This window comes from Melospiza melodia, chromosome 3 (assembly GCF_035770615.1).
Source record: "Melospiza melodia melodia isolate bMelMel2 chromosome 3, bMelMel2.pri, whole genome shotgun sequence".
Taxonomy (NCBI): domain Eukaryota; kingdom Metazoa; phylum Chordata; class Aves; order Passeriformes; family Passerellidae; genus Melospiza; species Melospiza melodia.
The window spans coordinates 24,936,463-24,997,410 of NC_086196.1; the positions used below are offsets into that span (position 1 = coordinate 24,936,463).

The window sequence follows — 60,948 nt, forward strand, 5'->3', positions numbered from 1 at the left end:
GTAATTTTTGCAAATGCTCATCTCAGTTTCCCATCTTGCAGAAATACGTGCAGCAGTTTAATGCATGTGGCCTCAACAGAGTTCCCTGCTCAGCCTCAAAAATGGGGCTACTCACGTCTCAGCAATCAGCTGTATTCCTGCAGAACACACTGCCAGGTGTTCAGGGTCACTGTGCCAGACTCTCCTGAGGGAAGGAGACAAAACATAAGGGGACAGAGCTAGAACGACCATGGTGCCAAACTTTTCATCTTTTAAAATATGTTTGGTTTCAGGACATTCACCAATCATAGGTGCCTGAATTAACAGATCTGCTACCCTACATATTCAGGGGTTAAATCCTCAGAACAGATTGCTAAAACATGTTTTTCATTTGGCCTAACTATGCAGGAAGGTCAATGTAATCACAGTTATTATTTACACATCTCCTGGCATCTGCTCAAATCTATCTTTTTTGCTACTTCCTGGAAGAAGTTGAAGTATTTTAATTTTTTGGTAGGGTGATGTTGTGTTAGTACATTCAGTAAGAATGGATGTTCAGGTTGCTGCCAGTGCTGTTTTGGATACGTGTATTGCTGAAGCATCCCTTACTGTAAGTACCATTTACCCTCCCATCCCAAAAATGAGTAGGCTACTTCCAGAAGTACCACTCTACTATTGCACTCCTATGAAAAGCATGATAATGAATCAAATACTTCTTTTGCAGTTACTGTTTTCCAGACCCTAAGAGGAGGATGAGATTTACACTTGACCTCTTCCCTTTCTTTGGCTAGAAAAACAGCATGATCTATTTCAGCATTATAAACCCCAAAGTCCCATTGCACTGACAAATATTAAATCCATCCCATAAATTATCATTAGGATAAATGAACGCAGTTTAAGCAGATCTTGGAAGACTATTCAGGATTCTCCCAGAGAGCTGATTTCAAAGGAGTTCTGCCCTTCCACTGATAGTCCTGTCTATTTCTACAAGGTGGTTAATTTCAAGTGTAACTGTAAAAGTATCTACCTATCCATAAAAACATTCCTTTCCCTCTACAAGGAAAGACCCTATGCTGGCACAGATTTTCAGCTCTCAAATCATGAGATTACATAACATCTAGAAATCATGTCATATTTATGAACATGCCTCCCTTCCGCTCCAGAGGCAGGCCGGGTCGACAGCATCTGGAGGGCTGGTGGATTTGTGTGCAGTTAAAAAAGACAGCAAGACAGCAACCTGGAAATGAGGTGCAGCTGCACAGATATCCCCATATAGCCACTACCCCGATACCCACATCTTGCATATAATACTGCATTATATTTGCCCTTGTGCAGATCCTCATGTGACAAATGTGTCCAATTCTTAACTGAGAGAACAGAAAAAGGAATGATCCCAGAACTGAGATAAGTGTACAGTCTTCAGCACCAGAACTAGGATGGTTCACAGGTTTTCTTGGGTTTTGTTTTTTGATCTTTTTAAAACATCCAAAGCATATTTTTCCTTGACAATAGAAATTATAAAAGCAGTACTCAACACTAATTCAAGTTTACTTCTACATTCAACGTTTACTTAAAGGTAGTTATGTTGTTGGAAAGAATTTTTAAAAAGAAAAGATTTTTCAAATTATATATTTGATTATTCTGCATAGTTTTAGCTTTTGGAAGTGCTCAAAATGGTTTCAGTTGATACTAAGTGACATATTTTGGGAATAAGATCTGAAAAACTTAATCTTATTCTAACTCTGAATGACCTAGTTTACAGCTGGAACCAGGATTTAAAAAAAAGTTAAAAATCTGGAAACAGTTGACAAGTTTAAGAGCTTAAGTGAGGACTATGAGAGTGGATAAGTCGAGCATGTCATGGTACCAACAATGAGAAATGTGGAGCAGTTTTGCTGTGTGCAGAGGACTGAAATCTGTAACTTGTTGCATGTCTAAACAGTCCACTTGAAAAAGAAAATGAAAGGTTTGCTGAGATAGCAGAAAGCCTGAAAAGAATTGGCTCCAAAGCAGGAAGAAACTGCAAAATGTTTTTGATTTTATGAAGAAAAATGAAAGAAAACCGAAAGCGTTTTGAAACACAGAATTCTGGGCTCTGTTCTTTAACTGAGAATTATCAACAGAGATACTGGAAAGCTGCATTTGCAACATGTGGTGTGTTCTGCAAATTATTATCAGGCAGAAATCATCACATAAAGAACACATGCATTCATAAGTGAAGCACTTTCACAGCAATGGAAAGTGTTTCACGTATGAACGTGTTTCACGTATCCTTTTCCTCTCAAGAACAAACACTATAACAACAAAAAGAAACAAAATTGTGAAGATCATCAGTTGGCCTAAAAATTAAAGCTCCCATTTTATGGCTACCATTTTATTTCATGAAAGCAAACTTCCTCCTGCCAACACGGATGAAGTGGTGGAGAATTGTACAACTTCTCCACTAAGTCTCTTATTCCAAGCTCAGTGAGTGAACTTGATCAAGGATGTGCTGCTTCAGTAGTGCCACAGCATGGCTATCAGAACAGATGTATTTGTGTGTGTACATACAGACACACACAAACAGAGCTATATGAAGCTACAGAAAACTTGGTGTCTTCCAAAAATGTACAAATCCTCTTTTCCCATGCAAGGCTGTAGAAGGTAATAAGCACCATGTGCTAAGTTACCAGGCTATAAAAAAGGATATTGTGGGCTTTTGGCACAGACCAACAGAGAGCCTCAGGTAGACTGGTAAAGCACTGAATGCCAAGGGTTTAGAAAATCAAAACCTCCAGCCAACAGAGAAAAAAAAATAGAAGAAAGAAAGGGGTATTTTTTAGGATTGTGCCAGGACCTTAGGATTTGCTAACATAAATTGATTTTGAAGAGGGAAAAACATGTTTTCTGAATAGAGGGAAAAGTTATATGTAGGACTTCGGTATTTTGAAAGCCTTCAGTTATTTGCCAAGCCTGGAATGAGAAGAGAACCCACCAGTAATGCAAAGAATTATGTTGTCCATAGATATCCATGTGAAGTGCTAGCATAAAATCACATATGGATCATTCTTTCTTAAAACAGAGGGTATAGCTTTCTCTAGGCTGAGGAGCATTTCTTCATTACCTACCTAGATCAAGTTTGTGTGTAAAATAGACCAAAGATGAGCTTGAGGTGTTCTTCACAACCAACACACATTTGCACCCTTACAGCCTTGTTTCAGTACAACAAGAAAATATTACCTGTACATGCAAGCTCTTGCAGGCACTGAGTGTTTTCTGGGAAAAAACAGTCCCATGAGAGCATCTCATAAGATATTTGCATCCAAATACAGTCTTGTGTTAAGAAAGATCTTATTTTGCTAGAAAAAAGAGCAGGTTATTGCACATTCCGCTAAACAAGACCATTGATGATGGATTGGTAAGATAATTAAAGCTTTTATCCAGGCCTTTAAAACCCTGATTTACTGTAGCCTACAGAGAAACAGTGAGCACAAAGATTCTCACTGAATCCTAGATCAAGCGGTCTCAGACACCCACAGGATTTTCACATGGAAGAAAAAGTCTTCATGGAATAATCCTGAGCTAATACACAGAGGCCAGAAGTGACACCTAGAACGAAATGCACCTGATGGAGCTGAGTTAGTGCCCAATGCATGGGGGCAGGGAACCAAAGGCACTCAGCCCATGTGTGTAGCAGAGTATTCTTTGCCCCCTGAGAGTTCTGAACGATGCAGCTTCACTGTCTTCTGTGGAAAACAGCACACCCACACTCTGCTACCAAAGTGAAGACCTGTGTATTTGAGGGTAATAAATAGCTATTTAGTGAGCAGATGTATCAATATATTTTTTTGTCTTCTGAACAGTCTGTAGCAACAGAATGGTTTCAACAGGCCTGATGTCAGTATGGCTGGGTTTATAAGCATCAGCTGAGAATTTTCCATAATGACTGTCATTCAATGCACTTAACCACAACTTCCCAAATGAGGTATTTCCTCATCATGTCTGTTTGACCTTTTAAAAGATGTTTCTGTATTACACAGACACTTAATTTTGAATTATTTGTCCCTTTTTCATGGATAGTTACTTTGAAATATTGTGATCAGTTAATGCAGAACATCCTGTATGTTAAAGTAATACATGGCCTTAGGGTGAATTCAACCTGAGCATCAGATTGGTAAGATAATTGGCAGATGCTTTAATTGAATTGTTCCTCTGTCTTAATACTACATGAGGTTTATAATTTTCTGTTCTTTTTTTTTTTTTTTTTTTCAAAAAAGTGTTTTCTTCACCATAGCCATTCCTAGGATGAAAAATGAAAAGCAGACTATTGAGTTTATCAACAGAGCTTCTACAACAATTTTCAGAAACTGATTTTTGAAAGTGTCTGTTTAAGCTTGTTAAGACTTATCATTCTGATTTCAAACATGAACTGAAGGATCCTACCAGCTGTGCAATGGAGAGCCAATAGAGATGTGCAGCTACAGCACTGCATGGGGACAGTGTTTTTTCAGCTAAATACAGATCAGCCTGATGCAGAACATGGTTCTGCATCAAACAAGTCCTGTCCTTCAGCAGAACTTAATTCAGGGGAACATGATCCAATATGATTATGCTGCATCTAGCTCCAAATATAGCTCAGGAATTCCTCATCCTCACTCTAGAATGAGATGCTTATGTGCCCTAAATTTTTTTTTCTTTAACTCGAGACTCTTTAATAACTACAGGTTTCCAGTCCTATCCCTTCTCAACATCTAGTTTTTTACTTTTTTAAAATTCAAAACGTGAGTACCTACTTTTGGAAGGTCCAAAGTAAAGAAATTGAAGGGAAAAGAAGCATCTCTTTGTATCTCCCCAGGAGAGCTTGAGAAATATTTCAAAAACAAACATCAGCTTTTATTAAGGCCTCCTTTAAGAAACTCTGTGTTTAGTGGGCATCCAGTGGAATTGCCTCACTTGTATCACAGAAAAGTTGGGAACAACACTTCAGAATTTTCATTCCTCTGAGCAATCAAAATTGAGGTACAGTCAGGCTAAAATTCACAACGCTTAGATCCAGTTTACCCATGTAACCCTCAGCTACCCCATGCAGAGCACAGTTTCTTGTCTGCTGAACAGAAAGGAGTAGTTTACCTGAAATAAATATACATAGTTAAAAAAAGAAAGTCTTAATTCTTTTTTGGTAGATTTTCATAGGGAATTATTTCACTAGAGCATTCCAAAGGATGGATCCAAAGCACACAAATAGATTGCCATACCACTTTAGCTCTTTTGGTCTGCTAGTTTAATATGAGTTTTCCAGAAGACTTTGGGTCATGGAGAGAAGAGTTCAGTTTGCCTGTACCAGACTTTTTAAAATCTGCAAAATGCATTCCTACTCCTGTGTATAGTGTGTTTCCATTTCAAGAAAATGACAGTGGGACAGTGGGCTGGAAGTGCTGTTTTTTTTTTTTTTATTTTATTTTTTTTTATAATGAGGGTGAAGTTAACAAGAACTGATTATTTCTCAGTATGCTTTCTCAGTTTTTGAGCATCTTGGTATTAAAGGAAAAGGTCAGCATGAATGTATGTGTTGCTAATATTTTTTACCCTGTGCAATGCATGCTCTTTCAATGTCTGTCATGTCATGTGTGCAGCTATTTTCCCTGGATCTTTATCTATGTTCTGCTTCAGATCACAAAAAGGACACGCAGTGGTGGTATGAAAACTTAAGGGCTGGGATGGAAGGGAAAATAAAACAGTAAAAGAATGTCTTCAATTTGCACTGGCTTAGTGCTTACTAACTGTTGCCTCTGATTTTATCAGTAAGAAGAAGCAATAGAGGTCAGTTCAGAAGGGCTCATTCAGAAGTACACAAAGTGCCAGTTTATCCAAAGTTCTACAAAGAAACAATTTAAAGAAGGGACTTTACATTGATAAGTAAATAGTTCTGCATAGTCTCCACAACTATTAGATTTGGATTTTATGATGAATCAGGAAAAACTGAGCAGTAAAAGTAGGGATAGGGAAAAAAACACCATAAAAGCTGCAAGAAGCCTAGGACAATAAACATTTGAAGAACATATCCAAGTATCTTTGGCACTCACACACTGAACACCCCACCCCTTGCAGAATTCACCAATCTGAGAAACTCCAAAAGAATTTACAAACAAACCCTCCATCCACAACAAAACTTCAGGCAGAAGTGAAACAGTAAACAGGATTACATGTAGGAGCAGGACCACAAGTTTGTGTTTGTAACAGCTCTTCAGCTCCTCACAGGTGATGTGCAGCATCATTTCCCTGATTTACCACCTGGAGAACTGACAAAATGAAAAAGAGCTGAAATAGTGAAAAGATCAAACAAGACAAATTATTTTGCAGTAGACCTCTTTTTTTTTTTTTTTTTTTTTTTTTTTTTTTTTTTTTTTTTTTTTTTTTTTTTTTTTTTTTTTTCTTTATGAAGTAGGTAAGGTTTTACCCTGATAAAGTAGTCATGTTTTTATCGCAGATTTGACAAGATGCCCTTGCTAGAGCAGCGGCCTAGGAACTCAGTGGGAGTTAAACAACAAATGTTCAAGTCTGCTTTAAAATGGAAATAATAAATTGGAAAGGAGAAAATCCTTTTAAAAATCAGGTAGTATATTCCAGTAGTATTATTAAGAAGGACTCATTTTCTCCCTATTTGAACATTAATACTGAAAAGACTGATCACCTTCAGTATGGAATAGCTCCATAACACTTTTAAACTGATGTAATTTGTACCCTGGGAAGTGAGCCCTATGTGTAACAAGGAGAAGGAACACCAAAGAGAAACTATTAAGGTTTTCTTTCAGTACTGGTACCACATTAGGTAACCTTTGCCTCTTCCCATTTACCATCCACGCTACAGTGGTGGCAGCCTTTAAGAGAATGAGTGCACAGAACCTTTTTGCTGGGTCCTTCCAAGTCCCAGAACAATTCTCCAAAGCAGCTTATTATGTCACCTTTGACTGCGTTACTGGCACAGGCTGAGGAAGTGTAAGGGCAAGAAAAAGAGCAGAAATAAAGAACACAGTGCTGGAGCTGACACTATGGAGATGAATGCACTCATCCAGTGCTCTCAGTCTCGGGGACTGGGGTCTTATTCCAGCAGGGTGAGATGGGGATACTCTGAACATATCTTAGCCTTGAGAAACACACTTCAAATTCCTTAAACAGGGCAACAGTGATTTTAATGACCGTTCAGGAGTTCAGGAAAAAGACTGCAGGATTTTACCACATATTTTCTGAGCTTCTTTGCAAAGAAATCAGAAGTATGTCAGTTAAGTGCTTGGTAATGAGGCTTTTGGCTCTGTTCTTTTGCTGAACGGTTTCTCTAGGGCCTTGCACATCTTTTATATGAGCTGTGTTTAGATTAACAAAGAACTATCACATGCAGGCAGCCCTTGTTTACGGCATTTCATTGCAAAGGAGCAGAGCTGACTGAGGTCATACCTCCTCTGTTTGTCCTGGAGGGCAATGTCCCCACCAGGGCGAGAGCCTCCCATATAACTTCCTGCCCAGGGAGGAGGGAAGAGGTGGAGCCCCTGATTCCTCTTTTGCAGGCTCCCACCCCCTCAGAGGCAGCAGTTCATGCTTCCCAGAAATGACTCCAGGTTCTGGTTGGGCACAAAAAGCTGCTCATGTCCACAGGCTCAAACAGCACAAGGACTACACACAGAACTAAGCTGCTCTCTGCTCTATAAAGAGAAGTGATCCACCAAAAGAAAGGGAACAAAGGAGTGCGCCCTCCCCAGCCTGCAACATCTGAAACTCTGTAAACATCTTTACCCAAAGGCCCTTCTTGCAGGGTTCTGTGCTCCTGGTAGCCAGGAAATCCCATGGTTGGGCTTGCACAGGCAGGACTCACTTGTATTTAAGCAAGCAGAGATGAGATTGCTGCGGGGGAGAAGAAGGCAACACTGGTGGAGTGAGATCTCCAGGACTAAAAGCGAAAGTCCCATTGTTGCACCCTCTGATAAGACCAGCAGCAGCAAGATTTCCTTTCTATTTCCTTTCTATCCTGTATAACTCAGCCTTAACTGAATTAACTGTTTCAGTGTTAACATTGGAGTTCAATGCCTGCTGCTGGAACTCATTCGGGCAGCACTGTTACACTTATACACAAGCTCAGCCTACCTGAGACCTAATTTTAAATTAAACCCAAGCTGAACTCTGTCCTGGCAAGACTGCTGCTGAGAGCTGAGCGAGGTCGTTTCAAGGCAGTTTCAAGGCAGCGTGTTGGAAGAGACGCGCCTTTGTTTGCGGTCTGTCTCAGTGCTTGTCCCTGCAGGAGCTGCCCCAGCCATCCATCAAGGTTTGTGTCACTCTGGGCTTCAAAGAGCCCGAGCAGCCGTGCTATCGTGCCCTCTGCTCCTCTGTGGCGTGCCCAGGCCTGCTCAGCACACGCTGCCAATGGGCCCGGTGGGGACAAGCCAAGGCCTGCGCTGCAGCTCTCCTCGCCCGCCTTCCGGAGACAGCTTGGCAATCTGAGCAAGGAAAACAAACAGCAAACTCCTACCACAGGGGATTCGTAACAGTACTGGAAATACTTTTGGTGTTTAAAATAGAAATTCGTAAAGGAATTTTTCATGTCATCGTGTAGACAAGATTTACCTTGATAGACAAATATGTAATAGATAATCATTGTTGCTGTCACATAAAGGCTTAACTCATGCTCCAAAATTTCAGTTCATCAATTTAGCAACTACAAGATGTCAGGCTCTCCATAGTAACGTTCATTTGGGGATATTAATTTGCAGAAATGCTGTTCATCTGCCTCTCAACGCCAAATCCCAAGCAGCTCTTTCCCTTTAGGAACTCAAAATAACTCATAGTTTGAATTTACCTCATGTTTTAAGCCTTAAAGCACCATTCATCTGAGAACAGGAAATACTAGTAAGGTAAACAGAACAGAAAACACTTTTGTCAGACTTTACAGATATCAGGGGTTGGATTTTTCCTTTCTGCAAGCCTATTTCTCTCTAATACAACAAACATAGCTTTAGGCAGAGGCATGTAGAATGGTTTCCAAACTAAATAATTTCAGAGGTTATGTGAGCCTTAGAAATGTCTCTCAAATGCAGTCCAGGCTAAGCAACACCTGCCTGCGAAAAGCAAACAAGAGAAAGTCTAAATTAGGCTGAACAGAGACCTGGATTACCCCCCTTGGACTGCTTCTGAAAGCTGAGCAAGTGCAAGTGCAAGTGCACTTCCCTCAGGGCTGCAGAGAAGCACAGCCTTGCTGGGGTGCCACTTCATCCCATAAGTCAAGCACAATTCCTTACTTCTGCAAAATACCAAGCTCTGACTGTTTTGTTTTTGCTCTGTGTGTGCATGGTGTCATGGACTCCTGCTGGTTGTGGATAGAGAGATTGAGCATCTGCGTATTATTCCCACGTTGCTAATGGTTTAGACCAACACTTGGTTTGAGGAAAATCTACCATCTTTAGTGGTTTTTATGTTTCTCTCAGGTGGAAGAAGCATGTAAAATTCTGCAAGGCAATTCTAGAAACATTCTGCTTTTTTCTTTAGGAAAAAAAATTTAAAAAAGGAGACAAAAGGCTTTTTTAATGTTCAGGTGCATAGCACAATTTTTTGGACTGGTAACATATGTATCTGCAGTTACAGAAGCACTGGCTATTCATGGATTCCTTTCGTGTTATCACTCACTGAACAGAGAATGAAAAAACACTGCCAAAAATAGCAGGGGAAGGGGACGAAGGAGGGAAGGGAAACAACACAAAAGCCCTGCACAGTAAGTAGGGAGACATGGCCCTTTCACTCACATAATGAAAAGGTTAACATGAAGACTATTAGCCCAGAAAGGTTCAATTTAAAAATCCATGGTGTTTAAGTATTGTTCTTCCAATCTCAGCTGTCAGAAATCTCCCTCATAATTACATTCTCCACAGAAAGGTACTAAGCAGAAACTTTAGAAGTATGTTGCTATTGTGTTTGAAAACCTTCCTGACCAAATGAGGTCTCAGTCTGCCACACAACAGCATGGCTTTCTGACTCATAACCCTTCTCTGATCATAACTAACTCTGATCTTCCCTCCACTCCAAGCCCAAATGTCGATTTGTCTATCTTCAATTGCTCACTAGCCTGAAAAAGACTGCTTTTAAAATACTGAGTCAATTTTGTTCTAGGCTTAATACAGCAGCACGATACAATCCGCAATGATACAGATTTTTTCTCTCCACTAGCCAAGTCTCTGGGGCATTTTATGGAATCAAATATTGCTAAAAGAGCATCACATAAAGAAAGTTTTAAAAATAGATTTAAAAACCAAAAGAACAATTCAGCATATGCATTACCCATGTGGAGATGGTTTGGCAAATGTGGCATGGAATTGCTTAAAGTTTGCCCACACCTTTTTTCTTTTCTTTCTTTTTTGGGGGGCTTTTTTTTTGGTTTTTTTTTTTTTTTGGTTGGTTGATTGGTTAGGTTTTTGGTTATTTCTACTTATGGCAACATGACCATAGAAAACATTAGGCCTAGACTGTTATTAATACAAGTTTGTAATCTAGGAAGTTATTCTTTATTTCTGCCTGCTGGTATCCAGCTGAAATAGGTTGTTTTTTGCCAGGTCATCTGTCTAAAATGAATGCCATTTCAAAGAGGTGGTATTTTCTAAGGTAAGATGGAAAGAATGAACACTTCACTAAATTTACTGCTGAGCGTGGTATATAACATATTTTAAAAATAAGCTCATATAATTCCCTGTTGTGTGTACTCTTCCAGAGATGATATGACTAAACAAAATGACACAAGTGAGGCAGAAAAAGAGATAAAGATTTTGAAGGGTTTTTTTTTCCTAGCAAAAAGTAGCAAACCTGTCACTTAGAAGACAGCATTTTCAAATGGCTGCATCCATTCATATTTTTAGTTAGCTAAAGAAACATTTTCAAAAGTGAAAAGTTATCTCATTAAAAAATTATTAACAGAGAGCTGGCTAAATCAAGACACAGCCATAGAGGGGGAAGAGAGTGCAGCTATCCTCTTGCCATGGGATGGGGAATTTGGTGGGGCTGAGGAAACAAGGGTGATGGCTGTATTTCACCAAATCCCCCCCTCTGCAAATACATCATTCATGTTAGTGCTTCAACCATATCCAAGCACAGATGTTTACATTGCATTTACAATTCTATTTGTTGAAGTCAACTTTTATACATTTGGAGTGAATTATAATATGACCAAATATGGTCACACATTAATCTCCATGTTCTATGTCTTCCCCTCACAAGTAGATAATTATTACAAATTACCCTTTAAAAAAATCCCATGGTTGAGAACTATATTGATAATAGGGACTTTTTCTGCTGATATTTTCTAGATATTATCTTACAGGCTGTATGCTTGCAACATCTATTAACCATAAATAACAACCCTTTCTAATATGGTTCATTTACAGATTTCTAAATCGCATTGAAAACCTGGCTAAGAACAGCCACATCAGCCATCTTCAACCACTAGCATAGATATATGTACACAAGTAAGCAATTCTATGCTCTGAGCAAAAGAAATTCCAAATTCACTTTCAGTTTTTCTTTTCTCCCCACACATTCATGTTCCCAAAATGCAACTCATCAAAAGAATGTGAAGCTGCAAGCACATGAATTGTATTTTCTGTGGGGCTTGCAAACACATAAAAGCAAACCATGTTATAAATTCAACTTTTTTTGGCCACAATTACAAGTTAATTTTGAAGAAGATTTGCTAAAAAGGAACGACTTGTGTCTGAATCCATGGTTCAGCCATGAAAAGGAAAATGCAGCAATTCTTCCTCAAGACTGTTAAGATCAAAAGCATCTCTGAAATTCTAGGTGCTCTAAGAGGGCATATATGATTCACTGAAAGATTAAATAAGTTAATTTTCACAGCAACCATTCAATCCTCTGCCCAAACATTCTTCCCAAATACTCATAGAGGTCAGGCATAGACCATGACCCTTTTACAGCACACAAAGGTTGCAGAGGGAATGTTCAAAATATTAGATAAAGCACCTTTCCTCTTGGAGTGGGTTGTATTTTTTTGGTGGTTTTATTTGGGGTTTTTTTGAGGGGGAGCAATGTGTTTGGTTTTGTTTGTTTTGTGTGTGTGTTTTTGGGTTTCTTGGTCTGCTTCTTTGGGTTCTTTTTCAGAAAAAGTGAGCTGAGAAGTAGCATAAGACAAGAGGAAGGCAAACAGACCATTTGGCCAGAGCATGGTCCTACAGCATTTGCACCTTATGTGCTTCCATTCAAATGAAACAAAGAAGCAACACTTCATCACATGGGTATGTCTGAAGAGGTTCTCAGTCTAACAGAAACATGTCATAGAGTCCACTGCCAGCAAGTCTAATCCATACAAAACCCCCCACTGTTTTGTCCCCTTAAATACCATACAAATTCTACTCTCAGTCTTCATTTCCAACAGAACCAGCAATTAATCCACAAATTATTTAAAACTGACAGCATCTTAAATGACAAAGAATTGCCATCCTTTTCTAAACTTCAGACAAAAGGGGAACAAACACCTGAAGCAGGAAATGAAATACTAATTTTTGTAGAACTGAATTGTAAGTATTCTCTGTAGTCATATTTAGGAACAAGTTAGCATAATACTTAAATCACTGGGAAAATGTACTTTTTAAAAGATCATGCAAATAGCAGGGAATCACCTGTCAGCTACACCAGACTACAGTAAAATTTTAAATGTGATTTTCCTATAGAGTACGACAAACCCTAATGGGAGTCTTATGGGTACTTTCCTGGAAGAAAGAACATAGCAACATGGGTGTTGAAAAAACTTTTTATATCTCTCCCTACATGTTTAAGAATATAACCCTTATTAAGTTTACCTAAGCACCCAAATTAAATGTTGAGAAAGATCCAAGACTAAAAAACACCAGAAACCAAAGCATATTCTAAAAAGGCATTAAGAAAATAAAACTTTCTTCCTCACACAATATTGAAAAAACATCTGAAAGACAACTCAGTCAGTGGTCACAGCCAGCATGGCTTCATGGCAGGAAAGTGCTGCTTATCAAACCTGATTCCTTTTCACAAGGTAACCCATCTGGCTGATCAAGGGAATCCAGCTGATGTAATATTTTTTAATTTCAGTAAAGTTTTCAATACTTCCTTTCACAGTATCCTTCTGAACAAAATGTCAGGCACACAGCTGGATAAACACATCATGCCATGGGTGAGCAACTGGCTCACCAGTCAGGCACAAAGGGTTACAGGGAATGGGGTGACATTGGACTGGTGACCTGTCACTGATGGGTTTCCCACAGGGCTCCATCCCCAGCCCTGTGCTCTTCAACATCTCCATAAATGACTCGGATGCAGGACTGGAAGGGACACTAAGTGAGGTCACAGATGATAAAAAACTGGGAAGAGCTATTGATTCCTTCAAGGGCAGGGAGGCCCAGCAGAGAGACCTTGACAAATCAGAGGATCGGGCAATCACCAACCATATGAAGTTCAATGAGGGAAAGTGCTGGATACTGCACCTGGTTTGGGGCAGCCCTGGATGCATGGACAGCCTGGGTAACAAGAGGCTGGGAAGCAGCGCTGTGGAAAGGGACCTGGGGGTCCTGGTCAATGGCAAGTGGAATATGAGTCAGCAGTGCCCTGGCAGCCAGCAAGGCAAGTTTTGTCCTGGGGTGCGTCAGGCACCATATCAACATATACCACAACCACAGAGAGAAAATAGGTTAAAAAAGCAGCAAGAAAAATTTATATTTGAAAAAAAAGGAAAAAGACTGAGTGGCAGTGCAGTTTTGCTAACTTCTGCATTCACTGCTCTGAAATCTTGATTTCGAAACTTATATATTTCATTAAATATCAACCTGTAAGACAATTGTAGATTGAGAAAAAAAAAAAGGGGAATGGAGACACTGAGGTCTTTATTCAATTCAGGCACCAGAACTAACTCATGAATCAATGAACGGGGTAGGCAGTAAAATCCTTTCTCTGTAAGGGTGAGAAAGTTTTATGTTGCTCATATTTGTAGAAAAACTACAATGAATTTTAAGTTAAATCCAAATGTTCTCTTGCTATATTGCAAGCTTTGCAAGATGACCATATATTGATTTCATAAACAGCAAAAGAATAATTTTTTTAGGCGGATTCTGATGGTGGGAAAGGTTCTTAGACAGTACAAGGCATGTGACTGCAGAGCTTTAAACATTCACATTAAAATGCGAGTTCATACAATGAGGTTATTCCAGCATCCCTTCACGAGTTTATTCAGCCTGTTCAAATCTCACTTGTATACCCATACATGTGTTTGCACCTCATGTAGGAACTGCTGGAATGTGTGGAGTCAAGGAAAGCAGCACAGCTCAACTTGCCTGTTTGCCAGCTGTCCCACAGATAAGTCTGCCTAATTTATACAGTTTTTCCTCTTTGGAGGTCAATGATGGACAAAAGACAACCACGTGCAATTTTTTTTTTTTTTTTAATAAAGATAAAATTACAAAAAAGGTAAAATCAGCTCAGGAAAGGCAAATTACTTTAATAGATCAGTTTAGACATTTAACATAATAACTCACATCCATTTTTAAATACTATTACATAAAGCATGGTGAAGAAAGGAATTTTTGCCTCATAATTAGAAAACTCACAATACAACTTGCCAAAAAACAGAACAAAGCCTTTTGAAAATAAATACAGTCCATGCCAAATAGTACAAAATGAAATCAGCAGTCTCTCTCCATACGAAAACTTTTCTCCTTTTGGGTATTCTCAGACTCTATTATTATGTTCTGCAACTGATGAGAGGCTATCTTTTGTTCAAGGGTTGCTGAGCTGTTCTGATTTTGCTCTGTACAAAGGCAAAAAAAAGTATTGTTTTATTTTTTTAATTAACTGATTTAGAAATGCAATTTTAAATTACTAGTCATAATTCTAAAATATTTAGTATTATGAGGAACTGAAAGTGATCTCCACAGAACTGAAAAATATGACACAGTACTGACTTAACAAACTCTGCACAAAATGTCATTATTAATTAATTAGTGCTTACCCTTTGGCATCTGTCTTTTCACCACTGCTGTCCTTGGCTTTATCCTCCTCCTTAACATCTGAAAAATCACAAGATTTTAAATATACCAAAAGATGCAAGAAAGCCTTAAAATACTTAAGAGGTAAAGACCATGACCACGTTTATTATTTTGTTTGTATTTCTAGCCAGAGGAAACTGGCTTTTAAAAGAAGTCACTAGTTACATATTAAAGTGTAGTGTTAAATGCACCCATCCAAAGGAGAGGTCTGGGCACAATGCCAAGTGATTCAGAATGCCTCAAGGCAAGGTCTCTCTCACTGGCCATAATGATGGCATGCAGTAATGAGATCTGGAGTTCCCCTGAGCTCAAGATGTATCCAGTTCTTAGAAAAATCAAGAGTCCTTGGAATTACACTGTCCCCAGAAGCCTATCTGGTTTCTGTTCCAGAGAAAACGAGCTGGCTCACCCCACAAAAGCAAACAGGAACAAATGTTTTGTCCAATGTATATTTTTTCATCTCTATTTTCATTAAGTCATACAAATCCTTAACTCTAAGACTTCAACTTGTGGGGAAGAAACAATAACCCTTGCCTGAAAATATTGTACTAGTCTGAATAACTGTATCTTGAAACTGATTAATTTAAAATAGATGATTTGAAAATGATGGAAAAGAATATGTCATCTCAACAGCAAATTAACTGTTACCAGATAAAACATCTCTCTTCTTGTTACCAGATAAAACATCTCTCTTCTGGCAGGACTGACATTTGCAGTTCTAAAATACAGGATGAAACCTCACTGCAGTCCTACCTGCTTTTTTGTCCTCAGTCTCCTTTTTGTCTTCTTCTATTCTGGCTTTCTTCGCTCCTTTCTTATGATCTGCAACATTTCGTCGTCCACCTTCCCCTTCATCTTCAGAATCTGAAAACTCTTCATCACAGGCTATGCGCTTATCAGAGGCTCGAACTAGGATTCAGATTTATGACATTAATTAATCAAAAAGTCCAACTACAACAGGCCTAATAAAAAACTATCAAATTAAGAATGAGTAGTAATATACTGTAATCATTTAATGCTGATAAACTAAATTACAGTGAAATCCACTTATTTTTCAAGATACCCTGGGACTCACACAATAACTTCCAAAAAACAGGTTTGCAGAAACACAGGGGGAGGGTGGGAATATTTTAACCATTTATCAAATAAAACTTCAAATACTGAAAACTAAATCACAGGAGAAAAAATTATTTCAACAGTTCAGCAAATGGATGGTGCACTAATAAGAGGCTATAGAATTATTCTAATCTCCATCAAAAAAGACTAAAGGTAGCAGCAAACTCTTGGCCATAGCTCAAGAAGAACTCAAAGTTCATGGAAGGGGTATGACTTATAAAGTCAAGGATAGTGTCGCAAATATGGAAAATCTGTCTCACAACAAAGAAAATAAAAGGCTTTTTTTCCCTTTAAACATTGTATCTCATATTACCTCAAAGGGAAACATAGTTTCTGTCTTTTGTTAGTCACAAAAAAAGCAATTACTGTTTCTTTAGTTAATACTCACGAAGCCTTCTGAAATATCTATTATAGATTTGAAATAGCCATGCTGTTCCACAAAATGCAAAAACACAGGGCTCTTCCAGCACTTCATTAGACCCTTTAAGAGGTTCAAATGTGCATGTGGATGCCACCTTAAAAACACCAAAAGTGGCAGACCAGAGGCAAAATTTTTTATTCAGGAAACAAAAGGTCCAGTCTTCCAATACTGCACACTACTACAACTTAGGTTCTGAGCAATTAAATCCATAACAACTATAGACACCTTCTATCATGAAGAGCATAATTTCTTACTAGAAATGCGTTTGTCTGGATCTTCTCCATCCTCATCTCCACTGTCTTCATGAACAGCATCTTCAGGAATGGCCTGCATCTGCACGCCAGGTGCGTGAGGTAACATGCGCAAGTTCTCAAATAAGCGTTGCCTGCGAGTAACAGACAAGAAAAGTTATTACTACACAGAAGTAGCACTTCCTTGGATTTCTATGAAGGTCTGAACTCTGCATTCAAAGTTAACCTGGCCTTGCTTTAGAGTCAGCTTCATTTTTCATTTAAAAAAATTAGATTGTCAAGTTCAGGAAGTTTTCCATCCCTATGAGATCATTAGTATCCACAGTGTACTTGAACATCATTTTCTTTGTACTTTACAGATACTTATTTCAATCAACTTCCATTGTTAATTCCCTACAGGGTCAAGTACAAGTACTGCCCACGTGGGCTAAACTGGTGTCAGCACTACTCTGTAATAAGCTAGAGTATTTAGTTAGATAAATGCACTATTCTCTAGTTTCTTAGAAAACAGTCAGACACTTAAAAGCATGAAGACTTCCCAACTGTGAGCAGCAATGACAAAATTAATTCATCTGGATATGTTTCCTTATTGGCTTTTTCAGGAAGAACAGAGTCAAGTTCTGTCCTGTCTAAGCAGCCTGATAGAGTATATACTCCAAAGCACCATGTGCCAGAAAAGAGGATACTGGGCTTCTTTTGGGACTCAAAACTATCATTCCAAAGTACAAGTAGAAAGGCAGGCTTGGGAAGCATCAAATATCAGCATTTGCAACAATTATCTTAGCATTCTTCTGCACAATTTGAAGGGCTAAAGGGTAACTGGTGCTTTTTTTGAATCTTTAGAGTCTCTGCCTCTGTTTAAATCACATGACCTGGCAAAGTAGTTTTGCCATGCATGGGAGCTCCCTAAAGCCAGGTGTCTGTGGTCTGTGAAAGCACACAATGAACTGAAGGAGGAGTCTCCAAAATGAGTCTTTGATCTTGTGGGTGCTAGTACAAGACAGTGAGACTCTGTTTTTTCTATTGACAGAGGGCAATCTCTGCCTGGGATTGTAGCAGCAAGTTTTGCAGCCTACTTGTACCACAAAAGTTCAACAATATATACCATACAGCAAACAGCCTGGCAGATCACCAGCTGGAAAACTACATTACTGCTGAGAAATTTTGAACAATTATATTAACAAAAAATAAATGGGCTTTTTCTCCCATCACACATTTTAAACTCCTTTCATTTGATTGTGATTGATATAGTTGTGCTACGAACACCCATCATAGTCTGTATACCAATCACTTAAAAATTAGTATTTTAACAGCTTTGGTGAAATTTGCAATTTGACAGTTTTAAAGGTTATAGCAGGTGTTGGCAAACTTATACATGCAATTTCACATCTTTATTCAGCTATTTTTAATTATCAAAAGAATTTGTACTATTAACAGCCTGTTAAAACTTGGGGCAGGGGTGGAAGTTCATTCTTTTAAACCCAGAGCAAGGACTAAGCACAGTAAGCCAAGAGTACTTCAGGCTAACCAATTGCATCCTACCAGTTTAGCACAAAGTTGGTTTTATGTATGCATTACTTCACCCCTGAAGTAAAATATTTGTTTCCAGTGAAAATGTCAAGATGAGAGGAGGAAAAAACTAAGCATCAAAAGTGGCACAGCCTAAAAATACACAACCACCATAGCTTATCAATGAGCACTGATCAAACCCTGTGGATTTGTCAAATCACAGCCACTCGATTGCCTGCACACACATCACTGTCTTTCCAGAGTTTTGGATTTTCGAGCTCACATATGACTTTTTATTTTTGCAACTGACAGCTACAAAGAATAACATTCTCAGTCCATGTTTAGACATGGAGCTGAGAATTAGAAATCCTAGTCATCATGGCACACCAGCTTCTTTCCTGGCAGGATAAAGTTTCTGCAAAATTAGAATAGGAATCTAAGTAAAATAGTCATCTTTTTATATGCTGGAAAAAGAAAAAATCCAAGCTGGGTCATAAATTTTCATTTTTATAGTCATAAGACTTCATAAGCATGCATTCTGTTGGAAGAAGAGACTTCCAAAAAACCCCTGACAGAAATGAAAAACACGTCAGCTCTATTCTGGTACTTATTTTTAGTGAACAGGGAAAGGCATTCAGTTTTCAAAACTGCCTAATAATTAAACCTGTGGAGAAACATGATCCACATGACCTACTTGATAGATAAGATAATCATTACTTACTTGATCTTCTCCATATATTCTGGTGTATTCTGATTAGTCATATTTGAAGGACTAATATGAAGCTTGAAGTCTGGTCCAAAATACTCAAAGTAGTCATTGTATGGCAACTCTATAAACCAAGCACCAGGACAACTTTGTTACCCAACAAGAGATTTTAAACATTTTAAATACAACAGTAGATTTAACAGGATTTTACTTAGAGAACCATCAAACCCTAAGCATTCAAACAAGCAATACTTATCATCAGGACTCCTCAGCACTATTCCTCTAAATTATTCAATAAATGAACTTAAATTTGCTGGCAAAATGCAAAGAGAAAGATCTACTGCAATTACACACTGAAAAACTCAATAAAATTTTGAAAAAATAATTAAAAATTATACTTCTGCAGGAAAAAGAAGATTAATTGATGATTTCTTGTAGATGTTTTCACAGTTAGTCCAGTTTGAAAGGTTTAAGTGAGCCATTCAAAATATTCCTTCAGGACAAGCTTTAATACTTGTTATTAAGCAGTTCAATATCCTTGCTAAGTGCTGGACATTGGTTCAGTCCGTCTGTTTCCCTCCTTACTCCACTTTTTGCATTTTCACAGAAAAAGGTCCCCTGACTAGAACGCCGAACCACCAAAATGAAGTTGATGAAGACTAGATAGCCAAGACAACAGCTATTTTACACTGTTATATTTTGCAGTATTTTGTATTGAATATATCTGTATCTCTCCAGATAAAGTAAGAGAAATATAAAAAAAAATCCAGAGAACCTTTAAGCAATAAGACACTGAAATCCATCTTTAATTATGCCTTTTGTCTTTCTTCCTTTATGATTGTTACAGAATAAATCATATTGGTTAGTGGATAGAAAGCAGACATTGCAGCTATTGCAACATTTAGAAATGCATGGTTATGTCTCAGAACAGATTAAAGATGACAGGGACACAAAAAGTAGAGAGGAATGTTAAAAAAAAATAAATCCAAAAACCGTCATATATATATGTAATCCACTGAAAGGGAGATGCTAATGGAAAAAAGAAGTCCCAAGATAAGGAACTGCTACTGAGCCTTCAAAAGCTTTGGCTGACAAAGAATATATTTTGACATTAAAAATATGTATCTTGAAAGGCACATTCCAAATAGTCTTTTCTCACAGACAGAAGCATTCTGCTGAAGTCAGATAGAAACACTGAATCCACCAAGAGATACATGAATAGCAACAAGTTATCAACAAAAGTTGCGGTTCAACATGCAAACCGGCAGTGACTCATTTGCAACAAATCACTCCAAACAGCAATTTTATGTAAATGACATTCCAAAAGCATGTCCAGGAGCATATTTGCTCAGAAGTAAAAGGAGTTCAGGATCTTTAGGGATCTTCCTCAGAGAAATTACTTCAGTATTTAAGTATTCTAAAGCAGTCTATTTGTTTTATGTGGTTTTAAATTTTAAGACAGCTTGTATAGCCAAAATTGAGTAAAATGGAAGAGTGGAAGTCAATACACATTCAGAGCTACTTTTGTCAGATAAAATGAAGAAACAGTACTTTTGCTATGTAAAATGGACACTTGCGCAGTCAATAATTTCTTAGGTACACCATATCTGTGTTATACAACTTACAGGTTGACACCAGTACAATCAAAATGCAGTATATATTCTTTCATAATGATGATATTCATACTAGAAATACTTACAAGAAAGGTTCCATAAGTTTTGTATTTTGAATTTTCGAAAAGTGATTCAGTCATTTAAAGCTATTGCTAAGGCATAAAAAAAAGCCCTAAATACTTAATGTTTATTTAATGCATAAGATACTGAAAATTTATTGGCTAAATCCTAGCAATAATTTTCTACCTAGTTTATTCTAAACTGATGCTTTACAACCAGATACACAAATATCTGCTGTTTACTTAAAATCTCTCATGATTGTTTATATATAAAATATTAATATTTACCATTAGGAATTTCACAATCTAAGGCAACAGCAGTTTCATATGTCCAGCATCGAGCAACATTACGAATTGTGTAGCCTCCTCCTCCCAACATCAGCAATGGCAAGTTAAAAGTCTTTACAACTTCCACACATTTAGCATGACCTGTAAAACAAAAAGAGGGTTGACAATACATGCAAGATATCTATTAAACAGAAAAATATATAACAAACTATTTAATTAGACATATGCAGTCACACTTAACAAATAAGAACTGAATTGATTCAAACAGAGATGTCTCCCCCTAGAGCTAAGCACAACCTCACAAGAAGTCAAGACCTACAGATTAGAAATGCACAAAACACAGTGAACATCACCCATCCCAGGCTTCAGAGACTTTGCATGATGGTTTATTGCTGTTGTTCTGAAATGCTCCTAGAGTAAGTGTTTCGTCTTTTCATAACTGATGTCATACACAGTGACAAATTTAGGGACAACTTCTCACTCAAATGCCATGGGGGAAGAAGGGAAAACAAAATCAGTACTTGGTCCTTCCTACTTCTAAACTTGAACCTGTATTAGAGGTTGCTAAGTCTTGCTTACAGAGTGAACTGGTGCCAAGACAGTACACACTCCAGGGAGATACAGCATACTGAAAGGCATCTGTAGGAGGCAGCAGCTCTCTTGCTTTCCAAGATATGTAAGATGGGAAAAAATCTGAGCTGTATGGGCAACTGAAGTAGCTTTGCCACCTGGTGCAAATCAAGAAAAGAACCCTGAAACACTGCAGACCCAACAGATACTATACTGCATTTTGTTGCCTACAAAACTCTAATTGTCACATTAAAAAAAAAAACACAAAACCAAGAAAACTCATGATTTAAACAGGCTGGATTGAAGGCATACCAACAGTTTGCCATACATTTAATATTTTGTCATTTAAAATTATAATAACAATAATAATAACAATAACAATAATAACAACAACAGTAACAGTTTTGCTACTTGCTAAATAACATCCCAATTTAGAGAATTAAAATTGCAGACAGCAACTTAGGTAATACTAAAATAAATTAATTCCATGAGAATTAATTAAAATTATGGTTAACATATAGCTCAGTATAACAAACACCATTACAAATTTAACAATGCAGTGAAGTATTGTCATTTCAGTAATACCTATTTACACCCAACAAGGTGTTTGATGTTTAGCATCTGTAGTTCTACTAAGTTGACTACTAACTAGTTTTATTTGCCCATCATTGTAAGTGCTGATGCCTTGTAAGTTGTAAAATGACTGTTGTCCTGTCATTCTAGGACACTGTTTAAAAGCTACAGAAAGCCTGTACATAGAAGAAAGGGAATCACTTGAGTGGCCAGGAAGCATATGGAAAACCATGCTCCTTAACTTTTTTAGATGGACAAAAAGAAAGAGGCAACTTCTGTGTTTCTTTTGGCCATCCCTGTATAGCAAAGAAAGAATTGATAAATCATAGTAATGAACAAAATCTTTGTGACTCCAGTCCTCATCATGCAAGTATCTTGAAAAACAGTATGAAGGGCAGAGGTTTCTAATAAGTAAAAAGTTACAGACAACAAACAGACACTTCTCTGCTTACCTTTAACAGTAAGATTAAAGCATCCCAGTCTGTCCCCAGACAGTGAATCTGCTCCACACTGCAATACCACAGCACTAGGCTGGTACATCTCCATTACTTTAGATATAATCTATAATCAATATAAAACAGTGAGTCACTAACTGACATCATGAAAACACAAAACCAGTAGTTTTCAGAGAGTCTAAAAACAAAAAACAAAGCACTCACTGGTTTGAATATCTGTCCATACGATTCATCATCTATACCATCCCTCATTGGAAAGTTGACAGCATAGTATTTGCCTTTTCCAGCACCAATGTCCTACAAGCAAAGATGATAAATGCTTTAATACAAACACAAAAATACATGGTATGGTATCATGAAAAAAAGCCTACACAAGTCTGCTGAGCTATTCTGTACCATTACACATGTCTGCGAGGGATAAGAGGCAGAGTTTACTCAATTCCTGTTCTCCCATAAAATCATTTTAGAGTGTAGTAGTTGGACACCAAGATTAAAATAGCAATAAGTACACTCAATTTTTTAATTCAAAGATTTAAGACAAAAAGACAAATCATAACCAATCAGTTTAATCTGGTAATAATAGCTAAGCAAACAAAAGTATGAAAACCAAGAAGAGCAAGGTCCATGTTTTCAGTGTTGCATAGAAGATTTGGTCTTGGATAGGTTTTTAAAACCATGTTATTGCCCTAAACATAGGATGAGGAAGTAGCTGCATCTAAAGGGAGAGAAGAAAAATCCAATAGGGGCCACTAACAGAAGGGCTCTTGAAGAAACTGAGATGACTTAAATGAACAACAAACCCCAAAAAAACAAACATGCAAATTATTTTCAGTTCCATCAGGGGTCAAGCCAGGAACTGTAGTAGTTTATCTTATAAGCTTTCCTAGACAACCTATGTATTAAGAGAAAGGGTTTACTGCAAAAAAAAATCAAGTGAATACACCCTGAATCCCACCACCTCTATTTTGATGATTGCCTTAAAAGCTAAAGATCTCAGCTTGACACACATTCCCATTTCTTCCATATATTTCATCACCAACACAGATAGACAGACAGCAATGCAGAGCAGATAGTGAGAATTAACCTGTTCAGTCTGATTGTAAACTATTTCTGCAAACAACAGTTCTGCAGAAATATCTTAGAAAAACTACAGGTCATGTGTAGCATAACCCAACAACACAAATACTAAACTTCTCAACACTACCTATTGAAAGTTATTGACTTTTCCCTATTCCTGAACAAAGCCTCCTTAGCAGAAAATGTATCAAGAATGTGCCACTTCCAGTAACCAACTTTTACTGAGGGTGTGAGGGGGAAAGGACAAAGATGAGGAGGGGGACAAGTGACCCAGTGAAACACAGACACAATGTTAACAGCTGACTTTTTTTAGCCATAACACATTACTAACATTTCATAGTATTGCAAGATGAGTGACACTAAAGACCCCTGCTGAACTCAACTCTGGCTGATTTGAAGTACAAGTTACCCAGAATTTCCCAGAGTGAATCATCTAGACTTTCACATGCTGAATTTTCTGAGGTGATCACAGAATGGCCAGAATTGTAGAAAGGGACCTCTGGAGATCATCTAGTCCAACACCCTGATAAAGCAGATTGCACAGGATCACATTCAGGTGGGCATTCAGTATATGCAGAGGAGATGTGACAACCTTGCTGGACTACTTGAGTGCTTTTGTCACCCTTAAAGTAGTTTTTCCTCATATTCAGATGGAACTTCTTGTGTTTCAGTTTGTGTCCATTGCCCCTTACTCACCAGATCCCATTCTTTTGACACTCAACCTTGAGCTATTTGTAAGTATTGATGAGGTCCACTCTGTGTCTTTCCTTCAGGATAAACAGGGTCAACTTCTTTAACCTTTCCTCCTAAGAGAGGTGCTCCAGTTGCCTCATCATATTTGTTGTCCTCCACTGGACTCACTCCAGGAGCTCCACGTCTCTCTTATACTGGGGAACCCAGAACTGGACACAGCACCCCAGATTTAGCTATACCAGGGCTGAGCAGAGGGGCAGGATCCCTTCCCAAAACCTGCTGGCTATGCTTTTCCTAATGCACCCCAGGATACCATTGGCCTTCTTGGCCACAAGGACACAACTGGCTCATGGTTAACTTGTGCACCAGGAGCCCTCTTTCTCACAGAGCTGCTTTCCAGCAAGTCAATACCAATGGTTCATGAGGTCATTTCTCTCCTCGTCTTGTTTTACAGATTAAAAAGCCAAAAATCATTAAATTGATCTTATCCTAAAACACAGCAAAGTCAAATGTTCACACAACTTCCATCTAAACAGAGTAATTGTTTGAGCTACTTAATGGACCTTTGTTGTAGCTGATGCTTGCATTAGTTTTAAAACCTGAAGAAACAATTTAGCATTCTGGCAGCCTCCCATTCACCAACAGATCAAACTGCTGCCTCACAGAACCTGGGCCACTATGAAGAACTATGGTCTCAACTGATCTGTGTGTACAAATGGCAAAATTTGTGCTATCATCCAAGATATGCAAAAGGCCAAATAACTTAATGAGGACATTGGAAGTTTAGACTGAACAACATATTCAGTAGAAAATGGATGAAAGCTGCTGAACTAGAAAACTTCAGATTCATCTACACTGACAGAGCTGCAATCACAGTACCATCCTTTGACACATGATATGTTCCTGCATCAAATAAATGTAACCAGATCAGCAAACTAGATCAGCTAACTAAAGAATTACAGAAACAAGCTGTAAAACAGCCCATTGGAAAAAACCAAAGAGATTTGGCTGGAAAAGTTGATAAAAATAACCATCAATGGCAGATCAAGTTAGGCAGAAGGAAGCAACACAATACTGGCCTCCAGAAGGAACACTGACTTTTCAGAGAATTAGCTCTCCTTCAGTTCAGTTAGCTTTGCAATCTCTGGAGACAGGAAAAATCCCTATGGCGATGCAATAATTGCACTAAAGCCAGCTAGAGCCTGCATGCAGACAATGCTCATTTCAAAATCCTAACTAGCAGCTCAGGAAAAAAGTTTCCATGCCTGAGATACTGTTTTTCACTGACACTGCTGAAAAAATAAATCCCAAAACCCATAAAATAGTCTTCCATTTATTTCAACTATGCTATATTTTAATTCTTTGTTCTGGGTGTGGTGAGGTGAAGAGTCCACAAACTTCACGGGAAGTCAACGGGAAGTGCTGCTTCTAAAAAGCCAAGATATCTAACCCTTCCAAAAAAAAAAAGAAAATCTAGCCAAATTCAGTAACAACAGCTTGACATCATAAACATCCTGGTCTGAGCTGCTTTTAGTTTGAAGCACCACTACCCCACCTTGTGGCCAGTCGAGTTAAACCACCCAAATAAAAATCTGATTTCTTCCTAAATCAATTTAGAACACAGTTTAATAGAATCTAACAACCATAATAACATTCAGCAACAACAGCTACACTGAACTGAATGCTTTGCACCCCACTGCTCAACTTCCACTCACTCCTGTGCCTTCTGGGAATCATCAATAGGCTGGGAAATACACTTTTCAGGAGTATTAGCTGAAACACAAATATTTGTTATCCTATGAATCAGTTAAAATATATTAGGAAAACAGTGAATTCTCTCCCAGAACAGCATTTTTGCAGGCCAACTTGTTAGAAGTGTTCACAATTTTTAAAAAAGGTTTCTAACTGTATGCACAAACTAATGTGCAAAGTTGCTAACAGCAGAGGAATGCCATATCCCAGGAGTGCCTCTGATAAAAGAGATTTAAATTTATGAGTTTGAAGCTAGGAATATATTAATCCTAATACTTCTAATACTCTTTCTTCTAATACTTCTAATACTCTGTGAAGTGGAACACTTCCTGTTCTAACAGACAAGTGTCTAACATGGGCAATGACTAACTTAAAATTAATATGAAGGGCCAGGAAAATTGGTTTCCTGTCTCAGCTTTGCCAGAGATTCTACAACAGCTATAATGATAATTCTTCATGGGCAAATGCTCCCTCCTCACTCAATCTAGGTATAATGATCAGTACGCAATTCCACATGGGGCACGCTAAAGTTCTTAGGTGGTGAGCATCATGAGAACTCAAAACACACTTCATGACATAAGAAATATTCCCAAAATGAGTTAACTGTATTACTAGTCAAATAGAGCACAGTAAATTCAAACTGTAGCTTAAGCCTTGTGACTGTTAAAGGGTAATCTGTAAACAGATACTTTTTACTGTAGCTGCAGAATTGATATGCACAGATAATCATAAATATACCACACTGTCTTCTTAGAGACATCTCCAAAATCTGTGTGAATTTAATAATAATTGAAAAAATATTTCAGCATATTTATCCAGAAGTGAAGGTGTTAATTTCATGTAGAAATAAATATTTTATTTTTCTACTATTCCATATTATTTTTCCTAAGATTCCCCAACTCTACATCACTCTAGGCTAACATTTCTTCTGAAAACTTACTGTTGCATACCATTATTGGACATACTTATTTTAGTGAAGTGCAAAAAAAAGTATCTACAAGGAAGGCAGTAAGAGGGAATTTATCACCTAATGAAATTTTATATTCAACCTTACCCTAAGGTCCCCTGTGCCTGGAAAATATTCACCATACTTATGGAATGATACTGTCATGACACGATCTGTGGTATAAAATGCTTCTTCAACACCATCACCATGATGGATATCAATATCAATATACAACACTCTTTGGTGATATCTAGAAAAAACATATAAGAAATCATCATTATCTGTTATACTGAGAGCAAACAAGAAAAACACTAACAAAAAACCCCCCAATCAGACACAAAAACCCAAGATTATGATCACAGTGATGATTTTGGTTGATGTGACCATACGCTCTCAGAATTCTTGGCACATTTGAAAAACATTAATAAGTTTATCTTCATCAAAATAAGGAATTTAGTATTCACCCCAAACTATCTTATTCTGTAGAAACTATACCTCATGCTTCTGCTGACACTGCTTTGTTGTTCACATCTGCTGAACTCACCCCCTTCATTAACCCCAAGGCCTTTCTTTCTGCCTTCTCAGTAATTACCAAAAGAGTCTGTGTTCCATAAGCTCGCAAAAAATAAATACTTATTTTCCACTGACTTTTCTTCTTCACCTCTCCAGCTTGTAGAGAAAGGCACATTCTTATTTTCAAATGTATTGCACTTTAATTTGCATAAATTTATTACACTACTGTTTATTGTTCTCTTAAATATTGCAAATTTCAGGACAGTTGGAGACGGATAAAGAAATCAGTGTTTTATTTTAAGCATTGGAGCACTAGAAACAACAAGTATCCCTTAAATTTTATGTTTTCCAGTAAAGAAGAAAGTCTGTCATCAGAAGATGCATTTTCATCATGCTTTGCACAGTACTGAGAGTTTGAGCATCCATAATTTCAGGGACAGTTTCCCATGGTTACACAACCCATAACTATTCACAAGATTCTTTCCTTCCTTCACAAGCACATTAAGCTAAAATTTCAAGATTGGACCACAGAAAATTATATTTCATAGACTGTAGACAGCTCCTGAATATATGTTGTCCATTAAAATGAATGTCTTAATGTGCTAATATTAACTAATCTTAGTGTCTTTAGAAACATTTTCCATCTCTAGATTTCCAGATTATAGCTACTTCCCTCGTTCCTCACCAGCAAAATCAGCTGTCCTACTCAGAAGAGTGAAATACCTTAAACATTTTTTCTAATAAATGGGATTTATGTGTTATTAGTAAGGATACAGTCCTCTGAAGCAGTAAAAGCAACACTCAGGACTTGAAATTTTAGTGAAGCATTACTGTTTCAAGTCAGCTATATGATCACTCTTCATTATTCCTCATTTCTTATTTTGCAGTCACAGCACCACAGCTGCTACTTCATTATTTATTAAAACTAGCCATATTAATTTATGTAATAATCCTAGGAAGCTCAGTGCAAGATCTTCCCTGAATATTCCTGTTTGATTCAGTAACAAATCAAGTGACAGGAAACAAGAAGACATATTGTGAAACCAAATGGGTGTAGGATTATGAGTACAAATGACTGCTTTAAGGGTTCAGGGTAGTGATCCATCTAGCCCACTATTCTATCCCCATATGTAGCAATGGGAGACTTTACAGAAATATTTACAGAAAGCAAGTAAGCCTGTCCACTTTCTAAAGTCCACTACTCCAGTCCTTCCCCACCATCTAGAATTACAGCATATGGTGTTTTACAGGGTGCATTGTTGCTTGGATTTATCTCCTATTAGTTATCTTTTCAGTTTGTCTGTATTTTATTTTGAATATCTTGCTGAAGTCAAACCAGGAAGAGCTTGGAGCTTTCTTAATTGAAACTGTAAAAGTTCAACATGGGCTATGAAAACTCACTCAAATAATAACTATAAGCCATACCTTCAAACATTTAAATAGCTGAATTTAACACTTTCTTTAATTTTAACTCATGCCTATCACAAACTTACTTCAGTAACTCAAGGATGGCAAGCACAATATCATTGACATAACAGAAACCAGATGCCTCCGATTTCTTGGCATGGTGAAGTCCCCCAGCCCAATTGACAGCCATGTCTGTTTGTTGTCTGTTCAATTTTACTGCCCCAGCTGTAAGAAGACACACAGAAGAATAAAAGCAAATGGAGTCAGAAATTTCTGATTGCCTTTAAATTTGCTACATAAAACCATATTTTATTTTTTAAATAAGTTGATTTAGAATAAATCTCTTACTGATATTGAGTGAGATACTTGACATGTCTCATATTTTACAGTCTGTAACTGAGAGGATTATTTTTAAAATATATAGAAAACCCCTTATATTTACTTCATTTTTAAATGCACAATCAAAATGTTAAGTTGCTGATATCAACCCAGTAAAGCTATAAAATAGTTGGCAAACAACCTATACTCACCAACAGAGCCTCCAGTTGACAGCTGACAAAACTCAAACAGGCCATCAAACACAGGACAATCTTCTCCAACATTAACTGTATAAGAAATGTAGTATTTTTTTAAAAATACCATTGCAACAGCATTGGTATACACATGGATAACACAGCTGTCTAATTCATTCAGCATTTTAATTACTTTTCCCCCATCTCACTTATCAGGCTATTTTAAACACTGAAAACAATGCAGAGTCCCAACAGTTTGCATAACTCCAAACTAGATTTTTTAAATTTTATTTTAAGATTATTTTTAGTTTCTATTGGAAGATTTGTCTCCTCATTAAAAGAAGAAGTTTGATAATTTTTAGATTTTTGAAGAAATGCTGATTAACATAGGTCATGTTAAAAACAGTACAACTACTTAAAAAAATAATTTGCTGGCAATAAGGCATCATAAAGAGGTTACAATACTGCCTTTAAAATTGATATAATAGCTGTCAAACTGCATTCCTAACACTACTTGAAGCTCATTCCTATAATTAAAGGAATAAATTAATAGAAAGGGAGAACATGAATGATGTACAATTTTTACTATCTCCCTGCAAGAGGAATGAGTCCTTTTCTTGACATAAACACATTTTCACACATTGCTTTTACTCCTCTAGTATTCTAAAAGCCATTTTTTTAAGCAAGATTTCAAGGCACTTTGACAAACAGTTCACAATCTGCACGTCAAGCCTTAGCATTAGCAGCAGTATTTCACATCTAGAATACACCCTGTGAAAGGAGAGGCAAAAATCCTTACATATGCTTAAAGAACATTTTTGTCAAGATGACTGCTTTTCATGGAAAAGTGCAGCTAAAGGCAGGCACATGCTACTTACTCTTGTTACAATATTTCTCTGTACTGGTGGATACTGAGCTTCAAACAATGCTAACCATAAAAGCATGTACACATAGACTTAGCCTGATGCTGGCACTTACATCTCTGCATTTGCTTGCTGTACTCAGACATATTGTCAGGCCTTATTGATCGGAGAAATTTGATGTATTCATCACTATGGTACTTGGTCATTTCCTCAGCAGTTGCTTTGTGGGGTCGCTGATAACAAGAACAAGTTAAAGAAACAAATCAGAATGCTCTGCAAAATCAGCTGTGTTAAAAGAGACAACCTGAAAGAAGTCCCACCTACTTTGAAGGGAAAATGGTGAAAGGAAAATTATACTAGTAGTGTTTTACATAAAGCAAGGACTACTCTGTTGTGATATACAACTGCATTAAATACTGCTTCACTTCTAAACAAAAGAGCTGTGAATACACTATTTACATATTCTCTATTTTCACTTCCACCTCTCTCCACTTACTTGCGTGACAATACTTGAAGCTCTTGAAAAATAACTTAAAATGCTTCAGTGGACATCATGTTGCCCATACTTACATAAATTTCCATTTTTCTGTATAAGCCATAGTTTAGCAGCAAGTTGTGAGTCATTCGGATTCTGTGAGGTTTCATTGGATGTCCTTGTCCATAGTAATAGTTTCCAATATCACCTGCCAATAATACACAAAAGAATAGCTATTCATTTTACAAAAGAAGTTTCATTGCCCCTTAATCATTCTCAGAAGATAAGTAAACAGGTATGATTCCAGAAAACAAACAAATCCCACAAAGGGAATACTTCAAAATGAACACAAGGGAAAAAAACTGCTGTATGTCAGAAACAGAGGGAAAAAAAGAAGCCAAATCTAACACTTTGACTACAAGCAGACAGGAGTGGGAGAGCAAAAATATATGTAAGACAAGGTTTCAAAACAAGAGTGAGGTTCTGGCCCGACACTGGGCTAGAACTGAACAATAAAATGGGAAACAGAACTGAAATCAAGAGGAGACACTGATGACATTGCCACATAGCATCGCAGAAGCCCACAGTATAACAGAAGCCCTAATAAAATCTACCATTTTGCATGAGCTGAATTTATGATACAATCCTCAGCCTGTTCTTAACTACTAACCCTTTACATCCAGAAGTAAACTCCAGATCTATTGTGGCAACCACATGCACACTTTCACCAGATACCTGCTGCTGGAGATCCACAATAATTTAACAAGAACCTTATAATCCAGATTAGCCTGATACATTGGGGACCAACTAAGCACACAATTAAGATAAAAAATTTCACACTCTTTTCCAAGAAAGGAGTAGCTGCTATCATGGGCTAGTAGTAAGTTTTCTTCTGAGCTCAGCTATTGTTAGAACACACAAAACCCCACTTCGAGCACTGACATTCTCAACACATGAACCATTTTAAACAGAACTGTCCCTGGAAATACAAACAAGCTTATAAATTAAGTCCAGTTGTCAATGGCTTTCAGCTGGAGATTTCTAAAACACCTCTTCACTTTTTGACCCAATTTCCCGATAGGATTACTGAACTTTACCTTCTTGAACTTTTTATTTTTCTTTCACATCCTTCAACATGCTCTGCCTTGTCCACTGGGAACAAAAGAAACACTATTTTCACAATGTCATACTACTTTGTAAATTTTTTCAGTCAGAGGTAAGAAGCAGCACTACTACAAAACAACTTTAGTTTCACCTCTTCAGCATGGGCTTCATGGAGGAAGGGTAAATGTCAGCTTGCAGTAGCATCACCAGCTACCAAGAAAAACAAGTATTACAGTAAGATTAAAAGTTTCAAAGCATTCTAAAATCCTTCAAGCTTTCAGTTTTCAAAGAGACAAGGAGAGTAAGGACACTTAAGAAAACAGATGTAACCCAATGTACCATAAGAAGAAGATGTAGAAAAACTACCCTTCAATACCTAGCTCCCATAACAATAGAAATACCAAGTTTTAAGAACTTTGAAGAGTTTGGACCTTCTAACTTGGGTACTAAGTGGAAGAAAAGCACTTTTTGTCAGTTACATATTGCAAGCCTATAGGTTTGGTCACACACAGCTCAAGAGAAAAAGTATTAAGAGTATAAATAAACTCCTTCCTTCCAACAAAAACATTTTCAAGCACTTTACAAAAGAATACCTTATATATTTGATGTTTAGGAAAAAATCTATCACAGCTCTTTGAAACTAATGCCTAGAAGATGAAAACCAACCATTTGCTAGCTCCACTTTTTGTTTTGAAGGTACTGTTAAGTCCCAGATTTAAAAAAATCTTCAGCCTAGTAAGAGCTTTAAATTTTGAGATTTTTAGGACAATAATGATTATAAATAAAGTGATATTATTGAGGGAACTTCATTACAAATGCATCTGTGGCTTAAAATTGAGGTTTTTAAGAGATCATTTCAATTTTAACTACTTCAGCTTCTATAGTCATCACTGACATTTTATTCAGAATGCTGATGGATGAGGAAGCATACAATTAAGAACTATTTTATATCTTACGTATGATGTAATTGTATTATTTTTTTCATATGAAATAGAGAAAAAATAAAATTAACAAATTTTCCTAAATACACTTGCAACACATCCTTCAATATACTGCAATTAATCAACTAAACAAATTTTAGCTTATCCATAGTCTATATGCCATACACTGCAGCATACAGTTATTTATACAAATCAAGCACACATTTTAGCTTTCTTTTTTTTTTTTTTTTTTACCAGAAAAGAGAATTTTAAAAGAATTGGCACATTGGTAGATTTAATGGGAGTTTATTTGTCAAACAGAAGATCTGTAGGTGAGTATTGGGCAGAAGAATACTGATCCTTCTGTATTAGAGGCCAGCAATAGTGACTAACAATAGATATCAATATAATACACTTTAGCAACAGGCAATACAATACCATTTTAATTTTTCAGGTCTTAGTATCACTAACAAATAAAGGTTTTGGCGTTAGCCTCATAAAAAAAAAAAATCTTAAAGCATATGGACAAAAAGCCCATCAAGTATCAAGGGATTAGTGATGCCTATGTAGGCAGGGGTGAGGAAGGAAAAGATGAAAGATCCTCTTTCTTCATTAGTACCTTGATTTTCAACCAACATCATGAAGGGGACCCATCATAAGTGATATCATACTGTGATGAAGATAAAGTTGTCAAAAGTGTCTCATCCTTTACCTAGTGAAGAATGTGGTGCACTTCCTGGTACAAACAGTCCATCCACTGATCCTGAAATTTATATATCTCCTCTTCATATGTCACAGCCTTACTAGAGCACTTTGGGAAGAAAAGCAAGGTGTAGCAAGAACTAGTATGTGTGAGGATGGCACACCTCACTCACTGATGGAGCTAATTGGCTCTGCACAAACCTCTGCCAGAGTAACTCTAACTAAAACTGTACATAAAACTGTATATATGAGGAACGGGTACAGAGAGGCCAAGCTCACAAGATCATTACTGCAGATAGCATGAGTACTTGACTTTATACTTACTAATATAAAGGTAAACTCTTACTAACATAGAAGTAAAAATCATGCAGAAGAGTTATGAGCACAGTGTATCACTTACCAGTGTGGGAACACATGGAAAATACAAAAAAAAAAGTAAGTGAATGAGGAAGAGAAGGGAAAAAATGCAAAGTAAATGTGTAAAATGTGTAAAAAGTCTGCAAATCTAATAATCTTTCACAGTAAGGCTTCAAAAACTGAAATTTAGTGTTTTATATCAGTAAAAATGCCAGCTAAATGGCTCCCATTGAGAAGTAGCAACATATAATCTCTGGCAAGTTGAGTCCTTAATTAAGGAGAGACAAACCAAGTGCCCATTTAATACTATAGAGTTTACTGCTCCACACTGTTCACTATGTGATACAGAAGACCTACCTGAAAACGGTCACACTCGTTGTCATGCTTTGGGTTCAATATATGTATTTATTTTTTAATTTTTTTTTCTTCTCAATTCATGCAACTTACATGCCAAATGATGAGAACTATCAAATAAAAATAAACCCATGATTGCTTTGATGAGTTTTAGACACCTGCTTGTCTATCCAGGACTTGAGCAAGGCCTACAGAAAATATTCTAACATAAAAAAATACAAGAGGCTACATGTCCTAAAGGAATTTTAATTCTGCCCAAAACCACACAACTAACAAAAGCTATGTCCCCAAAAAAAGCATTAGTTTCCCCAGTTACTATGACATACAGAAAAATAACACCATTAAATTTATGCATTACAAAGCAGTCTGAAGTGACTGACTTGAGACAAGAGATGACATCTACACTCTTTTTTTATACTTTGTAACTTGTATGTTACATTACTTTATAACATTTAACTGATAAACTGTTATGTACATGGATCCTGCTTATTTTAGGTATAGTTACCATGAAATGGCGAGGTATTTCAGAACTGTGCTATACAAAGAAACCTAATTGCCACAATGGAAACCACATGGAAAAAACATATCTTAAGAGCAGCAGTTACACTGAATTGACTTCAGCGATACAAAGGGGTGAACTCATGTAAAGCTGAATGTAAAATAAAAGATCACCAATGCCTGATGAGTCAAACAAACAGCTATTCAAACAGGCCTAAAATTATGGCACTAGCTTCTGAAGGATTGGGCATTTTGTTCAGGTTTTAAAGTTAAGCAGACAGCAGAAGAGTAGCAAAAATCTGACTTTTGAGCCCTGAGCAGAGACTGGACACCACCACCACGTTTGGAAGGCACGGCAGAAAGTACTGATGAATTTCCAGAAAACACCCAAGTTCATTTTATCTGCAGATGTAAGCTTTAACTAGAAGTACTACTCAAACAGTGCCCCACTATAGTAAGACACTGCTCTACTAAAACAGGTTTAGTCTTGTCTTTATGGGTGGAACCAACAAACTGATGCAGATCTCTCAAATTTTTCATGAATGTAGAGTCTTTTGAACACCCACACTAAATTATGCACAAGAACCAATCTAAACAACACTGCTAGTGCACTGGCATGGAATAAATACACGAACTCACAGTAACCACACCAGTTGCTGCACGATTCTCTAGAGCTGTGCTGGTCTGTGCAGGAGCACAGAGCTGGAAAGACCATCTGGGGCCTGTTCTCACTGCTGTGGGCAGCTGTACAACACCTTGGAAGAGCTAAACTACCTGAGCCACAACGCTGCAAAACCATGACAAAAACCTGAACACACATGGTAAGAGACTAAACTAAAAGCTATGACAGCCTTCCGCATCTAGCACAGTTCTAAGCAGTGTGAGGAGCACACTTTGCTAAGCTGTATCAAGACCAGAAGCATTTATGAAAAATACTTTAAGATCACAACAGTATTTTAATTTGTATTTTAGTTTTTCCCATAGTATTCTGGTTTAAATTTAAGCCAAATTCCTGACCTGAGCATGATCACAAGCAATGAAGATTCTGCAAACTGGATGTGGTTGACTTCCTATTACAAGCAAACTCAAGGTAATGAAATCAGGCTTTGTTTACTCAAAGTTTATTGGTTCCAAGTACAGTATGAATGCTATTAAAAACATAGATTTAGGGAAAAAAAAAACCACCTTAACAGCAATACACTGCAAAAGTGACAGGCTAATTTAAAAATTCAACCTTAAATGACAATCTCACCAAGTTTCACAAAAAGCAGGACAAAGTTTATTGTATCTTAGAAGATAAGCATATGTGCTTTTGGAACTTTTCAAGACTTTTTACTCTGTGACTTTTAAGAAACAGTAAAAGTATGCGTGGAGAGCCAATTATGACCCAAAAAGGGGAAATTTACTTCAGACATTACATTCCTTTAGAGATCTACCACTACCTCAGTATTTTTTTGTTTTGGGTTATTTATGGCTTCAAACACTCCCTTCACTCTGATTCAATGGCTTTGCTGGTACAATAGTTAGAAATATTCAGAATTGCCAGATGAACCACATAGTAGCATCAGGGTATTTATTTTAGCTATAAACTCTAAAATTTCTTCTAATAACCCTTTTTCCAAAAGACATGTAAAATAATTGTTGGATTTGGCAACACAAATAAATGAGACATCAAAAATATTCCAAAACTGTTTCTGTCACATATAAAATATTTATTTTAAGGCACAACAGATACTATGTTCTCTACATTATTAACTACATTTATCCCAGTCTACAGATGAACTGTAACTGCTTTGAGTCACCATTATCCTGCCACCCCCAAACTTGTTCCTCTTCCAGTTTCTCCCCACTCTTCACAAGCACAGGTTTTTTGGCTGTTAAGGGAATCTAATGCTAGCATCGAGTACCGAAATCCAGTAATCACAGAAAAAAAATATATCAACATCTAGTAAGCTACCTGACTTTATCAAAGAAAAAAAAACAATAAAAACAAACAAACAAACAAAAAGGAAACTGCTTTTAAAACAGGCAAATATTTTCAGAGAGAAAGCTTCTAAACTACCACTGTTGTTTTTCTTTCAACAAGGCGAAAAGTTATTCTTCTTCCTTAGGAAAAGTAAGATCCCAGCCTCAACAGAAGTATCCCTAACAGGGGCCTCCTTTCCCCTTTAGGCTGAACAAAGAACCAGTGCTAGCAACAAAGAGAAGGGGGCGGCAACCACCACTCTGCCTCCTTTAGTGTGGTTTAAAAAAAAAGCCAAGACAGGCCCCACAAGATCTGCCATTTCCAAAGAATAGCAGGTTTGCTACAGCAACACAACCTTTGTTATCTCGAGTGGGTTTAGCCACTTATCTTCACTTCCAAAATGGTGAAAACACCAAAGGTCTACGGCTGAACATCCTCAACCTCTGTTTCCTGGCTACTACCAAGACCAGCCTCAGATGCAATCGTACAAAATTGTTACAATAGGAGGCAATTTAATCAAATCTCTCAACTAATCTGCCCATCCAGCTCACCTCCCCGTACAAAAAGGGCTAAATAAATTCAAGCTCACGAAGAAAACTAAAAGTTGTTGCTGTTGCGGGCCAGAGAAAACCGCTAACAAGTTGCTGAAAATATCTCAAACCAAGCACTTTTTCGCCACGACTGACAATGCAGCTCGCAAGCCCCCGTATCCTCACCATACAAGTGTGCAAACTCAGAGGGCCTGCATGCAACTCAAATTCCACTATTATTAAACACCCACGCACACAACTTTCCGCGTTTTGCGGGAAGGGAGGCCCGAGGGAGCCAGAGCTCCGCTCTGATCCGTGCTGGCTTTGGGGATGGGGGCGGAGCGCCCCTGTCCCTCCGTACCCAGACCGCGGTACGAAAGCCCGAGGCACGGAAAGGCCTCAGCTCAACAATCACCAGGTGCCAGAACTACACATGGCCTGGACTTTCTTTGCAGGGGAGGAGCCAGACACAGCAGCGGCTTCAACGCCTCCCTGCTCAGCGGATGGAGGGGAGTGTCTCAACTTTTCTTCTTCTTCTTTTTTTTTTTTTTTTTTTTTTTTTTTGGGGGGGGGGGGGAGGCGCTCGGGCGGGTGGTGGGTATTTTCGGGGTGAGCAACAATGGCCACAGCACCCAGCCCCGGGCCCGGCAGACCGGGCAGCTCCCCGACCCGCACCCCGCCCGACTCCACCACCCCCGGCCCCGCCGCCCCACGCCCGCCGGCCCACGGGGCTCAGCAGAGCCGACGGCGGGAGCGGGGCGCGGCGGCGCAGGTGGAGGCGGCGAGGACCCCCGCCCGCCACGGGGCCGAACCGAGCCGGCCCGGGCCGGGAGAAAGAGGATCTCGTCCCGCGGGGCAGGGGCGGCCGTGCCGGCGGGGGCCGGGGACACAGCCCGCCCCGGGCGGCCATTAGAGGGGCGCCCCCCCGCTCCTGCACGCGCGCTCCCGCGCCGGCCCTGCTCACCGTCGTAATAATAGCAGACTTTCTTCTTGCCGCCGCCCTGACTGTACGCCATGGGGCTGCCGCGCCGGGGCCGTGGGCAGGGAGCGGGAAGGCGAGGAGAGCGCGGAGCCGGCTCGGAGGGTGGGAAGGAGGGGGCGGGAGAGCGGGAACTCGCGACGCCGGGACCGCCAGCAGCGGGAGCGGGCCGGACCCTCGGCAGCGGGAGGGGCAGCTAGCGGGACGCGCCCAACTAGCCGCCGACGGAGGGAGGGGAGGGAAAGAAGGAAGAGAAGAAGAGAAAGCATGCGAGCAGACGTGAACTCCTGCCTGCTTTTTCGTGATAGTTTTCCTTAGTTATACACAAAAGTCAGGGAAGAAGCCGAGGAGGATTCTTCATAAGCGAGATTTTGGAGAAAACTCTTTTCTGGTCCACCCCTATGGTGCGTAGTGGTACGATCCGCCGCGGGTGTCGGGGCTGTATCCCCGCCCCCAAGAGGAGTAGTTTGGCGCATGCGCGGAGTCTCCCTCAGCGTCTGCGGCGGGAGTGGGCATGGGGAGCCCCGCGCTCGGGCCGCAGCGGGCCCGGGCCCTGCGGAGCACCGGGACCACGGCGAAGCCCCTCAGGCACCCCCAGCACCGGCCGGGGCCGCGGGCGCCTCGTACCCTGCCGCGCTGGGGCCCGAACCTCAGCCTCACGGGGCGGCTGCAGATGCTCGGCCGACTGCGGCGTCGCGTCCTGTCCCCTCCCCAAGTGAAAGAGTCTACTCCTATTCACAACAAAACTGGTTTCTGTTTTGTTTGCTTTTTTTTGTTTTGTTTTGTTTTTATTTTCAGCACTGCCGTCTGTCAGTACTCAGCCCTAGTAGCAAGTGTTGCCCCTCAGTATCCCTGTTCTAGAGGAAGCTGAAAGCATGCTTCACGTAGCAGTTCTCCCAAAACATCAAGGCATGCCACACAAGAAGCATTTAATATCTGAATAATTTGTCTTCAAGATCTATCAGCCGTTTTCTCTGCTTGCTTCAGCTCAGGCACAAACTTAGGAAGGAGAACCATGACTCCGTTCATGTTTAGCCAGCTTGCTTGTATTTGCATTTACGCAGGAGTCAACACTTGTGAGGCCTGATAAGCCGAGTCTGGGGATACACATCAGTTACACTAAACTTTACTGTTTCTTCAGCTGACACCGAAGGCCTAGATTTAGAGACTTCCACTCATACAAGGCTTGACCAAGCTTTGTTGATATGCTGGAGTTTTTAAAAGTACCTAAAACCCCCCGGTTATTGCCATATGTACTTCTCTATTGGACAACAAGGCATTTGTATAACCTATGTCACACAACAAAACCAGTATGTGCCTGAACACAGGTTTGGTCTTTGTTCCCAGGGTTGAATTGCTTTCACTCCTACAGGTACCTCATAGGAGTCTGGGTCCTTGTAACTGATATAAAAAAAAATAATTATATTGTTAGAGACAGACAACTGTAAAATAAGTTTGTTAAGCACATGTACGCACTTCAGGATAGCATCCTGAATTTTCCCCCCTCCTCTTCACCTTTTAACAAAAGGATACCATATTATGATGTAGTCAGGAAGTATAGCATTTTTAAATAGTTTTTTCATATTCCATTTGGAAATTTCTCTCTTAGAAATAACATACAAAATTGATTTCTACACCTTATAATACAGCTGATGCTTGTTTCTTGGTGCAAAGTGCAGCAAAATATCTGCATAACACTGTTAGAGGCACGACATTATCCACTTACCAATAAATTCCTTTTTATCTTGGCCTTAGTGCTGCCACTATTTGAACAGACTTAGACTGGACTCTAGAAGCTCCACTATTTTGTATTGGCTAATTACTGCATTATATGCTTCTTTGACCACTGAAATTCCATGTGTTTATGAAGTTACTCAACATTTTGTAGCTGCCTGATAATTATTTCTATGAAAACAATACAATAACACATCAGCTGGCTCAATATCAGAATACTTTTATTGCACCATATAGGGAATTCAATAAAAGCAGTGATGTATCATTGAAATTTTTATTAGGGACTCCATGTAAGGGAAAAAAGTTCATAATTTAAATTAGTTTCAAATGGATACGCAACCTCATATAGGAATAACATTTTGGTTTAAATGCGCTAAATCAAGAGAAAGTATGTTGCTTTCAGGGCAAAAATGACTATTCCTGGTCTTCTAACATCGAATTCAGGCAATTGCAGCTCTCATTTAGAGAAACTCCTCAAATACCAGCTCATACCTGAATTGAGCAAGCATCAATAAGCATACAAAATTATCCTTTAGTCAAAGGGGTAAGAATTCCTTCACTGAATTCACAGTAACTTGGTATGACAGTAAGGACACCATTACATGTAAAGGTCAGTAAAGCTTAAATACCAAGTTTCACGGGTTGTGTATATGAGGGTGATTTCCTAGACCAGTCCCCCTTCTAGAAATGCGGGTTTTGCAGATGTCTTCAAAGCTGCGTGTTAAGGGAACAGCACAGCAGCTGTGCTACACTAAAGGTCATGGTACAGGAGAAACTCTGGAGCATCACTTGCTGGGGTAAACAGGAATGAACACCAGCCAGGCAGGCACAGGACCATTATGGAATAGGCTACATAACAAAGTATCCCTGGGAAAGGCTGCTGTTCCTTTCACTATGTTGCAACATGCAGACACTTTATAACGTAATGATGATATTTTTTTATACCTTCCTGTAATTGCTTGTTTCTGTTACTGGGTGAATGCTAGCTTTATTTCACCCTTTCCCTGCCTCATTATATTAACATTAGCTTGCTCTTTCACACTGAATTTATGTTATGCCTTAGATAGTAGGGTTTTTTTTGGGAAGGGACATAAAGCAGCAATAAGGATCTTTTAAACAGAAGAGTGGCTTTCGTCTTCAACATATACATCTAGCACTGCAATAGAAGGTATTGCTGTTTCTTACATATTAATCCTAAATGACATCTACTTTAAAAACTCACGAAATTATTATGCAAATAATGAGCAAGAAGTTCTCTATAGGCAAAAGTTCATCCCTTAACTGTTCTTATCAAAAAGCAATCTATAATTCTCAAATCCCTTCACTCTCCCTAACCCCACTCCCCCAAAGGTATTTTAAAAACAGAGCTTAAATGGAGGATCTAGAGCACCTATTTTTTTTTCTGAACAGCTGCCATAGAAAAGTGGCATTATCTTGCACACCACAGAAATGATGAACAATTCACCTTCTTTCTCTCTCCTTACATAATTTAAAAGCAGAATGATACAGCTAGAAAGCTTGCCATCACCTAGCTTATTGCTTATCCAGACTGCTCAAGACCATGCACACATGCAGGTATAGCCACCTAATTCTCTCTAACAGATCTCAATGACCAATGGAATTAACAGGGAAAAAAAATTAAAATAAAATTGCATCAAAACAGAAAAATGAAATCCATAACAAAGAAAGAAGAAACCCCAAATAACCAACCAAAATTAAAATCAACCACAAAGCCTTTAAGAAGCAACACAGCTTCTCTTTAAAAAGCAAAGAAAATTGTTCACCTAAGAATTGATGAATCTCTGCATTAGCAAAGGCCAGAAAGGGTCTTTAAGATTACTTCATTCTAGACCATACACTCAAAAAAGAAAAAAAGAAAAAAAAAAACAAAACAAATAAAAAAACCCAAAAAAAACCCAAACCAAACAAAAAAATCAAACAACCAGAAAACTAAAACTAACAACTTAGAGAAACTAAATATATTTGCAAATTCTTAATGGTGTAAGAGTTATGTCTTACACCATTAAGCACAACTCAGCATACCCCACCCATCTCCCTTGCTCCTAACCATATTCCATTCTCCTCCCATCCTCTTTTTGTCTGTGAAAGCAGCATTTTCAAGTGATACCTATTAGCAGCATTCACAGCTGCAAGCTTGTAATCACACACACATAAATTTAAGGAGAAAAATCACAGACAATGCTATTGACTTGTTGTGTTCATGCTGTTGATAGACCTTACATAAGCTCTGGAAAGCATAAGAGTAAATAAGGTTTTGGAGTCATTTTCCTGAGAAGAAAACATAGTTTTCATCATGCAGATACCTTGCTAATGAAGACACTTTGTGCAGAATGTCAAAATCATTGAAGAAAACATAGATAAAGAGAACTAAATAGAAAATTAACTGTGAGGTTCATATTTGCTCAGATTCAGATTGCTTATTTGTGCAATAAGCACTGACAGTATTGCTATCCACTAACTGCTTTTGAATTTCAAGAGGATAGGCTGCTGAATATTCTTTCTTAATTGCTGCTGGAAAGTGCTAAGACTAATAGTGGTTTTGGTTTAGTGCTATACAATGGTCTGGGAGCTGGGGGAACTTGCCCTGCTCCCAAATGCTCATGTTGATAGTAATGGAAATTACTTCATTTTAATTAATAGCAGGCCAGCATATTCTCTTACATGCCTATCATTTTTCTGTGCAGTGTCTTCATGCTTATGTCATGTGTGTAAGTATAATTCATCTGTTTCATGTTGTGCCTGGGACAGATGTACCCACTCACTGGATGTCTCCTGCAACTGCCTGAAACTGGTTTCCTCTGCAGTTCTGTGCCTGGTAGTTTGATAGCCAGGGAAACTCTGTCTTCAGTGCACAGCACAAAAATGCAAATGCAGGTTTTATTGAAAGCGGCATAGTTCAATAGTTCTAATGCTTGTCTTTAAATAAATGGCTAGAAACATCAATATTCAAATATTTTCTTTTAGAATCTTACCTTTTAAAGAGTTGTTAGGAGGAGGAAGGTGGATTAGAAGAAAACTGAAGTGGTAGGTCATAGTATAATGAGAGCAAAGTAATTAACTTTTCCTATTTGTATTGAAGGTTTTAACAGACCTAAGGAAAATGATACACATTCACCTTTAGAAGAGCTTAGATATCTCACATTATCTTTTTTTGGTTTAAATACCATTTATTGGTGACTACTAAAATGCCTGGTATATAGACTTTTTCAGTGGTCATTGTTTGCCAGGAGAGATCAATTTAAATAATTCTTGCTTTCAGTGGGAAAACTGAATTATATCCTCTGTATCTGGTAATGTCTGAAGAAAGACATATATTTTTTTAAGAAAATCCAACAGATATTTATGACATTCAAAATGACAGATTATAAAAGTTACCATCCTTTATAATATATTTCCCACAGACACAGACCTGCATGTCAAGCACAGTACTTGAAACTTACTCTGCTTTTCTTGGTTGTATTCTATCTACTTCTAAGCTAAATATTGAAGTTGAGTTGAAGACAAAAAGTAGCAGATGGGCCTTCTCAATCTATAAATTAGTATGTACTAGTATGCTTGCAAATTGCTTGGGTTAAATATTTTTGTTCTTAGCAACAGTAGAATTTGCAGAAACCTGTATGGACATAGGTAAGGGTTTGTTTTCAGTATGTTGTGGGAAACTTGTGTCATGCTAGTGGAAAAGAGTCTGCTGGTAGGGAGTCCCCAGATGAGGACCATTACAGGACGTGGATAAGCATGGTGAAGAGTATCATAGTTCTCCAACAAATCCTGAAGAGTGTCATGAACTGGCATAACCTATAAATCACTTCCTTGTTTCTTCCGTGTCTCAGCAGCTGTGCAGGTCACAGCTGATAAGACATTCTACTCCCTGCATGATTCACTCTTCCTCCTGTCTCCTTGATTAACCCTTCATCTCTAAATCAAGAAAAACCAGTGGGCACTGGTCATTTATGCAAACATCTCATCAGTGTTAGTTTTTGCGTGTCTAGTCTACCAAGTGTAGTGTTAGTAAATAAAGATGTGTCTTTATTTAGGGAAATGCACCAATTTATTTTAAATTTAATTGAAATCTAATTTATAGTGTCATGAGGCTTTGTATAAGCACTATTTCAATTTGACAGCGGTGAGTATCTTCGGTATAAACTGACTCTAATCTTTGGAGACTAATTGATATGAAACAGTATCCACACAGTTATTTGTATCAATTAGAAAACAATTAAAGGCAAACAGGGGAAAATTTCTCTTAGAATTGGTACCTATCAGTTTGAATTTCTTATTTGACTGAGTCTTGGCAATAAAAAAAATTGCCAATGCATAAAATCTGAAAAAATTACTACTTTAGCCATAACACTACTTTAGCCATAACAATAAAAGTTTTGATAAGAGAAGGAATGATCTGAGGATGGATGCATCTGAGGAGGTGTGCAGTTATCAGCATGGAGATGAGGTCCTTGGCAATTCTATTTGACTTTATTTCCTCTATACAGAAATTGCCAGCAGGTTGTGGATCAGCAATCTCATTTTTGCAAAGTCATGAATGTTCCTTCTCTCCTCATCTGTTGTTAGGGTGGATATATCACAGGTGCAATGTACCACAACATTTCTTTGCAGCACAACAAACCTCCGTGTCAAAAAACAGAAACCAAGATGAGCAAAGGTTTCTTGTTAGTTGTCTTAAATCTAGTAAAAAAGGCCCTAATTTAGAACTTTTTATGCCTAGATGATTTTTTTCCAGAAATTCCACTCAAAAAAACCAAAAACAAACTAGACATTATCTCTCCCAAATACCACAATATCCATTCTACAGCACTGACTCAATATTACATTCTAGAAACCACATAAATTTACCATTTTAGGGCCTGTGCTTTATTGGTAGTTTGTAAGAATTTGTCATATTTTACCCAGGTGGAAATACTGCATTATATATACTGTGCATATTTTGTTCTTTTACATGCAACACTGCCTTTGGTAAAGGAAGCAAGTCCTTCTCTGCACCTTTCTGCCATCATTTTTCCTGGAGCCATCAATGTTGATGTGCTGATGGAACACTCACATCTCTGTTAATATTCCTGTTTCCTTGCCTCATCCTACTAAGTAAGTAGATTTCTTCAGGAATATAGTATTCATGCAGATGGTGTCTGGTAGAGCAAAGCATTTGAAGGGCAGGATTAAACATGTTTCTTGTCACTGGAATGATTAAGGAGCAAGCTACAAAAAATGAAGGAGAAAGTCACTGTTGCATATTTATTCCCCATTAAATTGCCCATGGCATTTTATATGCTTTTTAATCAAGTTTAGCCCATGATATATTCAATATCAGGGTTAAATAACAGACATCTTGGAAGACTGTCTGACAGCTGGCATGGCCACAATCAATCTTACTTGACCTTACAACCCTTTTCTATTTTCAGGGTTGACTATTTGCCCTAAAATCACACTACCTGTATCAAGAAAAGGGTCTACTTAATGCACCACCCTCACCTCTTCAGTCCCTTCCTGGGTTTCTGTGCAGCTCCATGTGTCCCTAGACACATCCATAAGAAGGCCACTGTGGACAAAGATCAAAAAGCAGGTGTGTGGGAAGTGCCTCAGTGCTTCACCAGTGAGAAGACTGTTGGGACCCATGTTCACTCCAAAGAGAAGAGCCATGCAGTGAGTCAAATCTGCTGAGTACTCTTAGGCTATTACAGTAATGTCCATTAGCCTACAGCTAAGAAAAAAAGAGTAAATGTAATGGCATAAGACTAATAGAAGTGTTGCCCTCTAAAATGATCAGGAGCGACAAGGAATCAGTGTGCTTTAGTGGGATCATAGCTGAGTAGTTGTGACTAGCTGTGCTTTGCATGTAGCCAGACTCTAAATCTCACCTGATTCTTTCACATCTTCATCCCCAAGAGTGGTCTCCCACTCTTTCCAGCATCACAGATTCCAAAGTCTTCTGGTTGGCAGCCATATCTGTATTTTAGGTTTTCCATTATTCTTCCTGCCTGAGGAGAGAAGGCAAGTCAAAAAAATGCATTGAGCTGATGAGAGAGGCAGAGGGAGAAAGCTGGTTCAGGGCCCAAGTATGACTGCTTTAATTCTAAGCTTTAGGTGGCTTCTATCAAGTATCTTTTTTCTTCTTTTCTTCAAATGGTGATTAACTTAAGCCTAACTGTCTACACAAACAGCTGGTTTAGCACCTCAGTTAATTATACAAGCTACATTCCAAATGATTTCTAAACAACTTAGTTTCACTGCAGTTTACTTAAATAGTCAAACCTATTTTGAGAGCATTGAGTAGTTATTTCTGCTACTGAATTTATGTCAAAAGTTTTAACAGTTCCAAATATATATTGAGTTTCCCAAGAGACCTAGACTTCAATAGCAACAAATAGTAGAAACCAAAGACTTTAGCTCCAACATGAAGAGCAAATAACAGGACTAAATCTCATATCTTTTTTCTACTCAAGCATTTAATGCTCTGTCATGGAGAAAATGAAAACTTGAGGTTACTCTGTCATACATAACCTGATAGCCTAGCTCTCCACTACTTTATTCTTCATAGAGTCCTGAAGTAAAACAGAATTTAAGACTGTTAATGAAGTGTTCCTTGATTGAGATTTTTAGGTGGCAATGATTAAACATGCTAAGATGTTTATGCAGCATTCACAGTGTTGTGAACTGCATTTTTGAACTGTAAGATGGACATATGAAGCTGCATCTGCCTACCTTCTGTTCCAGGTGTGGAAAAGAAGTAGCTACAGATTCCTTTAACAAAAAGCTAAGGAGACAAATATTTCCAGATTTGGTGGTTGAAAAGAAGGGATAATAAATTTGCCAGTTAGGAGAATCCACCCAATGAAGTTGGTGCATTTTGGACTACTGACAGATTTTCTGCACTGAGATTCTCATTAAGTAGAAAATACACCAAAAATTAAAAAAAAAAAAAAAAACCAAACAAAAAAACCAAACAAAAAAAACCCCAAAAAACAAAAAACCCTTAAAAAACAACAACAAACCAAACCAACCAACCAACCAACCAACCAACCTCCAAAAGCTTAGGTATTTTTTCTTCCAGCCATAACAGTAGTTGCAAAATATTTGCTTCCACAGATCTGCTTGACGGAATTTGTCCTTATGTGAGAAGTAACTATGTTAGTAATTAAGAGCATTTGCTATTTATAAAATAAAAAACTCATTTCATAAAAAAAAAATAAATTTATCCAGACCCAGGGCTGTCACATGATCACATGAATGATAACATATGCATGATCTCATGAATAAGTGCCCCATCCAAATTAACATTGAGGTTCCTGAACCCACGCCTCCTTCTGACCTTCATGTGTCCTTGGCTCAGCCTCAGCTTGCAAAGGCAGAATATCATTGCTAAGTATTTTAAAGCTTTTTCCAGCCTGGGGTTGGGAGAAATTTGATGTTATATAGTAGTCATTCCTCTTCTGTCTCTGATAAGCAGTGATAGAAGGATGTTGACATTTAAACATTATCTATGGGTAGCTAAGTTGGTGCTCACTGAGAAGGATGAGGAAAATTGTTCCTCAGAACATTTTTAGTTAAGGTTCCAAAAGTGCAAGCAGATGCCACTACATCTGTTACATCCTGTTCCCATGTTTGAGAGCATGTCTCCCACCATGTTAGCTGGAAATTTCATTCTGAGGCAAATAGAAACAAACATCGATATTTCCCCTCACCTCCCAAGTCTTCATGATCTGGAGAACAAAGAAATGACATTTAAAAGATACCAATATATTTTACAGCTTACTTACCAAATCTAAACTTTGCATGTGCTTACTATTAATATTCATGCATATGATGCAGAAGAAACTTATTTTTATAAATTTTGGGTGAATAGCTAAAAATGTGTGTGCTAAAAACAATGTGAGACTAGAATCTAATGAAATATGTCTCTCCAATGTGAAAAACATACCCAATGTGAGAAACATATAGGACAAAATGGATTATGTGGTCTATATGGCCATTTTCACGAAGAATTGCAAGAATTGCAAAGGAAACAAGCTGTAAGTGACTAAGTAGGGACCAGCATATTTTCATGATCCTGCTTACAATTATAGAGTACTTATAGGTCATTCATAACAAAAAAATGTAATGTGTTTTTTGTTAGACCTTTTGTAAATGAATTCGATCATTTGCATATATGTATTTTTTAGCTAGTTGAATTAGTTTTGCTGGCTTTGAAATATTTCTGTATGCCTATAAATAGCATTGCTCTCAACATCACATGCTAAGGACATATAGAATTAGGGTCTAAGGTCTGTGAATCATAATTTAATCATGAATTAAAATAATATTCAAGTCCTGTTGCTGATTTTGATTTGCCAAGCCAATAATTTTCAATGGCTGCACAAGTTACCTTTTTTTTTTTTTACTTTTGTAGCATTTATACTACAGTAAATCCCAATGGAATTAACTGTTGAAGCCAATGGAATAAAATAAGTACAGTGTTTACAGACAGTTATTTAAGGGTTAAATATCAGGGAATCTGTTATTAAAGTCCCCAAGAAGCTCTGTGTAGTCAGCCAAATGTTAAAGGAGAGCTGGAGGAAAGGTACACTCAGTTCACAGTTACCCACTGAAAAATTTACCTGTTAAACTACCATACAGATGGAGAAAGGCAACTCCAGACATGCCTTAAAGGAAAGGTTCAGGAGAAATTACAGTCAGCACCACCTTTCAGAATCAGGCTGTGGGTTCCAACCAGACAGAGCACCCATCTTGGAGATCCTCCTGAGCTTGTTAATTAGCTGGCTGTAGGTAGCTTTCCACCAAACTGGGCTCCTGCAGACAGCCCCCGTTTATCCTGCAACCTGATACATACCAAAAAGTCACTGAAGAGGGTAGTTGTCTCAGATTCTGATACATAAAAGTTTTCCTTAGCAGGACAGTTATAGAAGTTCCAAAAATGCAAACAGATCCATGACTCAGAATTGAGTATGATTATGGATCTTTTCCAATAGACAAATTGGATGCGGCCATCCGCTTTGGAAGGCTAAGGTAATTTTATGTTATGAACATTTGCTGTACTCTTCCAGTTGACTTCAATGCCACAGAGCTGTCCTGAGCTAGATTAAATTACTAATTTAAGACATAGAAAAAGAATATATTGTATTTAGGGCTTACTGTGTTAATGCACAATGTTTAGTATTAGTTTTTCTTTTTGACAGAATCAAGCCTTAATAAAGATCTCTAGTGCATAAAGTCTCTCTTTGCAGGTTTCGCTTCAGAAAAGTCATACTAAGAGTTTATTATGTTGCTTTCCCCATCCATTATAAGGGACATTTTTAATTGACTTGGCAACACAATTAAGAAAAAGAATTCCTGTCAGTGGGGCACACAGCAATGTATTTTGTTTGGCTGGGGTATTTTTTAAAGCAATTCAAAGTAGAAAGTACTAAAGTTCTCCTTTCTTTTTCATTAGGAGGAAGGAACAATTTTTTTAAAAAGTTGTCTTAGTTGTCATTAGTGACAATTCTGACCTTGAAGTCAATGTCTTCCATAAGATTCTTTTGTGCTTTCTTTTCCCTAGACCATGTGACCACTTCTTTAGACTGTACTTCTTTTTAATTGACTTGCTAAGCTTTTCTCCAACAGATTTTTTTTCCCTTCTCCATTTCTTTTGAAATTTAGAGAAGGCAATTTCAACTTACTTCAATCTGTTATAGATTTTGGAAATATTCCAGAGGCAAATATAGGACTAAAGCAAACTGGCAAAATCAGTTATTTTAAAGTTTTAGCTTTTAGTTTAGACAATTTTGACAATAATGCTGAAAGGATGCTGCAAAATGTCACAGTCTGGTCAGGAAACTGCAGTATAATGTGTGGTGAATAAATAACACACCAAGTTAGACACTGATAAAAGAGTTCTGGGCAAAATAACACCTTCAAAATGTTTTCAAATTGTTATACCCCAATTTCTGGTCCCACTTACATCAAACTAAGTCTGCAGCAATTTCACTGACAACATCAAGACTGGATTCTTTATTCCCATAAACAATTTTTTCATGGAAGGTGAGCCTCATTGGAGATATTTCAGCAAGAAATAGAGATAGCTCAAGCTTTAAGTGAAGGAAAGAAGCACAGGGATCATAATGTCTGCATTTCACCTAAACAGTGGGTGCATGGCACAGACTGTTGGCCCATTTTCCTTTGCAGCAACCAGCAGCATTCCCTGGTCTGAGTTCCCTGTGGGAATCATATGAAAAGGAATGGGGCTGAGGAAGTGGGCTGAGACATTTTGACATCCTCTGATACTGATATATGTACTAGTACATACATTTACTGGTGCTTTAGAATATGTAATTCTGAGACCAAACACTTTTCATACATCATGCATGAAAATAAAAGGACTGGTGGATGAGAAGCTCAACACAACCCTGCAATGTGCCCTTGCTGCCCAGAAAGTCATCTGTGTCTTGGGCTTCATCAAAAGAAATGGTTCCAGCAGGGCAAGGGAAGTGATTCTCCCCTTCTACTCTGCTCTCCTGGAGTGATGCATCCAGCCCTGGAGTCCCCAGCATAAGGATATGGAACTGCTGGAGCAGATACCAAAGGCCACAAAGATGATCAGAGGGCCGGAGTGCCCCTTCTATGAAGGCAGGCTGAGAGAGCTGGGGTTGTTCAGCCTGGACAAACCTCCAGGGAGACCTTATAACATCATTCCAGTACCTAAAGGAAGCCTACAAGAGAGCTGGAGAGGGACTTTTTACAAGGGCATGTAGTGATAAGAGAAGAGTGAAAGACTTCAAGCTGAAAGGCATTATGTTTAGTTAGACATTGCAAAGAAATTCTTTACTACAAAGCTGGTGAGGCACTGTGACAGGCTGCCCAGAGAAGTGGTGGATGCCCTATCCCTGGAAGTGTTCAGAACCACGTTGGATAATGGGACTTTGAGCAGCCTGGTATAGTGGAAGATGTTACTGCCCATGCAGGGAGCTTGAAACTAGATGATCTTTAGTAACCCTTCCAGCCTAAAATTTTCTGTGATTCTATGACTGTGATTCATGTACAGTCCTTAATTCTGAGGATGTAGCACTGATCACTACATTTTCTGCAACTTGCATCATTGCAGTTCTCTGACAGTGTAATACTTTCCAGCTTCATGAGCTGATGTTTTGCAGCTATAAAGCAGGTGCAATATTCTCCATCACCCAGCTGTTGACTGACACAACAAGTGTGTACAGACAGTCCCATGTCTGTCTTTCCAGAAGGGAGACCAGCTACCCTTCAAAGATAATATTCAAAGAGTGTCCTATGGAGTAGTATTTGAGATAATTACATAAAATTATATTTTAACAGACTTTCTGTGAAGGAAGTTAGGGTAGCATTCCAGTTTACCTGCATGTTTCCCAAAAGATATTTTACTCCTTACCTGTGACTTTTCTTTGAATTTCTTCAAGCACCACCTTCCCATGAAACAAAACCCTAGGCCTCTTAAGAATTCTCTGTTCCTTAAGGCATGAATGTGCTCAAATATGTACCTGGACATTTGTAAAGCCATGAAAATAGAAATAAACTGGTTTGCATTAATCCCAGATGGAATGTTACTTGTCATGAGAACAGAGATTTGTCAAAAGTAAACCTTGAACCCACAAGATAAATTACTGAATATCCTTAACCAGTCAATTCCGTACCAGAACTATGTCATTACTTTGTAATAAACCTAATGTGATCATTCTTTAATCCCTTTCTTAAGGTGCACATAAAATACTTAGTCTGAGCTGGTGGGTTGCTTACTTATGTTTTGCAATAATAATAATAAATGCAGCTTCTTTTTTTTTGTGCTTGTCTCCTAAAAGGTTCCCTATCACTACACACTTTATTTTTGGAAGATGAAGCATTTGATTTACACTAGCTGAGGAAGCCACCCTAAGCCTAACACTTTTCAACATATAGGATAAACCTGCATTTAAATTACTAAGAAACAAAAAACTCCAATAGCGTAAAGTGCAGATGGTAAAAAATAGTAGAGGAGAAAATTTCTATCTTTGAGGAAGGCAGTAAATGTTGTTTTCTTGCCTTGTCTCCTCATTGTTCACAATCTCCGAGTTTGCTGTCTGTTGTCTTTCACAGGGCATGAGCTTGGCAGAGCCCAAATGCCACACATCCCTATTTTTTTGCCAGCAGGAGAACTCTTGCGTCTCTGGGTGGATCTCTAGAAAAATTGCCTTTTATTATATTTTGATTCAGCTGGCTCTGTGATGGAGTTCTGCTGCAATTGTTTGAGCAGTTTTCAATGAAGATGGCATAAGGAATAAATGTTCACTGATTCTCTTGGGAAAGAAAAGAATGCATCTGCCTGTTAAATGTCTCGGAGTTTAATTCAAAAGAGTCAAATGATCTGCCCAAGAGTATGCACTTCATTCTCAGAATTTAAAATACACTGTCCCTTAGGTTGCTCAGGTTATGTATTTAGTTTTGCTTATTGTTCACTATTGACGCTCCACCATCCTAAATGAACTCCTGAAGTTGGTGCAATATAATAGCTCATTTTCTATTCCTGGTGAGTGGTTTGAACAGCCTATGCATAGATTAGCCTTCCAACATCATTGGGATTCAGCTTGAAATGACTGAACTCAGCTACATAGGGCGAAGAGATCCTGTTGGATTATTTTGGGTGACTTCAGCTTTCACATGGCCATTTGATTAGCTCAAGCAGCACCAATACTTTCCTATTTGATTTGTGCCTTGGCATTTTAATAGAAAAATGAGGCAAATCCTTGACTCATCCTTAACTGGCACAGCCCCTTTGATTTTAGTAAAACAATTATACAATGAAAAGTTTTCCAGCACTTGAAACTTTCCCTACCATGAAACTGCCTGTGTAGCTCCAAATTGCATTTTCTCAGTGTAATAGTGTTCCAGTCTAGTGGATTTGAAAAAAGTAAGTACTATTCTAGTGCTAAGCATGGAACTAATTTTTCAAGATGTTGTTTTTGTTTTGTTTTGTTTTGTTTTGTTTTTTATGAATGTCTATTTGGTTGTTAAGTGTTACAACTACCTCTTCAACTTCTTGCTGAAATGGGCACAATTAATAGGCTTGCCAGATATTTAGAGCTAGAAAAAATACCATTCTGTACTCAAAGTAAAACACTGTTACCAGTGGCAACCTCATTGCTTGTTTTAGCAGACAGACCAAGAGCTGAAGGAGCACTGGGACAAATCCACTTTCCTCAACATGGGAGAGGACTCTTCTTTGTCAGGACAATGTAGGAAGGATGCTTAAGCTATACTTGCTTTGTGTAAAATTTCAGAGCCACAGTTTCTAACATGGGTTATTCTATAGTAAATTTCTTTTAGAGCAAGCCAGAAATAACCAGAACAAAGCCGGATAATAGCTGCTGTCATCTGCTTTCATGTCTCCAATGGGAACTAAATTCACTAAAATGAACTGTAACAAATAGCAGGGGTGGCTCTGTTCCTTTTCACCTGAGCCTGAATATCTGGCTTCATGCTTCAGCTGGGTTCAGGCAAATTAGCTCATTGAGGGCAACAGCCATCTTGTCTTCTGACTACTGAGGAAAAAAATTAAATCTTTTTGTTTAATGAAAACTGCAGAGGCTGTTCCCTGCTAAAACAATTCTGTGGGGACTAAAGGACTGAGAAATAGCTAAGAATTAATAAGAGGTAGGCATTGTCCAGTCCCCAAAATGACTCTGTCCCCAAAATGACTCTGTCCCCAAAATGACTCTGACATCAACTCAGAAGAAGGAAATGCAGGATATCCTGAGTACAGCCCTTTGGGTTCACCCAGATGTTAGCACAGGGGACAAACCACACTGGATGGAGATGCCTGTGTTCATCCCACGTACATTAGTGCAAGCAATGGAAACATGGAAAACAGCCAGACTGTGAGCTGAGAGCCAGACTGAGACATCCCAAGGGATGGGACAGCAACATTAGGCTGAGGGTCCACAGCACCAGCAGCACCCTCTGAACTGGCCAGTAGCCAAATACTTGAGCAGGAGGCTTTAGGTGTCAGGTACTGAGCATCACCTGAAGCCAAGGAGAAGCCGGGCACTGCAGCTGCAGCAGGGATCATAGGGACAGGAGCTGGAACAGAGAGCAGTGAGCCCTGGGAAGTCAGAGAGTCACCACAGTCATCACGCATCTGCCCAGCCTGTCATGGACTTGGACTTTGCTGCCAGCACAGACTGCCATGGGAAATTGTGCTTGGGCTCAAGAGACCAATGGCTCCTGGAGACCTGAAAGTGCTGGAGCTGCTTCTCCCTCAACGCTCACTGCAGGCACAGTAATCCTGAGTAGCCCCTTGTGTCCGCAGGACTTCAGCACCTGCTTGCGCTACATGCATCCAGGCAGAATTGCTTGATGATTACTGCCATTATGCTCCTTCCATCTTGGTTTGACATGTGGGCCAAAATCTAGGCACACTTCCTGCAGCACATCCTTCCATATATGTATTTTTTTCCTTTGTTCTTTGCCACTGGAAAGAATGGCAAGTTTCTCTTCAACAGAATTTTGCATTATTGTTGCACTCTCCTTACAATTGTCTGTATTTATTGTTTGTGTTTAATCTTTCCTCTGCCGTGTCTTAGAAACACATGCTTGAGAGGTCATCATTTACTCAAGACAATGACAAAATATTTTATTATGTTTTATTTTAGAATTATAGTGAGGAAATGATGCCTCAGTCCACAGGGTTTAGAAGCTCATAAACCATGGATTATTTAGAGCAGTAGTTGACATGGCAAATTATTACCTCTGAAGGCTCCAGAATGGATAAGGGATTGTTTTTATCAGTTTAGAGTAGGATGGCATCAATCAATGGGAAAAACTCACTTCATTGATGAGCAATTACTTAGCAGGTCTTTTACTAAAAGACAAAAAGTTACAGGGCGTGTGAGAAAAAATAATAGCAAATTTCTTCTCAGTGAGAAGCTTATTTGTATTGTAAATATTTCAAGCAAAATAAAGCATAGATAGGATGCCAATGTAGACTCACCTGTCATGGGACTAGCTACCCTTGTCAGAGACAGCTGACCATCAAATACTGAACCACAAAATAACCAGGTTCAAAGTCTTTTTTAAATGTTCTGTACTTTCTCCAACCACAGGCTGTTCGGGATTTGTACAAAAGAGGGACATTCACACAAAGAGTTTGCTAGTATTGTATATTCCTCTGCTTGCAGACATTGCTCAACCTGCAAACTTGATTTTGAATGAATTATTCTGAAGTAATCAGTTGCATGCAATCAAGAATGAATCACTGGTTGCATATCTAATTTTCCTGTCATAGTTTGTCTTGGATTATAGATAATCTAAAGATTGAGATACAGTCACATTTCCACCTCAACAGAAGTAAAGAGCACTTCACTGCGTAACACAAGGGAGAAAAATCCTCTTACTTTTGTGGAAATTTCACTTATAGTGTGAAAAAAGACTCATGACACTTCTCACCCTATGCCTCTACTACAGGGGAGATTAAATCTAGGAGGAGATTATTTTAAAACAAATAAAAGAAGGAGTTTTTATACAGTGGTTAGGAAAAAAAAGAAGAGAAAGATTGACAAAATGAAATGAGGAAACGGAAGCAAGAGAAATTCGAATTTGGAAAATATTTTTCTCAAAGAGCATGGTTAAATACTGGAGCATATTGCCCAGAGATGTTATAGAATCTCCATTTTTAGAGGTTTCCAGAGCTGAGGTGGACAAGGGCCCAGAAACCTGCTCTAACATTAAAGTTAACCATAAAATGCCCTGGAAGTTGGACTAGGTGACCTCTAGAAATCCAACCAACCTGCAATAATTGATGACACTGCTGGATGTTGTTGCTCAAAGGGGTTGAGGAATACAGATCATATCAGGAAATTCAAATAGGAATTGGACAACTCCATTGACAATGTGCCCATAAACAAATAACAAAGAAAGAGGATATGCCCTCCAACATCCCCAATGATAGGGATGAACAAAAAAAGAAATGGATTACAATATCCTCGTGATGTCTCTCTAAGCAGCATCTCCTGTTGACATAGCCAAGAGGAAAATACTTGGCAAATGAACACTTGGTCCGATCCACAGGACATATCATTTTATCATTAATTCTTCTTACCTATTGGTCAGATACAGCACTACTGCTTCTGTGTCTCTGTTACATTTCCTGAATCCAGGATTTGAATTATGAATTGTGTTCAGTGCAGATGATGTGAGCATGGAGATACAGACGTTGGCATTCTGGAATTTAGTGGGGGACAACTGAGCTCTGTATTTTGGTATTAAGCTAGTTTCTGATTTGCTAAGAGAATAGTTTTTGGTCACACTTCAGAAAACATCAGTGCTATGCCTCAGAAATCAAGATCAAACCCAGTGTATGGTTTAAACTTTAAAAAAAGGGTTTTTTTGTTCTTTGATAGGTTGAGAAAAAATCAAATTAAAATTTTAGGTAGCAGGCAAGTTCCTAAAAGCATATCTCAGCATATATCTACTAAGAGAAGCCTGGAATCAAATGTTTGTATTTAAACTGGTAGTGGTAGCGGTAGTCAAGTTGGCTGAACTATTCACCAGGCCTGAAATGCTCTCCTTGAGAAGCATTCTTATTTGAGCTGAGATCTAAAGCCTTCATTCTGTGAAGGAGTTTGGTCATACCCAGGTTCCTCCCACCCTGCTGGAGACGTTGTGGTTATCCAAGCTATGAATGCCTCTGGAACTTCTGCTAGGCTAGCATGCAATCTCAGTCTCTCTGGAGCAGTCCCATCTGTCTACAGCAGAATGACTCACACATTGCTCCTTGGTAAAGGGGAGAGAAAGTCAACACTCTAGGAATCTGCAATCCCCTTTGGTCATCCACTATGCCAGAGCCTCGACAACAGCTTTCATTACTGTGCTCTAGTTTTAATGGATTATCCTTTTTATTGCTGGCTGCAGTAGCAGTTCACAGAAATAAACCCAAATTATTCATTATATTAAAAAATTCCCTAATCTTCATTAATGTTGATCTCTTTAGTGTTATTTATTGAATGATAAAATTACCATTAGCAGATGGCAACTGAAGTATATAAAATGCAAATGCTTACAATATCAAGGAAGCATATCTTACTGACAAAATGTAATTTAAGTGCACATCATGATTGATCTTTTTTTTGTGCAGAGAATGGAAAATAATGGGGATGCTGCTCTTAGAATAATTAATCTATTTATTCAACAAAACTAGCTGATGTCACTAGTTAGGTTAACAATATGGAAAGATTGTGGGCATATACGCTGCTGTTAAAATGAATTTTATTGCTCTATTAATAGAACTTTTTCCTTGTGATTCTAAATTTTAATGGTACAACACCCAAAGCACAAGGTATATTAGAAAATAAGGTTGTAATTGTTTCCCAGTCTTACTCAGAAACCTCAATACTGTTTTACAGATGAGACTCAGAGACTCAGATGAGACACAGATGAGACTGAGATACAGATTCTAAATACGTGAATAATACAGAAAATGTTTTTCTCTGGTCCCAGGGTCCTCCACATTCCCCATGCAGTTTGTTTGAACTTGTACACCAAATTCCCATTGATTTCAGTGGACTTAGACAAGTATCAAATATTCAGAGCTGTAGCCTTTGCAGACTATAATATAAAGTTATTGGGAATCACACAGAGTATCCCCATTGTCTCATTTCCTGATTCAGCAGGATTAGTTCTTTATGCATCTAATTCAGCAGAAGCCATCTGAAAAGTCCTGAAAACATCAGGGTAACTGCGCAGTGGGGATCCCCCCAAGCACACATTCTTTCTTAATGTACCTGTGAGTGGAAAGGCTCCCTCATTACAGAGACAAATGAAAAGTGCCTTCTTTGGTGGGAGTAGCAGTAGCAAAACCAATTGCATTTGCTGCATTCTTAATTTCCTTTCTAATCAGCCCATGATACTACAGCCTTTGCAAACCACAAAGCCAGCTGACATAGGGCACTGAATTATTCCTACTTGCATGAATAGAAATTTCTGATGCAGCCTGGATGTTCCAAGCTTGAATTTGCTTAGTTGCACATTGTTTGTGACAAATGAGAGAGCAACAGTAGTGAGGAGATGGGGTGTAAATGTTATGATAGATTTACTGGACTTTTTGCTCCATCTGCATATTGTGTGTCCATTGAAATGAAGGTGTAGGTGAGGAAGGAAAGGGTTTAGTCACATAGCAGGACAGTAAGAAGAATCAAAACAAATGTTTTCTAGAAAAAAATATAGTTTTTCTGTGTATGGGGAATTTGTACAGTTTTAATGTCAGAGAGTTTTAAGATCAGACATGGATCCCTCTACTTGGTGGATTTAATTTACATTTAAAAATTAAAAATCCTACTGCGATTGAACTGTTTTCAAAGTATAAACTATGGCTTCATGTGGCTGTGAGTAGACATGCCTGGCTGCTGACCATTTCCTTCCAGCTCTCCAGCTCTCAGCTAGCGTGGACTGAAACATTTGAGTTCCAGGTCATAGCCCAGAGGCCACAGAATATAGAAAAGACAGGCAACATTGATTTTTTTTCTCAGTAAATGTATATGAGCAGAAAAGGACTATCAACTGTGGAACAGTATAATTTCTGCTTTCCCCTCAAAGTCATAAATTTGTGACTTGAACTGCTGGAGAACCAGGGAAGGGTTTTTTGTGCTAGATTGTTATAGAAAAGACAGTTGAAAACTAGACTGAGGCTTGGTTCTTATGGAGAGTCATATTAACAATAAGGTAATTCTTGAGTAAGGAATTATAAGTATTTAATTACAGTTCTACAGATTTTGTTTTATAGCATAGAACAGTAGCTTTGTTAGCACTAGTTAAACAATAATTAACTAAATTTGACATAAGTAAGTCAATTAACTCCCTTCTGTCCATTTAGCTGCAACTTCTTTCACTTTAAACCAGTTGCTATTCATGCTATTTTTTTTTTAACTGAGCAAAAACCACTCTTCTCTCTCAGCAGATTTTACAGCTGTGCCATACCTACAGGTAAGTAGGAACAGTAGGTTGCAGGAAACTCTCTGGTTTCACTGGTTTCACTGGCTGTGTCTGCCCTCCAGTTTCTGTTGAATAAATATGCATACTTTACAAAGATTTGCTATTAGATCCCTGGCAACCAGGCTCCTGAATGACTGAGCATTCCATCCAGCTGCTTAGGAGGAATAAAGGGTGGTACTCGACTCCAAAGTTTAAGGATTGAGCAACCACAGAGGAGCAAGGCACAGTCTACTGCAAAAGTGTGAGGGCCTACAAAATGCAAAATCTAAGTACTGTGCCAAGAAAAATAGCATGAAACTGTAGCTTTCAAGGGCTTTGGTGACATGACATTACTGGGGCCAATAGTGTAATTTTGTTCTCTGCCTACTGCACAACATTAAAAAGAAAACCAAGTGGTAGATACTGTGTCAGGTAAAGCTTTGTGAGATCATTCACTTCCTGAAAGAAGTGAAATTAAAACCAGATTCTAACAGCTAATCATCATTCTGAACTGTACCATGGAGTCCTCAGAGTGGGACCAGGTCCCCAAAGAACATCAAAAATGGTATTTCTGAAGTTGCTGTCAAAGATCTAGGGTATTATAAAAATGCACAGGTCAGACATTAGCTTTATTAACTATGATTATAGTGAGCAAACATTCAGCCAGTATCTCCCTCCATGTTTGCCTCTTCTGTGCAAAGTGATTGCAGAGACCCAGCCTATGTACTGTTCAAGGAAAAATTAAAAACCTATAAATTAAAAAAAAAGAAAAATGAAAGGAAATGCAATACTTTCAATATAAAAAAGAACAAGTACCTATCCTGGGGAAGGTTGGACTCATTTAGTATCTTACTAACAAATAGAAGAAGAAATCAAAGAGTAAATACTGTGAAAATATGGAGAGTGGAGCCTATAGGACTGGCACAGCCACTATTGTCTTTACTCAACATGAGGAAAATTGTCACAAAATGCTAGTATTTAGTCATCAGGAATGTTCTTTTATTTAGGACAAACTTCTTAGTCAGATCTAAATTTTATATAATAATAATAATAATAATAATAGTAGTAGTAGTAGTAGTAGTAGTAGTAGTAGTAGTAGTAGTAGTAGTAGTAGTAGTAGCAGCACCATCTCAGTGTGACTGAATGTGGACAGGCAGAAAAAGCTCTAATGCCACCAAAAGTATTGCAGAGGGCATCTTGGTCAAATCCCAAGTTACAGACATCTTTTCCTGTTTAGGATAATTTTATAGCTGTGTGACTTGTCCTATGACAAGTCAAGGTGAAGGGACACTGGGGATACTAGAGGCTCAGAGAAGGGAACAAAGTCAAGCCCCATTCCTGATGATGATGCTCTCACTCATGCTCACCTACTCAGTGACAGCTCTTTGGTACCAGGTATTCACTTCTTTCCCTCACCCCTCATTGTCTGGGTATTTTCACACTATTAATGATGCTCCAAAATTAATTCAGGCAGCTGACTGACATTTGTCATATACTATTCATTTTTCTCCACTCCAAAACAGTCATGTGCTGTGTTTTGTGTGATATATACTGCTATGTTGATTGGATTCGGGTTTCTTTATTTATGCTGAAAAATATCTATATCGGAGAAGTAAGGCTGAAGAAATGCAAAACTTAAGGCTAAGGGTCATTATGTCTTGGAAGAGTTCCTTCCACAGTTTTTGGACACCATGGCCTACACCTCCATGACAGAGTGTGGGAGACTTGTCCTCCAGTGTCCCCTTGTTTAAACACTGGGGGTTATTTTCTAGCCCCTCACCTGTTCTGAATGTGGTGCTTGGCTGGCAGTGGGCAGTGGGGCTGTGCAGAGGTGCTCTGTAAGAGCTGCCTGAAATGACACATCTGGCAGGTCTCATTCAAGCTCTGATGAAGGGTGAGGGACAGGGCTGAGCCAAAACACAGGCTTTTTGTACTAGTGCAGAGCGTGGGAATCAGATATTTTATGGTACAAGAATTGGAGATTGAATGAAATCATACTTAAATCCCCAAAGTCACTCAAAT

The 60,948-nt window shown here is 38.4% G+C and overlaps 1 protein-coding gene across 1 annotated transcript; it reads right to left on the bottom strand.

Annotated features, from left to right (window-relative positions):
• Window positions 1–14,444: 14,444 nt before the first annotated feature.
• Window positions 14,445–38,365, bottom strand: HDAC2 (histone deacetylase 2). The gene is made up of 14 exons (XM_063151028.1): window positions 38,206–38,365; window positions 30,906–31,018; window positions 30,451–30,568; window positions 29,491–29,565; window positions 29,047–29,185; window positions 27,149–27,290; window positions 22,777–22,869; window positions 22,570–22,678; window positions 20,975–21,115; window positions 19,030–19,138; window positions 16,803–16,933; window positions 15,765–15,920; window positions 14,975–15,032; window positions 14,445–14,773 (listed from the first exon to the last, which is right to left on the bottom strand). The coding sequence occupies exons 1-14, from the start codon at window positions 38,255–38,257 to the stop codon at window positions 14,743–14,745; spliced, it is 1,467 nt and encodes a 488-aa protein (XP_063007098.1). The 5' UTR covers window positions 38,258–38,365; the 3' UTR covers window positions 14,445–14,742.
• Between the last annotated feature and the right edge of the window lie 22,583 nt (window positions 38,366–60,948).

Bases quoted from the DNA above. Each gene is read 5' to 3' on its own strand.
- HDAC2 (XM_063151028.1), bottom strand. From the start codon at position 38,257: ATGGCGTACAGTCAGGGCGGCGGCAAGAAGAAAGTCTGCTATTATTAC. The intron at 22,679-22,776 runs GTGAGTGCTTTG...TATTGATTATAG, and splicing joins ATGGACAGATATTCAAACCA to ATTATATCTAAAGTAATGGA. The intron at 15,033-15,764 runs GTAGGACTGCAG...GTGATTTTTCAG, and splicing joins GACTGAGGACAAAAAAGCAG to ATGTTAAGGAGGAGGATAAA.